We start from the raw sequence: 72,089 nt of genomic DNA on the forward strand, positions 1-72,089 counted from the left end.
AGTGGGACTGATTTAACCCATCATTTTTCCAATAGGGCTTCAAATGTGATCTATATACACTTTGGGGGATATTGTTAGAGCTGGCCTTCATAAGACATTTACTTAGCTCTTCGTTAAAATGCTCTATGACATCAGGTTGAACGTGGTCAGATGCTATATATACAGAGGAGAGAAGTGTGTCAACTTCTTTTGTATACATATTTATGTGTATTTCGTCTGCCTTGGGCCACTTTGGAACATGTGTTGTTTCCACATTGGGTGGGGTTTGATGTGTACATTGTATGCAGACAAGGCAAGGCAAGTGGTCCGAAGTATCGTACTGACATTGATCAAGTATGCTGCACTGGATGATGCAGTTACGCATGTTGGATGGTATGAGGGCATAGTCAATAAGTGATGTATTAACATTGTCTTTACTTCTGTACGTATACCCGGGACCTGTGTTGCATAGGTTATGCGTTACACTAACTAGGTGCCTATGATCTATTACCTTTTGTAGTAGCTTATCGCGAGGAGACATGTTTATTCTGTGGATATCAGAATTTAAATCACCTAATATGACAGTGTCACCTTTGGCACTTAAAGTATCATACATGTCAATGACTTCATCTAATGCGTTGACATACACTGAATGTAAGACGTTAGTTGAGGGAAGACGGCAACATATGACGGAGACATCATTATAACCCTTAGCATAAATAGTAGCAGCTACAAAGAAATGAGAGTTAGTATGTAGCGACTTGGCACTCCACATGGATGTATCATTACATAGAATAGCCGTGCCACCAGAGCCTCTAGCAGAAAGTAATTGTGAATTGCATGAATAGGTACTAACTGAAAAACCAGACAAGTAATTAAATCTATACTCACAATCCGGCGAAAGCCAGTGTTCCTGAATAGCCAGTATGTCCACTGAGTTTGGAATTACACTATTTATACCACGTGTACCATATAACAGACCACGCACATTCCATGTAAGAAGACTAAGGGTCATAATTGAAGACACAAGAGACATGATTGAGTGGGACACTGGTTTCAGCACTAATGCATGTTTTCTACTGACGTCTTTGGTTGTTATCACTGTACTGACCGTGCTTTTCATAGCTCCTGAAGCGCGGAACATAGTCACGACATTGTATATCTTCAGGCCAGAACTTTTTGTCATTAATGACATAATCATAATCGTCACACGACATATTGACTTGAACTGTGTATGTCTCTGTATTGTCGTAGTGGACACGTTTCTTCAGCAGGCGTGCATGAGTAACACGTACGTGGCGTTCATGTGCGTAGTCAAAGATTAACTGTTTGACATCATCAAAAGATTTGTCTACCCTGATATTAGAGAGGACAACTCTTTTGGTCCGGACTCTTGAAACCCCTTCAAGTGTGTTGTAGGATTTAGCCAGTGACTTGATCTTGTAGGTGCTTGAAGGTTTATCAGAGTGACTTCCTGTGTGAGGATGGACAGATTGAGAGTTGTCACCATCTCCCATGCCGGAAAACACTAGACCATGGACGTTATCATTGTAGATGTTCCACAGAAGATCAGTGTTCGTCAAATCTACCATACGTGGTTTCTCCTTTGGTTTTGAAGTCGTTGTTTCTGATGTTGTATTTTGTGAGATTCTCTCCTTGTATGATGTGCTCTGTTTCTCAGTCTTTTCGTTGTCATGACTGTTTGCGTTCGTTGAAGGTTGTGTGGGTGTGGGTTGGCACTGGAAAGTGTCAGGGGTGATCGTTGTTGATGCAGTTTGAGTCTGTTCAGTGGGTACATCAGTTGATTTTGGGGGCGATTTTACTGCGCTGGCATACGAGAGCTTCATCTTGGAAGTGACGTTGCCTATCTTATTATCAATAGTCTTTAGTTTGGTGTCTATTTGATAATTAAGACGAAGTAGTTCATGCTCAAGCTCCTGAACTCTTTCCTTGAGAGTTTTAATTTCTTGAGAGTCGAGTTTGAGTTGTGCTCTTAATTCCGATCGTCTTAGTTCCGATTCTTCCAGCCTTTTAGCAACCACACTTATAATACATTATATACATGTACCGCAACAATATGACTAATGTATTGTCTCCTGTACAGTACCCATACTTGTAATATATTATATACATGTACCGCACCAATGTGACTAATGTATTGTCTCCTGTACAGTACCCATACTTATAAAACATTATATACATGTACCGCACCAATATGACTAATGTATTGTCTCCTGTACAGTACCCATACTTGTAATATATTATATACATGTACCGCAACAATATGACTAATGTATTGTCTCCTGTACAGTACCCATACTTATAATACGTTATATACATGTACCGCACCAATATGACTAATGTATTGTCTCCTGTACAGTACCCATACTTATAATATATTATATACATGTACCGCACCAATATGACTAATGTATTGTCTCCTGTACAGTACCCATACTTATAATACATTATATACATGTACCGCACCAATATGACTAATGTATTGTCTCCTGTACAGTACCCATACTTATAATACGTTATATACATGTACCGCACCAATATGACTAATGTATTGTCTCCTGTACAGTACCCATACTTATAATACGTTATATACATGTACCGCACCAATATGACTAATGTATTGTCTCCTGTACAGTACCCATACTTATAATACATTATATACATGTACCCCACCAATATGACTAATGTATTGTCTCCTGTACAGTACCCATACTTATAATACGTTATATACATGTACCGCACCAATATGACTAATGTATTGTCTCCTGTACAGTACCCATACTTATAATACATTATATACATGTACCGCACCAATATGACTAATGTATTGTCTCCTGTACAGTACCCATACTTATAATACGTTATATACATGTACCGCACCAATATGACTAATGTATTTTCTCCTGTACAGTACCCATACTTATAATACGTTATATACATGTACCGCACCAATATGACTAATGTATCGTCTCCTGTACAGTACCCATACTTATAATACATTATATACATGTACCGCACCAATATGACTAATGTATTGTCTCCTGTACAGTACCCATACTTATACTACGTTATATACATGTACCGCACCAATATGACTAATGTATTGTCTCCTGTACAGTACCCATACTTATAATACATTATATACATGTACCGCAACAATATGACTAATGTATTGTTTCCTGGTGCAGTGCCCATACAAGAAATGGTTATTCAATGGTGATATATTTGATGTCATAGTTGTGTTTTAGACTTTGAGTTTGCACTGTTTTCTGCGGGATTTGTATTTGCAGGGTAAATCCAATTTTCAAGTATATACTTTCTTTTACCCTGCGGTGTATTAATCATCAAACATTACCTGAAATCAGTTTCCAAGAATCATACCAGCAAATGTTACTTATACAATGCCGACCTCCTGGAATCAGTGCGGTTCCTAGAATCTTCCAAGTGTGTGTTATAGTACATGTTTATTGGAAAACGCCATAGAAATCGAAAGAGAGTATGTCACAAGTATAAGTGTATGTTTTGGGCTTGACATTTTTTGCTTCATGTTCTCGAACTTTGACGTCGAATTTTGCGTCACTTACACACACATATACACGTACTTACACACATATATACATGCACTTACACCCATATATACATGCACTTACACACACATATACGTGCACTTACACCCATGTATACATGCACTTACACACACATATACGTGCACTTACACACATATACACATGCACTTACACATATGTATACATGTACTTACACACAAATACTAGTATACATGCACTTACACACAAATACTAGTATACATGCACTTTACACACATATATACATGCACTTACACACATATATACATGCACTTACACACATATACATGCACTTACACACACATATACATGCACTTACACACATATATACATGCACTTACACACATATATACATGCACTTACACACATATATATATACACTTACACACACATATATACGTGCACTTACACAAATATAGACATGCACTTACACAGATGTATACATGCACTTACACACAAATACTAGTATACCTGCACTTATACACATATATACATCCACTTACACACATATATACATGCACTTACACACATATATATATATATATGCATTTTACTACAAAAGAATTGGTATAAAAACCTGTGCGTTAACGGGATTCTATATGCATTGTTTAGCATCGTGCTGACAACAACCACTCAGAAAAACAAAATTACGCAATTATTCAACATTACAAAATGCCACGCCTGTCCGGAAATGAGCGTCTGCGAGCCATTGGTATGCTTGAAGCAGGATCGAGTCAACGTGCTGTTGGAAGACAATTTAACGTCCACAGAAACACCATTTGGTGTTTATGGCAACGTTGGCAACAGACGAATGCAGTCAAAGACCATCCTCGGAGCGACAAGACAACTGAATTCGAACAACACACCTACGAAATCGATTCCAGCCAGCAACAGTGACTGCAAGAAGCATCCCTTGCCTTCGACGAATATCTTCACAAACCGTACGTTGTCACCTCAGATGTGCAGGGATTGTCGCCAGAAGACGCGCCAGACATCCCATTTGTACAGGAAACCACCGTCAAGCACGTCTACAGTGCAGACAGCGTCTACGCTGGACGGCCATGCAGTGGGGACAAGTTCTATTCACTGACGAGTCTCGTTTTCACCACAGCCACAGCGATGGACGGATTCGAGTAGACCGACGTCGAGGTGAACGTTACGTCAATGATTGTGTCATAGAAGAAGATCGGTTCGGGGGCGGCAGCGTTTTGGTATGGGGTGGGATTACAGCAAGACAGAGGACCCGTTTGATAGTGGTAGAGGGAAATCTCAATTGACAGCGCTACCGCGACGAGATCATCGGCCCTGTTCTACCGTTTTTGCGTCGTCATGGCCCAGGCCTTACCTTTAAACATGACAACGCCCGGCCACATATTGCTCGACTTGTTAAGGATTCTCTTCAACAAAACAACGTGAATGTCATCCCGTGGCCGGCTCGCTCCCCTGATCTCTCACCAATCGAGCACATGTGGGATGAGATGGATCGGCGCCTTCGACGTCTAGTACGTGTTCCACAGACACTCCAGGAACTTCGAAACGTGCTCCAGCAGATATAGACATATATCCCACAGGACTTTGTGCGAAGCCTGGTCCATTCCATGAGACGAAGATGTGTTGCTTGCATCGCAACCAGAGGTGGACACACACGCTATTGATTTGTAAATTGACATTTTGGCATGTTCATGTTTCTTTATGAAATAACGCTTTTTCTGAAGTCAGTGTAGCAACTTAAACCATTTAAACACTGATAGGAGTCTTTTATCTTTTGCAAACCGAAATTGTTTCACATTTGGTAAAAAACATAACTTTGCATTAAATCTTATTCAGTGTCACAGGAGCCTTTATTGTTCAGTATATTTAGCAGTTTATACAAACATGGAAATCAATTGATAACGCATAGCCCAGCACGAACATTGAATACGATATCAAACAACTTTCATTTCAGCTTCGAACAAATTGTTAGCATTTGCTTTCACTTTTTTCCTCTTGAAATCGCAGACGCCAAATGACAATGTGCATTTGTGTTTTTTACATGAAGATACATGTATGATAAACCCCAATAGGAGGCTGTGCGTAGTTGATTGATTCTAACCCAGTCGTTAGCTAACATCATGGGTCTACAGATATAATAGAGTTAGAGATCGTCATGGACTGTATTCTGAATTGTCTGCTCGCAAGGGTAAGCCAAATGCTGATAAGTTGAACATACAGATCTATAGATATGAGATTGCACAAGAGTCAATTCGTTAATAGGCCTTCAGCTAATACAATGCCACCTTGACATAGCATCTTATCTGACTTTGCGGAAAACTTTATTCTCTCAATGCCTGGAATGACCAGGAATGGGCTTCACACATTCTACCCATGTGGGATATTCGAAAAACCCGGGCTTTTGGCGGAACGATCGATCGCATTAACCAGTAGGCCATCGACTCTGGGTGAAGGTCATGAAGATATTTTTCACCTCCCCGAGGCAAGGGAGTTAATTGAATTAGTCCAGTTTGAACCCTTGACGAGCAAGGCTGGAATTACAGTGTTACACGTTGGGTGGACTAACGAGTCTATGCATAGTCCAATCAATATCGTGTAACGAAATCGACATCCAGTTCGTACACTTCGGTCGATTCCGGGATTTGTAAAGAATGTATATCATCAACCCGGCGTCAGCAGATATTTTCCAAATCCTTTCTTGCTTTTAATCAAGGTTCTCACGTGATTTGATACACTTACCGAAGCTTTATTACAATAATATATCTAAGTATCGATCAGATCTTCTTGACTGTGTGCCGTCATTTTGTTTGCAGCTAATGCATGTGATATGAGAGGCGGACTATGACTGGTCAACAGGAACGACATAAAAGGGACATAACTCGTAATAGTCACTGATCAAGACCAGGAATTCCAGCCCAGTTCGGCGAGGGTGGAAACTGGACTTTTACAGTCAGTTAACTCCCTTGCCTCGGGAAGATGATAAGCATTGGGATTCGGAGCCACTTCACTGTCAGAGCTTCATAATGTCACAAGGACTTGTGAACTGGACGCGACAGATTATCAATGTGAGCCGAATGACTACCTATAAGACCGAAGCGCCCTCTGTCGGCAGTTTGTCACGTGCCTCACAGAAGCGGATATAAAATCTCATTAACATCGTAAGGAAAGATGAAAGCGAACAGATATGCGGGAGGCTGTTGATGTTTTCTGTTGCTAAGTTAATAGCCGAAGACCCGAGCTCTGTAAATTAACCTAAACAGCGGCAGCTGTGCAATCTCTCCTGTTGCCATCACAGACCTAAACTGTCGCTAACACTGACCCAATCCCAACTACATGCTTCACCCTTCACCCAGCGTCACCGACCCAAACCTTGCCGCCAGCGTCACCGACCCAACCCTTGCCGCCAGTATAACCGGTCCAAGCCCTACTGCCAGGATCACCAGCCCAAGCCTTGCCGCCAGCATCACCGGCCCAACCCCTACTGCCAGCATAAAGAGCCCAACCCCTACTGCCAGCATCACAAGCCCAACCCCTACTGCCAGCATCACCAGCCCAAGCCTTGCCGCCAGCATCACCGGCCCAACCCCTACTGCCAGCATCACCAGCCCAAGCCTTGCCGCCAGCATCACCGGCCCAACCCCTACTGCCAGCATAAAGAGCCCAACCCCTACTGCCAGCATCACCGGCCCAACCCCTACTGCCAGCATCACCGGCCCAACCCCTACTGCCAGCATCGCCGGCCCAACCCCTACTGCCAGCATCACCGGCCCAACCCCTACTGCCAGCATCACCAGCCCAACCCCTACTGCCAGCATCAAGAGCCCAACCCCTACTGCCAGCATCACCGGCCCAACCCCTACTGCCAGCATCACCAGCCCAACCCCTACTGCCAGCATCACCGGCCCAACCCCTACTGCCAGCATCACCAACCCAACCCCTACTGCCAGCATCACCAGCCCAACCCCTACTGCCAGCATCACCAGCCCAACCCCTACTGCCAGCATCACCGGCCCAACCCCTACTGCCAGCATCACCAACCCAACCCCTACTGCCAGCATCACCAGCCCAACCCCTACTGCCAGCATCACCAGCCCAACCCCTACTGCCAGCATCACCGGCCCAACCCCTATTGCCAGCATTGAATTTCGCAGTAGTTTCGCTCCACATTGTTCGTCACCATTGTGACGTCATTTTCACAGTCACAGTCTATACAGAAAAGCGCCAAATTCCAAGGTCTCTGTTGTCCCTAAAACATGAAAATACATTCTCCTTAAAGATTTCTATCATGTTTTCTACACGAAATGTATTGCCACACATCCTTTAAATATTGTAGTAAATGCAGCTTTGCATTTTATAACCTGTAACTGTAGATATACTTATTTAAATATGCCTACCAACAATGACTAAAAAAATACTTTTCTATGAATATCAGCTTCCGCTTTAATGCGACCAGCTGTTTTAATCATAGAGGGCTTATTGTGATTTGAGAATGATCAGAAACGAGTAACTTCCAAATTATCTATTATTTACACTTTAGTCACCTTTGTTATGCTTTTTACGCCCAACTGAATGTTTCAGAGTTTATATTTATTGTGGAATCCGTTTTGTAGATGTTATAGGTGATGCGTTCATTGGTTCATAATGACGAATGGAGGTCAAACAATTGTTGTTTTCGTCTTCTGTGCTGAATATGACCATTTTTTTTACGTGTCGTTTGTTTTAAAAATATAAATAGCGTGATTTAGCATATGTATTATATCTTAGCACCTACAGTAAACAATCTGATGAATGTTAATGCGGCACATTTGCTTTTGATATTATCAAACATATATTTATGAATTGTAAAAAGACTCAACAAAGAAAATATTCTAGATGTGACAACCTTTTAAAACATCTGGAACGATAATGACGACACCTTTCTGTCCTTTTTTACTTGGCGGTTTGCCAACAGAAAGTACTATGGCAATTGAATACAACGTATGAACAAATATAATGCTCCTTGTATGTAAAACTGTTAAAATGTGAAAAAAACTACTAAGAAACAATATATGATAACGATGTGAAACTGCCTGTACATTCAATATATCACCTGTTATATATATATATATATATATATATATATTATATATATGTATATATATATATATATATATATATATATATATATATTTGTAGAATAGCGTAATATCTCATATCAATGTATCTTCATCACTTGGAGGCTATAAAGATGATTTATCATCTGTCAGTTTGCAATCTGTATGTATGAATGCTTAATTGTTCATGTTATTCATGCACGTATTGCGAATACTTAAAACATGTCCCTTCATTCCAAATCTCTTAGATGTTTTCGGCAGAGGAGGCCCAGTCGCCTAAGGCGCCGCGATTCGCTGTGCAGAGTTGCGTCCCTTGTGCACGCCAGAAACCTATGATTATGGGTTCGTATCCTGGTTTGCCCCGATTATGTTTCTAGGTTTGTCAGCACCATACCCGTGCTGGTGGGTTTCACCGATGTGGTAAACGTCTGAGACCTGCATCACTTCGAGCTCCACCCACATTAAGCTGAGACGCCGGGATATAACTGGAATACTGTTACAAGCGGCGTTAAACCCAACCTCACTTAGATGTTTTCTGTCGTCACTAACAAATGGCATCTTGGACACACTACTCGGGGCTGCGAAACAGTCACTATCTGGTTTAGCTTTGTGTGCTCCTTGTGTAGCCTGATGGTTCGCGTGTCACGCCCATATACCATACAAGGAAACAATTGTGAAGCTCATTTCTGTGATATTCAGAGATATTGCTGGTATATTGCTAAAAGCGGCGTAAAATCATACTCACTTACTGTCTGTGGGGCGGTCCCATAAGCAGTAAGCCGTAAAATTTAGGGTATTTTTTCATTGAACAGTAATTTTTCTTCTTTTTCAATAAAATCGTCGCGAAAACTACTAAATCGGCCATGGCGGGACATGGGATTTTAATTCTGCTTTCGTTTCATCCTGACAATTCATATTTTTAATACCGTGTAAAATCTCAAATCGCTAAACATTCTAGACTGGTCCCCTGCGTCAGTTTCGCAGCCTGCTTTCTGTGGCGAAGCATTTGGACTTTGAAGACAGACTAGTACTGTTTTTTACCATTTTAATCATTTTACGATAAGCAGTAAATTATTTATTTACGTTAAGCAGTTATTTTTTGGTATTTTACGATAAGCATTTACGATAAAAAAGATGAATTTTACGTTTACGATAGTGTTTGAAGGGTGTTTTACGTTAAGCATTGAAACCCATCGGGACCCTCATACAGTACACTGTGACAAAGCAAGTATAAAATACCCTTTTTTCAAGATCTTATCAGCTGTGACATGAGGTCTTCTCAGATCTCCCGAGCAATACTTTAGAACCCTTTAGGATCGGCCAGCTTGTCTTTACGCCCCTTACTCAATACAGTGCTTATGTCTTATCGAGGGACCGGTGTTGTTGCATTTATCCGTCTCCTGGTCTGTTCTGCATTAGCAGGTACAACAGGTTCAATCACGTTGCAGACAACGAGAACATGTCAGATGTACTGTCGATTACCTCCGAAGTTATTTAGTGAGTGCGTGAGTATGGTTTTACGCCGCTTGTAGCAATATTCCAGCAATATCACGGCGGGGGACACTAGAAATGGGCTTCACACATTGTACCCATGTCGGGAATCGAACCCGGGTCTTCGGCGTGGCGAGCAAAAGCTTGAACCACTAGGCTGCCCGACCGCCCCAGTTATTAAGTGAGTGAGTTGGATTTAACGCAGCTTTGAACAGTAATTCACTTATATCACGGCGTGTCATCGCAATGTGCCGGAAAGACAGTTTTACGCAGAGCACGGGTATGATGCCATCAGTTCGTAATCAGAGAGAATCGGGGCATGTCTGGATACAGATAGAACATAAAGTGTAGAAGATGTACACATTCACAGTTCGTTATCATATTGCTCCCACATGCTTCGTAGCTGAAGTGTTTTACTTGTAGTAATACACTAATTTAGACACGTATGTTCACACTCACAAGGGTCTTTGTTAAAATATGGAAGTTACGATAGTCGTAGAGCAACAGAACCCCGAGCCATGTTCCACAAAACTATGACGGTCTTACCTGCCTTCTCTAACATAAGCTTGCGACAGTCGAAGGGCAACGGTCGCTTTGTGGGTTTTAATGATCCTCTCTTGTGGCATTGTTAACGTTTGATTGAGTAACATCATCGCTCAACCGACCTGTGAAGATCCGGGGCAGAATAGGTCTTCAACAACCCATGCTTGCCGTAAAAGGCGACTATGCGACTATACTAACGGGATCGGTTCGTCAGGCTCACTGACTAGGTTCATGCATGTCATCGATCCCGATTGCGTGGATCGATGTTCATGATATAAATCACTGGATTAACTCGATTATTTACAGACCGTCGTCATACAGCTGAAAATATTGCTAAGTACCCATATTGGCAACATCGAATCCGGGACATCTGAGGGACCTGTGTGACTGTTAAACCTCACAGTTGGCCCTAGTCCCCGGCAACCTATGCAGGTCGTCAGAGGCGACTTAATAGTGAGTGAGTATGGTTTTACGCCGCTTTTAGCAATATTCCAGCAATATCACGGCGGGGGACACCAGAAATAGGCTTCACACATTGTACCCATGTCGGGATTCGAACCCGGGTCGTCGGCGTGACGAGCGAACGCTTTAACCACTAGGCTACCCGACCGCCCCCGATTTAATAGGCCTGATAAACAGGCTTGGTCACTTGGTTGACAGTGTGTCAGCGTACACCGACGGTTTGAACTTTGCTAATAATATCAATCACCGGTGTGTGCGGTCCAGTTTCAATTATTTACAGGCCGCAGTCATATTCAAGGAATATTGCTGAGTGTGGTGTTAAACAACAAACAATCAACACACTTCAACATGTACGCCATCATACAACTGAAAGAAATATGCAACGTTGCGTTAAACCCAACTCACTCACTTCCTCAAATGTATTACAAAACGATTATTTTACAGATCTGAGATATCTTTTTATTAGTAGATCATTTCAGATACAACGGTAAAATCAAAAACTGCAGTCTATCAATCCCTACATTTCACCATGTGATCACGCGAACCCAAGTCATTGCCACAGAACGGCTACTTATAAACTCACTGTACAAAACACGTGGTAGTTTGTCTTAGTGGGGAGACAAGTAGCAACGGCTTCGTTGGAATTCTTAATCATGTACAATTTAGAATAGGAAGGTATGGAAATAGGTAGAAAATGGAGACAGTTTGACGTCAATTTACCAGGGGTGATGTCACAAGGAAAATACCTTTATTGCCAAAACTACACCCTCGAGGAAAATTGCATCGTTCAAAGTCATGTACATAGACATGTTATTATTCTGAGAGTAAATATGTAAATAAGAAACTCAAGGTAGCAAAATGTCACTTAAATAAATTCAGCGTCGAAGTGAGGTTTTTACATTTCTGATACGTTCCAATCCTTAGACAGTTGACGTTGGTCAGGAGGACGGTCTAGAGCACTTGTCTAACGGTGGCCACGCCCACAACGGAGAGAACTATCCCGAAAGTCGATGACGTCATGGCGCTGGCAGTGTTCTGAAACGTGAAAAATATAGATCATATTATTCTTTTCAAATTCTAATAATCTGTATTTTGTGACATCATGAGAATATATAAGAAGATTCCACACTACCTATGCCCAAAGTCTGTGACATTACTGACGCCGTCACTGGATCAGTAGCATTCTAAGGCTCATAGAGACGTCCATGATCCATCTAACCACTCATCCATTGACCCGCAAGTCCATCCATCAACCCATCCATCAATCCACGCATCCATCTTCTTTCCATCCATCCATCCGCCCATCCATCATCTATCCATCCCATCCCTTCATCAACCCATTCCTTCACCTGCTCATCCATCAAGCAACTCCGCCCATCCATACCCCGCCATCCATCCATCCATCCATCCATCCATCCATCCATTCATCATCCATCCATCCATCAACTCATCCGCCCATCTCTTCAACCGTCCATTCATCCACCCGCCCATTCATCCATCGTCCATCAACCCATCCATCTGTCCATCCATCCATCCGACCACCTAACCACCCTTTGACTCTGAATAAGCTCCTAGTTATCAGAAAACAATATTTTCTATTTATACATGAATACAGTCTCGAAGGACAACGTGGAGCATCACTAAATATATTAACATGTACTTACGTTGTGTGGTTGTGTAGACACCTGAAAATAAACGTCACACATATTACACAATGTCGTGGAACAGTTTTCGTGTTGTCATGTATTCTACCCGAACACAATCTAAGCACTAATATATCTTTAATGTTGGTTCGATTCAATGTTGGGGATTATTGCATACTATTTCATGTTGAAGGCATACAAAATAAACTCTTTGTGCGCTCGTAATTTGATGATATTGGAGGGAGCATTAATCACATTAGTCTAATGTGCCGTGACGCTATGTTATAACTGACTTGTGTTGTCCAACGCGGCTGTAAAAACTCACATACAAAACTCACTCAACAACTAATGTGCCATCAATTAACTATTCTGTACAGTTTACCAAAGGCGAATTTCTGCATTCATTTCATACCCAGTCAATATCTATATTTAAAACTACTTTTCATTTCACATATAACATCTAAACAAACCAGTTGGAAGTTAAACTCGGATATACACTCACATTTCCATTTTCTGTTGGCTGTGTTGGCTGAAGGAAAGAAAAAACATATCAAGGGATAGCTTTTAAAGTGACGATACATCAGCAAAAATAAACAATCTGTGCATACATCCAATACGCGTGAAGTCGATGGAATGAATGTCGTTTATCGCCGCAGCCTGCAATGTTCCAGCTACATCACAAAAGCCAGTACATTAACGATCCTGGATCAGATAAACCAGTGACTGAAAGCATGAGCAACGATCCACACCGTCAGGATGTGCAGACACGTGATCAGTCAAGTCACAGAGCATCACCACCCGGACATCTTCAATCGACTTTTAAAACTAGCGTCGAATGCTTATGATCTCGTCGTTCCTGCAATCCCCACATCCATTCATACATGACGAACGTACAGATTCTTGTACCTATATTGGGGAAATGCGTAGGACATGGTTCATGCCTTTCTTATATGTAACATACACGTCCATGTGTTAGGTATGTAATGATAGGGACCTTACGTTCAAATAAGAAGTATGTACTCATTTTAGAAAATAGGCAATAGAATGCAACTTACGATCTTTTTTGGCCAGGATCTCTCAGTAAGCAAATTGTAATAATAACAAAAAATAACAGCGTGTATATATAGAACGAGTTTTCAAAATGAAACACTGCACATTGGTTTTGAGTCGGGAACTTCAGCTAACGTTGAGGGATTTTCGACAGTTAACTTTGTAAATGTTCAGCCGTTATGAAATGGATAGATTCTTCCACATTATGGTCAGAATAATCGTAACCCAACTATGCCCAAAATGACGACATAGCGATAATTTGATGATATTGGGGGAAGTATTATTCATGCTAGTCTAATGTGCCGTGACGCTATGATATAACTGACTTATGTTGTCCTCACATACAAAACTCACTCAACAACTAATGTGCCATCAATTAACTATTCTGTACAGTTTTCCCAAGGCGAATTTCTGCATTCAGTTCATACCCAGTCAATATCTATATTTAAAAACTACTTTTCATTTCACATATAACATCTAAACAAACCAGTTAGAAGTTAAACTCGGATATACACTCACATTTCCATTTACTTTTGGCTGTGTTGGCTGAAGGAAAGAAAAAACATATCAAGGGATAGCTTTTAAAGTGACGATACATCAGCAAAAATAAACAATCTGTGCATACATCCAATACGCGTGAAGTCGATGGAATGAATGTCGTTTATCGCCGCAGCCTGCAATGTTCAAGCTACATCACGACAGCCTCTACATAAACGATCCTGGATCAGACAAACCAGTGACTGAAAGCATGAGCAACGATCCACGCAATCAGGATGTGCAGACATGAGATCAGCCCAGTTACAGAGCATCACCACCCGGACATCTTCAATCGACTTTTAAAACTAGCGTCGAATGCTTATGATCTCGTCGTTCCTGCAATCCCCACATCCATTCATCCATGACGAACGTACAGATTCTTGTACCTATATTGGGGAAATGCGTAGGACATGGTTCATGCCTTTCTTATATGTAACATACACGTCCATGTGTTAGGTATGTAATGATAGGGACCTTACGTTCAAATAAGAATAATGTACTCATTTTAGAAAATAGGCAATAGAATGCAACTTACGATCTTTTTTGGCCAGGATCTCTCAGTAAGCAAATTGTAATAATAACAAAAAATAACAGCATGTATATATAGAATGAGTTTTCAAAATGAAACACTGCACATTGGTTTTGAGTCGGGAACTTCAGCTAACGTTGAGGGATTTTCGACAGTTAACTTTGTAAATGTTCAGCCGTTTTGAAATGGATAGATTCTTCCACATTATGGTCATAGTAATTGTAAAACAACTATGCCCAACATGACGACATAGCGATAATTTGATATTGGAGGGAGCATTAATCACACTAGTCTAATGTGCCATGACGCTATGATATAACTGAATCATGTTGTCCTCACTTACAAAACTCACTCAACAACTAATGTGCCATCAATTAACTAAAATGTACAGTTTTCCCAAGGCGAATTTCTGCATTCATTTCGTACCCAGTCAATATCTTTATTTAACACTACTTTTCATTTCACATACAACATCTGAACAAACCAGTTAGAAGTTAAACTCGGATATACACTCACACTTCCATTTATTGTTGGCTGTGTTGGCTGAAGGAAAGAAAAAACATATCAAGGGATAGCTTTTAAAAATGACGATACATCAGCAAAAATAAACAATCTGTGCATACATCCAATACGCGTGAAGTCGATGGAATGAATGTCGTTTATCGCCGCAGCCTGCAATGTTCCAGCTACATCACAAAAGCCAGTACATAAACGATCCTGGATCAGATAAACCAGTGACTGAAAGCATGAGCAACGATCCACGCCATCAGGATGTGCAGACACGTGATCAGCCAAGTCACAGAGCATTACCACCCGGACATCTTCAATCGACGTTTAAAACTAGCGTCGAATACTTATGATCTCGTCGTTCCTGCAATCCCCACATCCATTCATCCATGACGAACGTACAGATTCTTGAGGAAATGCGTAGGACATGGTTCATGCCTTGCTTATATGTAACATACACGTCCATGTGTTAATGAATTTAATGATAGGGACCTTACGTTCAAATAAGAAGTATGTAATCATTTTAGAAAATAGGCATCAGAATGCAACTTACGATCTTTTTTGGCCATGATCTCTAAGTAAGCAAATCGTTATTATAACAAAAAATAACAGCGTGTATATATAGAACGAGTTTTCAAAATGAAACACTGCACATTGGTTTTGAGTCGGGAACTTCAGCTAACGTTGAGGGATTTTCGACAGTTAACTTTGTAAATGTTCAGCCGTTATGAAATGGATAGATTCTTCCACATTATGGTCAGAATAATTGTAACACAACTATGCCCAAAATGACGACATAGCGATAATTTGATGATATTGGAAGGAGTGTAATCACACTAGTCTAATGTGCCATGACGCTATGTTATAACTGACTTATGTTGTCCAACGCGGCGGTAAAAACTCACATACAAAACTCACTCAACAACTAATGTGCCATCAATTAACTATTATGTACAGTTTACCAAAGGCGAATTTCTGCATTCATTTCATACCCAGTCAATATCTATATTTAAAACTACTTTTCATTTCACATACAACATCTAAACAAACCAGTTGGAAGTTGAACTCGGATATACACTCACATTTCCATTTACTTTTGGCTGTGTTGGCTGAAGGAAAGACAAAACATATCAAGGGATAGCTTTTAAAACTGACGATACATTAGCAAAAATAAACAATCTGTGCATACATCCAATACGCGTGAAGTCGATGGAATGAATGTCGTTTATCGCCGCAGCCTGCAATGTTCAAGCTACATCACGACAGCCTCTACATAAACGATCCTGGATCAGACAAACCAGTGACTGAAAGCATGAGCAACGATCCACGCAATCAGGATGTGCAGACATGAGATCAGCCCAGTTACAGAGCATCACCACCCGGACATCTTCAATCGACGTTTAAAACTAGCGTCGAATACTTATGATCTCGTCTTTCCCTCAACGCTCACATCCATTCATCCATGACGAACGTACAGATTCTTGTACCTATATTGAGGAAATGGGTAGGACATTGTTCATGCCTTGCTTATATGTAACATACACGTCCACGTGTTAATGTATGTAATGATGCAAATAACAAGTATGTAATCATTTTAGAAAATAGGCAACTGAATGCAATTTACGATCTTTTTTGGCCAGGATCTTTCAGTAAGCAAATCGTTATAATAACAAAAAATAACAGCGTGTATATATAGAACGAGTTTTCAAAATGAGACACTGCACATTGGTTTTGAGTCGGGAACTTCAGCTAACGTTGAGGGATTTTCGACAGTTAACTTTGTAAATGTTCAGCCGTTATGAAATGGATAGATTCTTCCACATTATGGTCAGAATAATTGTAACACAACTATGCCCAAAATGACGACATAACGATAATTTGATGATATTGGAGGGAGTGTAATCACACTAGTCTAATGTGCCATGACGCTATGTTATAACTGACTTATGTTGTCCAACGCGGCGGTAAAAACTCACATACAAAACTCACTCAACAACTAATGTGCCATCAATTAACTATTATGTACAGTTTACCAAAGGCGAATTTCTGCATTCATTTCATACCCAGTCAATATCTATATTTAAAACTACTTTTCATTTCACATACAACATCTAAACAAACCAGTTGGAAGTTGAACTCGGATATACACTCACATTTCCATTTACTGTTGGCTGTGTTGGCTGAAGGAAAGAAAAAAACATATCAAGGGATAGCTTTTAAAAATGACGATACATCAGCAAAAATAAACAATCTGTGCATACATCCAATACGCGTGAAGTCGATGGAATGAATGTCGTTTATCGCCGCAGCCTGCAATGTTCCAGCTACATCACAAAAGCCAGTACATTAACGATCCTGGATCAGATAAACCAGTGACTGAAAGCATGAGCAACGATCCACACCGTCAGGATGTGCAGACACGTGATCAGTCAAGTCACAGAGCATCACCACCCGGACATCTTCAATCGACTTTTAAAACTAGCGTCGAATGCTTATGATCTCGTCGTTCCTGCAATCCCCACATCTATTCATCCATGACGAACGTACAGATTCTTGTACCTATATTGGGGAAATGCGTAGGACATGGTTTATGCCTTGCTTATATGTAACATACACGTCCACGTGTTAATGAATTTAATGATAGGGACCTTACGTTCAAATAAGAAGTATGTAATCATTTTAGAAAATAGGCATCAGAATGCAACTTACGATCTTTTTTGGCCAGGATCTCTTAGTAAGCAAATCGTTATAATAACAAAAAATAACAGCGTGTATATATAGAACGAGTTTTCAAAATGAAACACTGCACATTGGTTTTGAGTCGGGAACTTCAGCTAACGTTGAGGGATTTTCGACAGTTAACTTTGTAAATGTTCAGCCGTTATGAAATGGATAGATTCTTCCACATTATGGTCAGAATAATTGTAACACAACTATGCCCAAAATGACGACATAGCGATAATTTGATGATATTGGAGGGAGCATTAATCACACTAGTCTTATGTGCCATGACGACTATGTTATAACTGACTTATGTTGTCCAACGCAGCTGTAAAAACTTACATACAAAACTCACTCAACAACTAATGTGCCATTAATTAACTGTTATGTACATTTTACCAAAGGCGAATTTCTGCATTCATTTCATACCCAGTCAATATCTATATTTAAAACTACTTTTCATTTCACATACAACATCTAAGGAAAGAAAAAACATATCAAGGGATAGCTTTTAAAACTTTTTAGTCTAATTGCTATGACGCTATGTTATAACAGACTAACTTTGTCTAAAGCGTCCGCCCGGAAAGCGGAAGTACCGCGGGCTCGATCCCCGACCGCGTCATACCAAAAGACGTTAAAAGATTGTATTTGCTATTAAGGGGTTAAAACAAGGACTGGTCAGTGTACTGTGACTTAGTGGGGTATTCCTGTTAAACTGCGACATATCAGTATCTCAGTTAGCTGGCGCTATAAATTGGGCATCAGTCCGGACTAGTACAAACAGCCCCCCCACACACACACACACACACGCACACACACACACACGCATGCACGCACGCACGCACGCACGCACGCACACACTTACACGCAGTAATCCTGGACGCGACGTTAAACCTTATTTCACCTCACCTTCAGTGGGTATTTTAAGTTCTCTCATATAAAGCCATTGTCGAAAAGAAAATCATCAGTGAACCGATCCTGCCAAGACATATTGGAACCCTATTAAAACGTACACTGTACGATACAGACCCACTGAAACTGCCGGAATCAGCACATTTCCGGATAAACATATGATGAGTGAAAGGTATGGGGTTTTTTAATAGCTCCAGCAATATACTTACTGTTGTCGGTTTTGTTGGCAGTGGTGTTGTACCTAGAATAGAAGAAATTCATGTTGTGAAATGTGTAATCCTCAAACAAGTAAACAGATGGTCGATAGTGTGAACCACGACATCGGGGGAGAAGTAAACCAGTGGTTGATAACATGAACACATCTCGTTGTCAAGGTGACATCACAGAGCCTGGGCAACCTGCGCTATTCCAACGATTTTTGAGAACGGTGCACCAAAGCACCAAAGTGGTAAAAAACCTGCATCTCTTCGGGCTCCACCGAAACTGATGTCATTGAAATAATGTTCAAAGTGGCGTAAAATACAACTGATACCGTTCTATTCTTCAAAATAGAGCTCCTATTTCTTCATAATTGTTTCAGGTAAATTTGGTCGTATGTTATTTTGGGCATACAAGAAAACAAACAATAGTTATATAAAAAAGACAGATATGAGAATGGTGTACACCACACCGCCCTCACCTGAATCTGCGTTTTACATATGAAGTCAAGGGTATTATGCACCATCTAGCTACATCACACCGCCCTTACCTGGACTATCACTTTGAGTCGTCACCACCATGACACCGACTATCACCACCAACAGCGGAATCATGGCTCGCATTGTCAGTTCTTAATTGAAAGTAGTCCTGTTAAAACAAAACACGGAACTTAGATTCAACTCGGGTAAAGTGTCTGATTTATGGTAAATACATTTTCTTGATCATGTACCGCACACTTTGTACCGCTTCAATGTTATATGTGATGTTAAAACAAAAGAATACATTAACAATACCTTAATAAATCCTTGCTTACAAATTAAATGTCTCTCCCTAACGCTGACAGTACAGTAAATACGGTTATAACTAACTCAAAGGGACCATTAATTTTATCGTTATAACCGTAGTTCGTTATAAGCATATACAGCATATGTCCAGCAAATGGTCAGGACAAAAAAATAAGTTCGTCATATCCTTCAGTTCGTTATAAGCGTGTTCGTTATAAACGTGGTTTACTTCGTTTTAACCAACACCCTGCTGTATAATAGCACAACAGCTTTGTCAGCTGATAAGGGATGTTCAATAACCAACAAACCTGTGAAACTAATTGTCCTCTGTGTTCGTCTATCTGTCTTTCTCCTTTTCAACGCTTTGAGACGGAGGTCCGTATTTATAATGGTGCTTGGACTGTTTCATTTATTAAATGGGGGACTTTGGTCAATAAGTATAAAGTTTGTATGAGTCAGTGTGCTGGCCATCTACGTAACACTACATCCGGTCGGTCTTTTCCCCAAAGCTAAAAGGAATTCGGTTTAACCAACACTCTTCACAATAGTACCAAGACAATGTCAGCTGATAAGCGATGTACAGAAACAACATACCTTTGTAACAAATTGTCCTTAGTGCTCGCCCTCCTGTTTTCCCCTTTTCGATACTTGGACTGCGCCCGTCCTTTTTAAATGGTGCTATGGACTGTTTCATTTTTTTAAATTGGGGGACTTTAGTCAATAAGTATAAAGTTAGAATGAGTCATCTACGTAGCATCACATCCTGTCGGTCTTTTCAGCATGTATTTTGTTCTAATTAGTATTATTTCACTGCTTCGAAGTCGTCAAAAGTCCTTTCAAAACTGAATATTTGTATTCAACACCCCTTTCTCGTGAATGCGGTTCGTCAGACTGTCATTGTCCACCGTAACGCTTGATATCGGGTATGTTTACCGCTCCCATGGAAACATGATAACAAAACAATGAGTATCTATCCCCTGTAAAATTTGACTGATGATCTTTTCAAAAAACAATATTTCAAATATAATTCAGCCTATATCCAAATACCAAAATTAAGCCGTATTAACAACAGTAAAAGCACGTGAAGACATTGTTACTTTTAATAAGCGGGAGTAAGTTGTGTTTTAAGCGGCTTGTAACAGTATTCCACTTATATCACGGCGTGTCAGCTTAATGTGGGAGGAAAGCCCGAAGTGATGCAGACTGAAGGCGATCAGCGTGTTGGTGAAACCCACGAGCACGGTGTTATATTTCACGAAGGTCAGTTGGTGTCATTCTCCATGAATGAGTTTGACAAACAAATATCGTTTGAAGGAGTTAGGTGTGTTTTTTTATGCTTCCACTTCGCAGGAAACTCCTGAAAATTTAGTCAATGTAATGTCCGATCAGAAAACTAATATTATTCTACCCTGGAATCCACATGTAGGGAACAGTTACCGATTAACAAGAGGTTCTTGATTAAAACAACATTAATCTTGAAATCAGCTAGATTCATGCTCCCTTGTGTTGTGTGCTCTGTATAAATTCTGAAGTGTGAATGAACAAAATGGACCATTTCTGCACAGCATCGACCACCTCAAGACGTCAGTTTATATATATATTAGCTGGTCTCCCTAAGGCTGAATCTGTATGTATGAAAATTAAGGAGACCCAAAAACATGTATATTTTTTATTTTTTAATATTTTTTTTTCATCTTTTAGCTATCGATTGCCAGGATGATTTAGAGTTAAAATACATATTAATATATATATATATATATATATATATATATATATATATATATATAATCTACACATATGCATAATCTACACATATGCATCATAACTCTTCTCTACGTTTGTTTCTGGTCTAATACAGCAGTGAGCTATATGCAAGCTATATGACGGCGGCCTGTAAATGATAACCTGGACCAAACAATGAGTGTATTGATGTTGTGAGCAGCGACATGCCGTCGTAGTACGATGAAATGCTATCAGCCAAGTCACCGAGCCACTAATTCGCCTCTCACAACCAGAACACATGTTGCCGGGGCTCTGTTGATTCCTTATGTACCCCAAGACAAGTGAAGTCTAGGTCAATCGATACTTTCCTCCAACATTCCTTCGTTTCTCGGTTTCAGGTCATTCACACAGATTAAAGACTTTTCGGTAAATTCCCAATCAAATACATCAAGCGGATGAAATAGTCAACTTGAAAAAAATACATTTTCTTACATAAAATAACACCTAGAAACTGCTAGGGTATTAGATTTGCGACTGTCACAGGTCCTCGTCCTCTATCAACATAGTGGACAGGACATGGTTACTGATCGTAAATATGTATACTGCTTCTGCATACAAAGTCCTTCCAAATACGCCTAATCAACTCCGATACCGAAATACCGTCCAAACTGTTATCTTAAGCACATATTGTTTTACGGGTGTCTGTGAGCTGGCATATTGTTCATACACATTTGATTAATGTATTGTCTCCTGTACCATAAACATATTACTAATGTATTGTCTCCTGTAGCGTAAACATATGACTTATGCATTGTCTCCTGAACCGTAAACATATGATTAATGTATTGTAACCTGTACCGTAAACTTATGATAAATGTATTGTCACCTGTACTGTGAACATATTATTAGTGTATTGTCTCCTGTACTATAAACATATGGCTTATGTATTGTATCCTGTACCGTAAACATATGACAAATGAATTGTCTCCTGTACAGTTAACATAGTTATGACAAATGAATTGTCTTCTGTACAGTACACATATGACTAATGTATTGTCTCCTCTACCGTAAAGATATCGATAATGTATTGTCTCCTGTACAGTTCACATACGACCAACGCATTGTCTCCTGTACAGTTTATATATAACTAATGAATTGTCCCCTGTACAGTAATCATATGACTAATGAATTGTCTCCTGTACCGTAAACATATGACCAATGTATTGTCTCCTAGACAGTAACATATGACCAATGTATTGTCTCCTTTACAGTAAACATATGACTAATGTATTGTCTCCTGTAAAGTAAACATATGACTAATGTATTGTCTCCTTTACAGTAAACATATGACTAATGTATTGTCTCCTCTACCGTAAAGATATCACTAATGTATTGTCTCCTGTACAGTTCACATACGACTAACACATTGTCTCCTGTACAGTTAACATATGACAAATGAATTGTCTCCTGTACCGTAAACATATGACCAATGTATTGTTTCCTGTGCAGTAAACATATGACTAATGTATTGTCTCCTGTTGAGTAAACATATGACTAATGTATTGTCTCCTGTACCGAAACATATGACTAATACATTGTCCCCTGTATCGTAAACATATGATTAATGTATTGTCTCCTGTACAGTAGACATATGACTAATGTATTGTCTCCTTTTCAGCAAACATATGACTAGTGTATTGTCTCCTGTACAGTAAACATATGACTAATGTATTGTAACCTGTACCGTAACCATATGATAAATGTATTGTCACCTGTACAGTATAAATATGACCAATGTATTGTCACCTGTACCATAAAGATATGACTGATGCATTGTCTCCTGTACCATAAACATATAACTGGTGTATTGTCTCCTGTGCAGTATACACATGACTAATGAATTGTCACCTGTACCGTAAACATATGACTGATCTAATGTCTCCTGTACAGTAAGCATATTACTTATGTATTGTAACCTGTACTGTAAACATATGATAAATATATTTTCACCTGTACTGTAAACATCTGATAAATGTATTGTCACCTGCGCCCTAAACATATGACCAATGTACTGTCTCCTGCACCGTAAACATATGACTAATGAATTGTCTCCTGTACAGTAAACATATTACTTCTGTATTGTCTCCTGTACTGTAAACATATGACTAATGAATTGTCCCCTGTACAGTATACATATGATAAATGTATTCTCTCCTGTACAGTAAACATATGACTTATGTATTGTCTCCTGTACAGTAAACATAATTATGACTAATGTATTGTCTCATGTACCGTAAACATATGACTTATGTATTCTCTCCTGTACAGTAAACATATGACTAATGTATTGTCTCATGTACCGTAAACATATGACGAATGAATTGTCTACTGTACCGTAAACACATGACTAATGAATTGTCTCCTGAACCGTAAACATATGACTAATGTTATGCCTCCTGTACACTTTACATATCACTAATGTATTGTCGCCTGCACAGTTTACATACGACTAACGCATTGTCTCCTGTACAGTAAACATATGACTAATGACTTTTCTTCTGTACCGTAAACATATGAACAATGTATTGCTTCCTGTGCAGTAAACATATTTAATATATTGTCTCCTGTACAGTTTACATATAACTAATGAATTGTCCCCTGTGCAGTAATCATATGACTAATGAATTGTCTCCTTTACAGTAAACATATGACTAATGTATTGTCTCCTTTACAGTAAACATATGACTAATGTATTGTCTCCTGTACAGTTAACATATGACTAATATATTATCTCCTTGACAGTAAACATATGACTAATGAATTGTCTCCTTTACAGTAAACATATGAATAATGTATTGTCTCCTGTACCGTAAACATATGACTTATGTATTCTAACCTGTACCGTAAACATATGATAAATGTATTCTAACATGTACCGTAAACATATGATAAATGTATTGTCCCCTGTACAGTAAACATATGACTAATGCATTATCTCCTGTACAGTAAACAGATGACTTACGTATTGTCTCCTGTACTTTAAACATATGACTAATGAATTGTAACCTGTACAGTAAATTATATGATAAATGCATTGTCACCTGTACTGTAAACGTATGATTAATGTATTGTCTCCTGTACTGTAAACATATGACTAATGAATTGTCTCCTGTACAGTAAACATAATTATGACAAATGAATTGTCTTCTGTACAGTACACATATTTTAATGTATTGTCACCCGTACAGTATAAATATGACCAATGTATTGCCTCCTGTACAGTTTACATATGACTAACGCATTTTCTCCTGTACCGTAAACATATCACTTATGAATTGTCTCCTGTATTGTAAACATATGAATAATGTATTGTAACCTGTACCATACACTAATGATTAATGTAATGTATCCTGTACTGTAAACACATGACTAATGTATTGTCTCCTGTACCGTGAACTTATGACTAATGAATTGTCTCTTGTAACGAAACATATAATTGATGTATTGTCACCTGTACAGTTTAAATATGACCAATGTATTGTCACCTGCGCCGTAAACATATGACTAATGTATTGTCACCTGTACAGTTTAAATATGACCAATGTATTGCCTCCTGTACCGTAAATATATGACTTATGTATAGCCTCCTCTACAGTAAACATATGCCTAATGTATCGTCTCCTGTACCATAAACATATGACTAATGCATTGTCTCCTGTACATTAAACATATGACCAATAATTTGTCTTCTGTACCGAAACATGTAATTGATGTATTGTCACCTGTACCAAAAACATATGACTGATATATTGTCTTCTGTACAGTACACATATGACCAATGTATTGTTTCCTGTACCGTAAACATATAACTAGGGTATTGTCATGTGTACTGTAAACATATGATTAATTAATTGTCTCCTGTAACGTAGACGTATAACTACTGTATTGTCCCCTGTACCGTAAACATATGACTAATGTATTGTCCCCTGTACAGTAAACATATGACTAATGTATTGTCTCCTGTACCATAAAGATATGACTGATGCATTGTCTCCTCTACCGTAAACATATGACTAATGTATGGTCTCCTGTACAGTAGACATATGACTAATGTATTGTCTCCTGTACAGTAAACATATGACTAATGTATTGTCTCCTGTACAGTAAACATATGACTAATGTATTGTCTCCTGTCCCCACCCATATGACTAATATATTGTCTCCTGTACAGTAGACGTATGACTAATGTATTGTCACCTGTACAGTTGACATATGACTGATGCATTGTCTCCTCTACCGTAAACATATGACTAATGTATTGTCCCCTGTACAGTAGACATATGACGCATGTATTGTCCCCTGTACAGTTGACATATGACTAATGTATTGTCCCCTGTACAGTAATCATATGACTAATGTATTGTCCCCTGTACAGTTGACATATGACTAATGTATTTGTCTCCTGTACCATAAACATATGACTGATGCATTGTCTCCTCTACCGTAAACATATCACTAATGTATTGTCCCCTGTACAGTAAACATATGACTAATGTATTGTCTCCTGTACAGTAGACATATGATTGATGCATTGTCTCCTCTACCGTAAACATATGACTAATGTATTGTCTCCTGTACAGTTGACATATGACTAATGTATTGTCCCCTGTACAGTAAACATATGACTAATGTATTGTCTCCTGTACAGTAGACATATGACTGATGCATTGTCTCCTCTACCGTAAACATATGACTAATGTATTGTCCCCTGTACAGTTGACATATGACTAATGTATTTGTCTCCTGTACCATAAACATATGACTGATGCATTGTCTCCTCTACCGTAAACATATGACTAATGTATTGTCTCCTGTACAGTAAACATATGACTAATGTATTGTCTCCTGTACAGTAGACATATGACTGATGCATTGTCTCATCTACCGTAAACATATGACTAATGTATTGTCTCCTGTACAGTTGACATATGACTAATGTATTGTCCCCTGTACAGTAAACATATGACTAATGTATTGTCTCCTGTACAGTAGACATATGACTGATGCATTGTCTCCTCTACCGTAAACATATGACTAATGTATTGTCCCCTGTACAGTAGACATATGACTTATGTATTGTTTCCTGTACAGTGTACATATGACTAATGTATTGTCTCCTGTACCGTAAATATATGACTAATGTATTGTCTCCTGTCCTCACCACATATGACTAATATATTGTCTCCTGTACAGTATACATATGACTAACATATTGTCTCCTGTACAGTATACATATGACTAATGTTTTGTCTCCTGTACAGTGTACATATGACTAATGTATTGTCTCCTGTCCTCACCACATATGACTAATATATTGTCTCCTGTACAGTATACATATGACTAACATATTGTCTCCTGTACAGTATACATATGACTAATGTTTTGTCTCCTGTACAGTGTACATATGACTAATATATTGGCTCCTGTACAGTGTACATATGACTAATGTATTGTCTCCTGTCCTCACCACATATGACTAATATATTGTCTCCTGTACAGTGTACATATGACTAATATATTGGCTCCTGTACAGTATACATATGACTAATGTATTGTTTCCTGTCCCCACCACATATGACTAATATATTGTCTCCTGTACAGTATACATATGACTAATGTATTGTCGCCTGTGCAATACCCATATGTCTAATGTCTACTGTAACAAATAGACAGACAGAATGTGGTCTGTACTTAAGGCCGTAGGCACATTATACAAGATGGAAAACAATAATTAAATGTACATACTGTTATGTTACACTTTACGTTACAGGGATGACTTCTAATATTTTGTACTTGACAAAGAAATTTAATCAAACATTTAATGATATGGATATTGTCGGATGACATACGCCTGATAAAGGTTTCAGTTGTTGGTGGATTGGTGAGATGATTGGCGAAACATTCTCTTCTCGGTTGTAAATACTCCTCAACGTAATCAAGGCCTCCGGCGAGGCGTTCTTTATATGGAGTCTTTGCATGACGGTCGCAGTAAACTACAAATCTGAATTTATTACACTGAAACTTCTTAATTTACGTTGATAGGGGAAAAGGTCACGCGTTAAATAGGTTTCTGAATTTAGTAACGATTTAAACTGAGAATAATAATTGCACTTACCAGAAGCTATGCCAATAAAGAAGCAGTCATAAAATCTGTTTAAAGATTACAGTAAATGATGAGCTGCAACCGATATCTTGAGACAGCCATGTACATCCAAAACCATTGCTACATCAAATATTTCTGGTGTGAGATGCCCAGCAACCCAGGTATTTTTATCATTATCATCAGGAGCTTTAATGTCTTCATACTCTTAGTGGGAAAGTATATGCTGTGGTAGCTGTATCAGTCTGCACCAGTATTAACTGCTCTGGATGTACGATGATATAGCATGGATACTCTGCTACACTCTTCCAGGACCATATTGTTATTAGTAAACTTGTTTACTCTCAGAAATTATTTACAGAATCTCGTGTGCACACTCTCAATAATGTTACAACAAGTGGCTCTCCATATCTCAGGTCCATAGCACAGACAAGGTGTGATCATTGATCATTGTGACAATAATATATCCAAAATGTTTCTTGTTAATTACGAATATTGCTTTTCTTTATCATGTATTATTATGACTATAATATATCCAAAACGTTTCTGTTGTTAATAAAGAATACTGATTTCTTGCTTCTGGTGCTAAATATGTTTTAGCCTAAGTCCATGACAATTTAGGTGAAAAAACAATACCAAGATTTCTGACCATGTTGACAACTTCTATTAAGGATCCATTTAGGATCCATTCTTTGTTTCTGCGGAGAGGACTTTCATTTCTAAATACATGTACCATATTTCAGTTTTCCTGAGATTTACTTTCATTCCAGTTTCTGCTCACAAAACGTTCCAAAACATTAATGTTCTTTTGAAGCTGTAAGTCAGTGTCACACAGATAAGACATCATCAGCATTTAATAAGGAAACACGTCAGACATAGGAGGCGATATGGAAACACCTCTCCCACCTTACGTACCCTCATTTATATATACCCACATTGTGCAGTTATGATAATGTTAATGTATAATAGCCCTGTAAAGTAATTCTACGCCCATAAAAGTGCTGTGCGGTACAGTCATACTCTGTGTGGCGTCGTCATCGAGGAAAGGACATCTTCCCGAGGCAAGGGAGTTAACTGAATATAGAAGTCCAGTTTCAGCCCTTGCCGAACTAGGCTGGAATTCCTGGGCTCGGCCATAGCGCCACCAGTGGCTATTAAGAGTTATGTCCCTTCTATGCCTCTCTTTCAGATTCCGCCTCTCGTATCACTTGCATTTGCTTCAAACAAAATGGCGGCGCCCGGTCAAGACGATCTGATCGATAATCAAGATCCATATCGTGATAAAACGGGTCTTACATCGCGAAGGTGCATCAAATGACTTGACTTGATTAAAAACATGAACAGATTTGGAAAATATCTATTGACAACGAGTTGACGGTGTACATGCTGTGCAAATCCTGCAATCGACCGAAATCTGCATTACTGTTTACGAACAGGATTTCGATTTCGATGCGCGATTTTGATTGGACTATGCATAGACTCGTTAGTCCAACCAAAATTTAACTCCATAATACCAGCCTAGCTCGGCAAGGGTGGAAACTGGACTTTAAAAGTCAGTTAACTCTCTTGCCTCGGGAAGATGAGGAAAGTAATACTGTGGCTCATGTAGTGATAGATATACTTTATTTTCCTCCATTGTCATGAAGAGCGGTACACAAGTTGAACAACACAAAATTCAAAATAATCAGTCAGTCATAAAGCTGAGATGAACAAAAATATTACAGAAATATACATTTCTGTATGTACTTGATGCTGATAGGATGGCTAGTTGAGGCCAGGACTTATATGCCCTCTAATTGTTTACGAATTCGGATAGTTTGAAAACGACTTGAATCCAAGTCTGAAAGTCCGTGTGATTGCGTTCAATTATAACAAAATTAGACATATGCGGCGATATAAAGACACCTCTCCCACCTTACCATACCAATATGTATATACCCACAATGTATAGTTATGATAATATTTAACATATTATGTCACAGCGTGCCGCTGTATTCGAGGAAAGTAATGCCATGTCTAATTAAGAATTGACTTTCACTTTGTGTCAGTTCATTGGAGTATGAACCTTCGTAGAGTGAGGGCCAAACTGTATGAATGTCGGAGCTTGAGAAGTGAAAGTCAATTCTTATAATTTTTTGTATCACTATTTTGTAGCTCAAAGGATCTAGATCTATACGCAATATTTCGTACGTGTGACTTCATGTTTACACTGACAGACATACAACAACCGGCTGTATCGCCGAATAAAATAGTTCCTCAAAACGAGAGGTGACATGGGCGTATGTATGCTCCAAATGCAGGAACAGCGTTTGTAGTTTCTTTACAACAAATGTATTCAAATAATAGATGAGATGAGAAAGGTCTGTTAAGATCTACCTCAGTAAGTCAGTCACAATGACGGAACGTCGTAATACATTTACATCAAGTACAAGACGTCAAAATGGCCGACACGATAAACGTGACGGGAGAGATTTCGGAAGTTGTTAATGAACATGTGGTGGTTACATGTTCTAGACATCATTGATCAACTGGTCGATCATTGAAAGGTGATTAAAGATGTGTTAATTAGACACTAAGGTAAATTCATAGATTGCTGTTGACTGTCACTGTCACCCTAGACACGGATCGAGTCGATATATTTCGATATGGTTTGGATGTGCATTTCTTCGTTTTGTTCACTATAGGTTCGAATATTCGTAAACGATCATGCAGTCAAACTCTACTACGTTTCTCAATGTGCACTGAAATGCTGAGTTCAAGATTAAATGATCTAAATGTTCACAGAGAACGCTTCTGTATGTATTCGTGCTAGGGAATTCCCAGGGGTTTCACCAGGGATGTGGAAGTAGTGCGTCAGTGTTTCCGTCATTTCAAGAACATGGTCTCGTGAAAAACTAACTTGCGTCGTTCATACACTTATGAACCACAATTTCACGATCATGTGACCGACCTCTCGTCCAATGGAAAAGCCGTTTATCGTGTAACCTTCAAATTAAAAAAATATTGTCATGTATTCCGCGCTTTTGTATAATTATGGTAACTATTGATATTTACTGCACAGTAATACTATAAATGATTTCTGTACAGCTTTAAAAATATGCAAGGTAGACTCGGAAACATGTGACCAATTGGTGAGTAGGGTTTTTTTAATTTTAGGTCTCATTGTAGCCACGAAACAAATTGGATCAGCAAAACACATTGAAATGTAGAGGGTTGATATTGATTTTGTTCAAAATAAGACTCAAAATTTCATTTTGAACTCTATATTAATTAACAGTAAAGACGCATTAAAATATACTTAAGTATATTTGACATCATGAGCATCGATCCACGCAATTGGGATCGAGGACATGCATCAAACAAGTCAGCGAGCCTGACCACCCGATCCCGTTAGTTGCCTCTAAAGACAAGCATAGTTGCCTTTTACGGCAAGCATGTGTTGCTGAAGACCTATTCTAACACGGATCTTCACGGGTTGACGCGTGGTATAACTACAATATTGTCCAAAGTGCCGTAAGTGACGGACTATTTGATATTATCGAGATTAGATATTTTTTTCAGCTACAGTTACAAAACCAGATATTTTTTTAATATAAAACTATGAACATGAATTTATTTTAAAGGAAAAACACATTGTAACAATGTCATTTTTTCCTGGTAGGCAATTTCTTTTTTCTTCAACAGACTGAAGCATAAATATTTTTTCAAGAATTATCGGGTATCGATAATATCCCAGGACTACACAAAACCACAGACCGGGTTTGTGAAAGCATTCACGTGTGTCTCATGCTTAATCGCGCCGCGCACACTCTCTGTAGTCAGTGAGTGTCGACTGAAATGTATTGTCGTTGCAATGCAGAGTTGTGTCTCTTGGGTATCCGCTCTAATAAATAACCGTCATTTGTAAGCACCACACTCGTGGTTTCGTATTTCACAATAGTCTACAACCTGCACCCTCTCGGGCCCTCATCCTGTATTAGTGAGTGAGTTTGCTTTCATGTCGCTTCGAACAGCATTACATCACGGCGTGTAAGCTTAATGTGGGATGCAACCGGAAGTGATGTAGGTTCTACCACTTTGGTGAAACACATGAACACGTGTATGGTGCTTAAAAACAAGAAACATATTCATGGCTATCCAGGGACTCGCCATTACCCACGATCATAACTTACTGTCACACCTAAGGGAGGCAACACAACAAATTGCGGCGCCTGAAATGGCTGAGCCACTCACATGTGTGCACTCTTCTATATTCAGGCAGCACAGTGATACAAAGCGGCCTTAATCCAAACTCACTCACTGACTCACCCAGACCACTCACTCACTCACTCTCAAGTATTACCAAACAATAACATGTTTCATGTATCACAGATCGGAAACAGTGTTTTATTGCAACATCATTATTGTGTATTACAGAACAGGGTTTTATAGCAAAGTCATTTCAGATACAACGGTAAAATCACAAACTTCAGTCTCTCTATGACTGCATTACAACATGTAGTGATTGCCAGATTGCAGTGGATGTCAATCACTGGATTGTCTGGACCAGACTCCATTATTTACAGACCGCCGTCATATAGCTGGAATGTTGCTGAGTGCGGCGTTAAACAGCAAACAAACAAGCATTACAACATGTGATCACGCGAATCCAAGTCATTGCCACAGAACGGCTACTTATAAACTCACTTACAAAACACGTGGTAGTTTGTCTTAGTGGGGAGAATAGTAGCAATGGCTTCGTTGGAATTCTTAATCATGTACAATTTAGGATAGGAAGGTATGGAATTAGGTAGAAAATGGAGACAGTTTGACGTCAATTTGCCAGGGGTTATGTCACAAGGAAAATACCTATATTGCCAAAACTATATCCTCAAAGAAAATGAATATTTAAAACATATGAACAAAGACACGTTCCCTTTTGTGTGATAAGTATTCTCCTTGGACAGTTGACGTTGTTCAGAAGGACGGTCTAGAGCACTTGTCTAACGGTGGCCACGCCCACAACGGAGAGAACTGTCCCGAAGATCGATGACGTCACAGCACTGGCAGTGTTCTGAAACGAGTCATTTGTTTTCCTTGTAATTTCTGAAACAAATTATTCTTTTCAAATGTTAATCGTCTATATTTTCTGACATCATGGCTCACAGAGAGTGTACTGCTCTATCAGCCATCCATCATCCATCCATCCACCCGTCCATCAATCCGTCAGTCCATCCATCAACCCATCCACCCACCCATCAACCCGCCAGGAAAATATTGCACATACGTTGTTTGGTTTTGTAGACACTTTATTATAAACATCACATGCTGTATATACTATGTCGCAAAATACTTTTCATGTCGTCAAAAACATCTATTCGGAAGACGATTTGATTAATAATTTATTTTTTATTTTGGTTTAGTTCACTTTTTCATGTGTATGTGGCATAAAAAATAAACTCTTTGTGCATTCGTCACCAGAATCCCAATTGTCGTAATTCCAATACTTAATCATGGACAACGTGAAACGGTTTTAATTCACAAACTTGACACGATTGGAATTTTGTTTGTTTGTTTGTCGTTTAACGCCGCACTCAGCAATATTCTAGCTATATGACGGCGGTCTGAAAATAATCGTGTCTGGACCAAACAATCCAGTGATTGGTGTCATGAGCATCGATCCACAAAATTGTGAAACGATGACATGCATCAACCAAGTCTGACCCGATCCCGTTAGTTGCCTCTTATGACAAGCATAGTCGCCTTTTACGACAAGCATGGGTTGCTGAAGACCTATTCTACCCCGGATCTTCAGGGGTACGATTGGAATTACCTTCTTTCATGTTTCATTTTATGTTTAACGGTCTGTCGGGTAGCCCAGTGGTTAAAGCGTTCGCTCGTCACGCCGAAGGCCCGGGTTCGATTCTCCACATGTGTACACTGTGTGAAGACAATTTCTGGTGTCCCCGCCACGATATCGGTGGATTTTGCTAAAAGCGGCGTAATATCATACTTATGCACTCACTCATACTTAAACTCATATATCTGGTATAAACTCACATTGGATGCGCTGCCATTACCTCCCTGAAGGAAAGACAAAAAATCAGTTAGCTTCCAAAATTGACACAATATCTGCAAAACCAGTCACTGCACACAACCACTACATGTGAGATGATGGAGTGAATGTTGTTTATCGCCGCAGTCAGAAATGTTCCAGCTACCTCATGGCGGCCTCCTCATAAAAAGATTCTGGATCAGACAAACCAGTGACTGAATTGAGCAACGGTCTATACCATCAGAATGCGAAGACACGAGGTCAGCCAAGTCACAGAGCTCTCTTTAGTCGATTTTTTCAATAAGCGTGGTACAATTGGAACCTAGTCTTTTCCAAATCCAACATCCATTCATCCATGACGAACGTACATATGCTTGTGCCTACATAGAGGAAATGATCATGAGTAGGACATGGTTCATGCATTTCGTTCATCTCACATGCACTTCCATGTGCTATAGTATGTAATGATACGTTCAAATAAGAATCGTTGAATCATTTTGATAAAGAGGCAGTAGAACGCAACTTAAAACACAAAACCAGCATGTATAAATGGGTGAGTATGGTTTTACGCCGTTTTTATCAATAATGAGAAACTGCACATGGGTGTAGAGGCAAAAAGAGGAGAAATATCTATAATTTCATAATCTTAGATGCGGAATTTATCACTCTGATCTCATTTGCCCTGACACAGTGATATAATTTAAACACCGTCCAAAGTTAAACCAACTTGGCGTTAAACAAAACCCACTCACCCACTGATGTACCACGAATTAACTATTATAAAAAGTTTACCCTCCACGAAATATGCTTTCACTTCATACCAAGTATATATTTATCTTTAAAAATACTTTTCCTTTCACGTCACATATAAACAAACCAATTAGAAGTAAGCATCAGGGCTACACTCACAGTCGGTGTTGGTGTTGAAGAAGATCCCTGAAGGAAAGAAAAGATTCAGTTAAGGATAGCTTTCAAAAGTGACAATACATCAGTAAACAGTCACCGTGCATACATCCATTACACGTGAATTTGATGGAGTTTATCACCGCAGTCAGCTACATAACGGCAATAAACATAAACAAGTCATAAACAAGACAAACCGGTGACCGAAAGCATGAGCATTGACCCACACCATCAGGATGTGCAGACACGTGATCAGCCCCGTCACAGAGAACTTTTAAAACTAACGTCGGATACATGGGATCTGGTCTTTTCTGCAACGCCCACATCCATTCATCCATGACGAACGTACAGATGTTTGTACCTTTATTGAGCAAATTGGTAGGACATGGTTCATGCGTTTCATTTATGTAACGTTTGTGCACTTCCATGTGATGATAGGGAGCTTAGGTTCATAACAATTATTTCATCATTTCAGAAAATAGGCAAAAGAATGCAACTTACGGCCGGATTTGTGCCTTTGACTGCCTGTAAACAAATCGTAATAATCACACTGACAACGTGTATAAATAAAATATATCATCTAATGTTTGTTTGTTTGTTGTTTAACGCCGCACTCAGCGATATTCCGGCTATATGACGGCGGTCTGTGTAAATAATCGGACAATCCAGTGATTGATATTATGAGCATCGATCCACGCAATTGGGATACGATGACATGCATCAACCAAGTGGGCGAGTCTGACCACCCGATCCCGTTAGTCGCCTCTAACGACAAGCGTAGTCGCCTTTTAGGGCAAGCATGGGTTGCTGAAGACCTATTTTACCCCGGATCTTCACGGGTCTATTACCTGATGACACTCTGCACATGGTATTAGCTAACGTTGATTATCGTTCATGGTAAACGCCACACATGTATGTCAATTGTGTGATCTGGTGATCCTTGATGATGTAGTAATCACAGCGATCCAAAGGCCCACCAGATCTCAACAACCCACTTATGTGCCATGTAGTAACTATAATGTATTCTACTATGAATTTGGAAATTACTCGATTCTGATTAGTCAATTCGAGGTGGTTAAATCGCCCCCCCTTCCCCCTCCTTCCTAATTGAAACAGACGATTTGACGGCCGCATCACCGCGTAAGCTCATATTAATAGAAATTTTACTCATTGTCGGTAGGCATATATAAAGTATTATATCTACAATTATATGTTATAAAATGCAAAGTTGCGGTTACTACAATATTCAAAGGATGTGTGGCAATACATTTCGTACACAAAGCACGATAGAAATCTACAAAGAGAATGTATTTTAAGTTTTGGGGACAAAAGAGGTTGGAATTTGGCGCTTTTCTAAATATGACTGTGACGTCATATCTCTTGTGTCACAATGAGCGATATGACGTCATGATCATGACGTGCTGTGTAGAACGAAAGTTTTGCAAAATTTGCTTACTAAATAACATAGTTTTATTTAGGTGTGCCCACCTCATATTTGATTCCAAGTTGCCGTACTTATATGCCGTGCGTATACGCCGTTATATAATTTAAACACCGTCCAAAGTTAAACCAACTTGGCGTCAAACCAAAACCCACTCACCCACTGATACACCATGAATTAACTATTATAAAAAGTTTACCCTCAACGAAATATGCTTTCACTTCATACCAAGTATACATTTATCCTTAAAACCTTTTTTTGTATTTCACGTCACATATAAACAAACCAAATAGAAGTAAGCATCAGGGCTACACTCACAGTCGTTGTTGATTTTGGAGGAGATCCCGGAAGGAAAGAAAAGATTTATTTGAAGATAGCTTTCAAAACCGTCAATTCATCTGCAAACCAGTCACCGTGCATACATCCATTACACGTGAATTTGATGGAGTTTATCACCGCAGTCAGCTACATAACGGCAATAAACATAAACAAGTCATAAACAAGACAAACCGGTGACCGAAAGCATGAGCATTGACCCACACCATCAGGATGTGCAGACACGTGATCAGCCCCGTCACAGAGCATCACCACCAGGACATCTTCATTCAACTTTTAAAACTAGCGTCGGATACTTTGGATCTGGTCTTTTCTGCAACGCTCACATCCATTCATCCATGACGAACGTACAGATGTTTGTACCTTTATTGAGCAAATTGGTAGGACATGGTTCATGCGTTTCATTTATGTAACGTATGTGCACTTCCATGTGATGATAGGGAGCTTAGGTTCATAACAATTATTTCATCATTTCAGAAAATAGGCAAAAGAATGCAACTTACGGCCGGATTTGTGCCTTTGACTGCCTGTAAACAAATCGTAATAATCACACTGACAACATGTATAAATAAAATATATCATCTAATGTTTGTTTGTTTGTTGTTTAACGCCGCACTCAGCGATATTCCGGCTATATGACGGCGGTCTGTGTAAATAATCGAGTCTGGACCAGACAATCCAGTGATTGATATCATGAGCATCGATCCACGCTATTGGGATACGATGACATGCATCTACCAAGTCGGTGAGCCTGACCACCCGATCCCGTTCGTCGCCTCTTACGACAAGCGTAGTCGCCTTTTAGGGCAAGCATGGGTTGCTGAAGACCTATTATACCCCAGATCTTCACGGGTCTATTACCTGATGACACTCTGCACATGGTATTAGCTAACGTTGATTATCGTTAATGGTAAACGCAACACATGTATGTCAATAGTGTGATCTGGTGATCCTAGATGATGTGGTAATCACAGCGATCTAATGTAATACTGTGTCCAAAGGCCCACCAAATCTCATACCCCCACTTATGTGCCATGTAGTAACTATTATGTATTCTACCATGAATTTGGAAATTACTCGATTCTCATTAGTCAATCCGAGGTGGTTAAATACAGGGACAAAAGGTGGGGACAAAAGAGGTTTGAATTTGGCGCTTTTCTAAATACGACTGTGACGTCATATCTCTTGCGTCACAGTGAGCGATATGACGTCGTGATCATGACGTGCTGTGTGGAACGAAAGTTTTGCAAGGTTTGCTTACTACATAACATAATTTTCTTTAGGGATGCCCACCTCATATTTGTTTCCAAGTTGCCGTGCTTATATGCTTTCAATGCTTTATATATGTTGGAGTGACGTATTACGATGTTAACAAACTGCTTGAGCATATACAGCCCCATATTTTGTTTAAAGGCGGTTGTCGGTGATTCCGTAATTCAGATTTAAATTAAGTATTTTTATATTTTTTTTATTTTATTTTTTAGTATTTGAAACCTCGCGCCGCACGTTTGGTTTCAAATTCAATTGAGCCCGGTTAAATCTACAGGTAACAAAGCTCTACACTGAACACATACACAGTATGTTCATCTCCTAATAGTGTACACGAAGCTATTTATTGCATTCATTTCATAACCAATCCTCGTAGCCAAAAGTCCTTATGAAAAATATCTACGTCTCCAATCTGAGGTTTTATAATTAAGATGAACAATTGCATTTAATTATTCCCCATTAGCAATGTGATGCGAATTAGCACAGGCTGTTTGCCTGATCTTGGTTATAGAAGTGTTTAAAGTGTATAACGATGTGTTGCATATACTTTTTGGCGTGGGTACATAGAGTTTTGTTCTGGGCTAAAGCCATTATAGAAAGGAAAATCACCACTAAACTGGACTCGAATCAGCAGATTTTCGGATATTTTCAGATATGGGGACGGGGTAAGTCCTCTTGTATTAGATCCAGTTATATACTTACTGGTGGTCCTGTTGTTGATGGTGATGATGATGATGATGATTTTGCTGGAATTGAAGACGTTCGTTGTATGAAATCTGGTTACATGGAAACTGCACTCCCCAGACAAGTAAACAAGTAATCGATAGTGCGAACCTCGAAATCGGGCAAAGATTCTACTCAGTCACTCTCGGTGACGTCGTGGAGATGTATCGCAAGATTAACGCCTTCTGCAATCTCTTGCGATGTCGCAAGTCGAACATAACTTCATAACATCGTATAACGATGTGTTTTAACGATGTATTTGAAGCCCCCTATGGGTTCAAAAAGTGAAACCTATTTCTGGTGTCCCCCGCCGTGATATCGCTTGGGTATTGCTAAAAGCGACGTAAAACTTTGTTCACTCACACTTCAGTCAAACATACGAGTCTCACGGAACAAGCCTAGTTAAGATTATCAACGGATGCCTTCGTGAAGACTTAAAACGAGGGGCGGTTGGGTAGCCAAGTGGTTAGGGTGTTAGTTCGTCACGCCGAAGAGTGAGTGAGTGTGGTTTTACGCCGCCGCTTTTAGCAAAATTCCAGCAATATCACGGCGGGGGACACAGGAAAATGAGCTCCACACATTGTACCCATGTGGGGAATCAAACCCAGATCTTCGGGGTCACGACCGAACTCTTTAACCACAAGGCTACCCGACCGCCCTTAACGCCGAAGACCCTGGTTCCATTCCCCAACATACAATGTTGTTAAATTGTGATGAAGCCCATTTCTAGTATCCCCCGCCGTGATACTTATATAAAGCGAAAAGCATACTCACTCACTCTCTCACTCACTTATACCAAAACCTGGGTTTTACATATAAAGTCAAGGGTATTGTACACCATCTCGGTATATCACACCGCCCTCATCTTTACCATCACTTTGAGTCGTCACCACCATGACACCGACTAACACCACCAACAGCGAAATCATGGCTTGCATTGTCAGTTCTTAGTTGAAAGTAGGAATCCTGTAAAAACAAAACACGGAATTTAGATTCAACTCGGTTTTCAGTGTCTGACATGCGTCATTAGTGGCAAATACTTTTTGTGGTCAAATTACCCACAATCTGTAAAATAAAACTCCAAGGTTATGTTTGATGATGTAAAGCAAAAACAAATCCGTTAACAATACTTTAAATGGAGACAATTCTCAGACAGTTACTCTCAGTCGTCTGTCCGGCGCCATTTTCAGGCGCCATTTTAAATGAAGTTTAGTCTATATATTAAAAACAGCAACGACCCTTACTTTTAAGGCAAATTGCATATAAAAAAGCGACAAAACCATTTCCATATTCATGAGCAATCTCTGCCAAAAACGGAATCGAGTGTACGATTCTGATTATATGTGAACACATGTTAATTTATCATCCAAAACTGGCTCTCACAGGAGATATCGCTTGGGTGAGATCAGGCGATATCGCTGCAATGAAATTGCATCACAATGCAGACCATTGTGACGTCATTGGTTACCATGAGGTCACAATCAAATGACATCACTAATGGCTCTGCTACGGAAACTGTTTGCAGTACTTTTTACACTTAAGACACTGCGTATTAATGTCTACAAACAGAAAAAGTTGATGATGATAAATAAAATCTCACCCTCGTGTTTTTTTATATCAATCATATCAACACTCGTTGATAAAAGTGGAAAAAATCCTCGGCAAGCCTCGGAGATTTCCCACTTTTATTAACTCGTGTTGATGTATTTGATATCAAAAGACACACGGGTGAAATTTTCTCTATAAATCACTATCAAAAAGTGACGACACCATTCTTCTCCATATTTGTCATCCATGTTTCATTTTAAAACTCTACACCTGTGTATTTGTCGTCATTCACTTGATGCTTGTTCATGACTTTATTACAGGTATAATTAGTGGTGGAACCACTTACAAAGACAGTGCAAAATAACTCAAGAACGTTCACCCCGGCCTCAGAGGGTGTCAAGGATATATAGCAATCAGCGGTTCACCTTTGGCATTTCTGGTGTCTGGGGCAATTACTCAATCTAAGATTTAGGTTATGATTCCGAGTCTGACGTGGCAAGTGTATCACAGGGTACATAATATACACGTGGCAGCGCAGCATGAGAGGAATGGTTAGTTGAGTTGCTGAAATAAACGTCGACCAAAGGATTAGCCGATAATACATTGATTGATTAATCACTGTTATCTCACACGGTGGACTTGTCATAAGTAGGTCTTTATATACGTAGGTTTACTAAAGCAGACGAAATGCAGCGAGATCCTGGCGTGAAGTGCCGATGTTAAAACAACATACTTTGCCGATAATATGCTGTTGTTTTTGTTGTTGTTTTGTTGTTGTTTTTATTATTATTATTATTATTATTATTATTATTATTATTATTATTATTATTATTATTATTTATTATTATTATTATTATTATTATTATTATTATTATTATTATTAACTACAGTTTAAAATACAAATTAAGCAAAGAGGGTTTGGGTGATCCTGGCACGGTTAGGCTGGTTAGGCTCATCATCAGCTCAGGGCCCTTGCCCCCTCTACACGCAGCCCAGACAGCGAATGGGACTTCTCCCAGGAAGCGCTGCCTAGAAAACCCACCCAGAACTTTTCGGAGAATGTGAAGACTCCCCAACACTACAGCCTTCTGCATTACCCAGATTGTCAGAAGGTCTGTATTTCTGGTAGCAAATCCGGGTACTCTCCCAATGTCAGTCAACAGATTGGGAGGTACCAAACCTAAGGCACCGAAAACAATGGGGAGTCGGGCAACTTGGTACTTGGGACATAAGCGTGACATTTCAAAAGCGAGGTCTGCATATTTGCCATGTTTTTCCTGAATATTGTCAATAACATTAGTGTCAAAAGGGACAGAAAAGTCAATGATATAAGATATTTTCATTGGATTTATCAAAAAGGACAAGATCGGGTTTGTTGGCCTGGATACGTCTGAGGCTGTAACCGGGCCTATTCAAAAGAATTTGGTATTTATCATGACGACCTCTACATATTCCTGGTCGTACCATGGATGGACCTCTGTGACAAAGGTGAGGTTAAATGGGGTTTAACGTCGCGTCCAAGATTATTGCACTTATATAGCGACGTGCATGTACGTGTGTGTGTTTGTGTGGCTGCTTGTACTAGTCCGGACTGATGCCGATTTATAGTGCTAGCACACTGGGATACCATACACAGTATACTGACTCCGAGCCGACCAGTCCTTGTTTTAGCCCCTTAATGCCGAGCGCCAGACAGGGTAACAACAAGCACCATCTTTAAATGTCTTTTGGTATGACGCGGCCGTTGATCGAACCCAGGACCTTCCGCTCTCCGGGCGGACGCTCTACCACTAGACCACGGAGGCGGTCCCTCTGTGTCAAAACCACAAGCATGGCGAAGACGGTAATAAAATGATCGATCTGCACCATCATGTCGTTTAAGATACTGTGTTTGTGCCAAAGCTGGGCATCCAATGATAATGTGTTGGACAGTCTCATTAAATTCATTACATAATCTACATTTCATATGGGGCGGTCGGGTAGCCTAGTGGTTAAAGTGTTCGCTCGTCACACCGAAGACCCGGGTTCGATTCCCGACATGGGTACAATGCGAGAAGCCAGTGCCTGGTGTCCCCCGCCGTGATATTGCTGGAATATTGCTAAAAGCGGCTTAAAACAATACATTTCATATCTTCATTTTGATGCAAAATCACACATTGACGGTTTCGAGTGGGAAGTGACTGGTCCTGAGCAGCAAACAAAGCCTTCTGTTTCACTTTTCAGGCCAGCCGACCTCATCCAAGCGAAGGACTCTGCAGGGTTGCTGGCCTTATCAACATACTGCCCATAATCCCGATATAGTGGTCGTTCAGATAGCCTCTCCTTGACAAACTGAGTTTGGGACGATTTGATATGGCACTTCGCTTGGTTGACACTCATTTCTGTACCGTCCAGCAGTACAGAACCATCAACATAATCATTACTGACATTGAGATTATGGCCCACATCCTTGGCTCGTTTTAGAAGACTGTTAGTATTTAATTTTATTATTATTAGTAGTAGTAGTAGTAGTAGTAGTAGTAGTAGTAGTAGTAGTAGTTGTAGTAGTATCCAACAAACTTACGTGATCAGTTGAGAGACGAAGAATTGTTATAATATCCCAAAGCGCTATAAATATTTTAAAATGTGATTGTTACAAAGACACGTGACATCGAACAGGTACATACAACTTTTGTCGATGTTTACATTGTGTTTTCATTCATTTGCTGTAGCAAGAACGCGAGCGATCTCAACGGTAACTGATCAAATTGTTCCAAACGCAACACATACCCGGCAACAGATATCAGTTGTATCACAGTGATACGCTTATGGATATTATTATTTTAAATATATACTGAACCGCAAAAGAAACGTCACCATGGATAGATATATGAGAAACCTTATTTGTCCAAACACTGTAATACTTTGAGACATATTAAAAAGATGAAACTTGGCAAAACTGATCATCAAGGTTGAAATTAAAGTGTCAAATGTTCTTAAAGTGAAACCCAACACTAATCTCTGAGAAAATGGCATCACAAGTCAGTATCTCGTGTGTCCGCCATGTGCATTGGTGACTGCCGTGCACCTTCGATACATGGAATGGATGAGGCGGTTGATGAAGGCCATAGGCAATTGGGCCCACACTCTGAGGAAAGCCTGACGCAGTTCAGCTGCAGTTGTCGAGCTTGGTCGGACGGCATTTAGCCGTCTTTGTATCTCGTCCCACAGTTGTTCAATGGGATTTAAATCGGGACTGAGGGCAGGCCACTGCATGGTTCTGATGCCATTCTGCTTGAGGAAGTCTCTTGTTGCTCTAGCAGTGTGGGCACGGGCGTTATCATGCTGATACTCGTGGTTGCGGCGACATGCCAAATGAGGTATGGCGTGTGGTCTGAAGACTTGATCAATGTACCGAGCTGCTGTGACACAATTGCCTCTCCCTGGACCGATGTCCTGGAAGACCACAGGGCCGACCCTCTGTGCAAGACCAATTCCACCCCACACCATGATGCACGGACCACTCCACGTGTCTCTCTCAACAACAAAAGCATCCGAATAACGTTGCCCACGGCGTCGCCAGACTCTCTCTCCCCCCCCCCCCCCCCCCCCCCCCCCCCTCTCTCTCTCTCTCTCTCTCTACCATCTGCAGAATTAATGTTATCCGATCTGAGTGGATTATTATAGGGCAAGAAATAGGGGAACGCATGTGCATTTTAATTTGCACGGAATTCTACATCGGGTTACCATGGCCGTTGCCGTGATGCGTTTGGGCGATCGGTTATAATGTCATCTGCTTTGTCTTTTTTATCATCAAATTTCATTTTTCCGGACAAGGTAATTATAATGTTAAATTTTAGAAACTTTGACAAAAATTACCCAGATATTTAAACGACAACTTTTCATGCAATGTCACTTGGGGTGACGTTTCTTTTGCGGTTCAGTATATATAGTAAACGCTGCAACTTAAGTAACTCGATATAGGATTATAATATTTCTGATGAACTAAAAGTTTCCGACATAATTCACCCGATCGTTGTATCAAAATTCTTTGAAGTTATATTTATTGGGTATTTTTTAACCGAATCACCGGTATATTGGTAGAAACTGTGCGTAAAACTGATTGCTACGTCCTGCTTAGTGTACTTGAAAATACACACGGAAATCAAAACAAAAACACAGCTCTTTATCATATACCTTTGTTATGATGTAAGGCTTCTTATTCTTCGATCCTCCGATAGGTGTCTCTTCGCCCAGCGCAGCGAGAAAAGCGCGGAACACAAGTCAGACCAGTCGAAATTATACTCCACTATAAGCAAAGTTTGAAACCGCGAAAAAAGCCTATCCATATTTCAATACTTTCAAAATTGGAGTGTTGTTGCCCTCAAATTCTTCTTTACAAAATAAATGTTTCTCCCTTACACTGACAGTGAATCGTTTTAACCAACACCCTGCTGTATAATAGCACAACAGCTGTGTCAGCTGATAAGGGATGTTCAATCACAACATACCTGTGTAACTAAATGTCCTCTGTTCGTCCTCCTGTCTTCCCCTTTTCAACACTTTGAGAGGGAGGTCCGCCCTTTTTATATGGTTTTATGGACTGTCTCATTTATATGGGAGGGACTTTTGTCAATAAGTATAAAGTTTGTATGAGTGAGTGTGCAGCCATCTTCGTACTATCACACACCGCCGATCTTTCTATCATGTGTTTATGATTATTAGTATTATTTCACAATTTCGAAGTCGTCAAAAATCCTTTCAAATTTGAATATCTGTATTCAACACCCCTTTCTCGCCAGACTGAAATCGTCCAAAAAAATACTTGATATTGAGTATGTTTACCGCTTCCTTGGCAACACGATAACAAATCAATGAGAAGGTCTCAACAGTTACAACGTGATAAAACTTGACTGATAATCTTTTCACGAATAAATACTTCAATATAAATAAAGCCATTTTCCCAATGCCAATTTTTACCCTTCTTCACAATGTGTAACTCAAGGAGTATAAGGAAGTGACGGAACTGGTATGTTACGAAAGAGTGAGTAGTGTTTTATGCCGCTTGCACAACATGTCAGTTATATCATGGCTTGTCAGACGAGCATGACTGAAATAAGTAGGCCCTTCTTAGAGGCAGGTGTTAGGCCGATAGGCTTTCAGTGCCTGGCATTGGTGAGGGTTATGAATAATGGTTCCAGAAGAATCTGTCCGTTTTTGTGTTTATATTACATGGAGTATCTCGTGTTTAAATACTCCTGTGTACACGCTATGGAGTGAGTGAGTGAGTATGGTTTTAGGCCGTTTTAGCAACATTCCAGCAATATCAAGGCGGGGGACACCAGAAATGGGCTCCACACATTGTACCCATGTCGAATCGGGGCCTTCGGCGTGAGGAGCGAACGCTTCAACCCCTAGGCTACCGTTAAACATGAATTGGTTGAATTGGGGAATGGAACCGCCCCACCGTCTCTTTTGCCCTTGGAAAATTCCGATGACTACCGTAGTCTGCAGGCTATGTGGAAATGAGGCAGCTCGTTGGTAAAATTGTTATTTCCCAAGTTCAGTTAAATTGGGTGCCATTCTCCATAAATGAAATTGACCAGCAAATATCGTTTGAAGGAGTTGGTTGTGTGTTTTGATGCTATCACATAGCAGGAGTAAAACCCATGGAGATTTGTTCCATGTAACGTCAGATCAGAAATACTGTTATTTTCTAAACTGAAATCACCATGTTCCGAACCGTGACCGATTAACAGCGAGGGCTTTAATAAAAAAGAAATTCCATTATTTTAGAACATAATTTTACAATATTTGGTATTTGTAGATTCATGTTCTATGAAATTGGTGGTGTGTGCTTTGTAGGTATTCTGACACATAAACAAAATGGGCAAGTACATTCAGCAGAACATGGACCATCGCAAGACATAAGTCAAGTCTGTGTGACTATTTTTGTTTAACGCCACACTCAGCATTTGCCCGCTATATGACGATGTCTGTAAATAACCCAGCATGGACCAGACAATCCAGTGATTGATATTATGAGCAGTCGTGGTGCGATGAAATGCCACCAACCAGGTCACCGAGCTTGCACCTACTGCACGTTATTTAAGTCGCCTCTTACAACCAACATATATGCATTGTAACCCGGTATATCCATGGCGTCACTGCCACAAGACGTGAAATCTAGCTCAGTCGATCCTTTCATCCAACATTCCTTGGTTTCCTGGCTTGAAGTCATTCACACAGATTAAAGATTTAAGGAAATACCCAAGCAAATAAATCAAGAAAATAAAATCGTCAACTTGAAAAATAAGCCTTTCCCCTTACTGCTAACTTTGGACGTGTAACATGAAATAACATTTTGATGAAAACCCCTTAGAAGATTGGATTGGTCACTGCCACTGGTTCACCTCCCCTATCAACATAATGGGCATTCAGGACATGGTAACCAATCCTAGATACCTACTGCTTCTATGCACAAGTCCTTCTCAGTATGTGTCATGCATGCTGGTTGCAGGGACTCAGTGTCACCCAGTGCAACAAGAACAATACCGTCCTCACTGTAATCTCATGCACTTATCTGTAATGTTCATGTGAGCTCATATGAGCTGGCGAGTTGTTAATGTCAATTACTTATCCTCTCCTATCCCATGTTTGTTCTCCCTATACAGCTCCAATATGACAAGTGTATCGTCTCCTGTACTGCAACCATATGACTACTGTATTGTGAATTGTTAGTGTCACAAAGCTCTCGTTATGAACCTTATTTCCATAATTTAGTTTATCTCGATTTCTTGTTTTTGTGGCCTAATTAACAAGTCGAGATCGCGAGATTTTGCATCATGCCCAAAGGTCACATTCTCGCGTTGTCGACTTTTTACAAAAAGTGCCAAGTACCAAAAACACGGGAATGCGAGGTCGCGAGAACGCGAGATTTTGGCCAAATCTCGCGTTCTCGCATTCTCGTGTTTTGGGCATATTTCGCTCGTTTCAAAAAGTCGAGATCGCGAGAATGCGAGATCACGAGAATGCGAGATCGCGAGAATGTTCCTTATAGTATTCTATAAGTTTCTCTCTTTACTGCTCCCGGATGATTAATGTATTGTCTTCTGTGTTGTACACATGTGTAATGTATTGTCTCCCTGTATATTACACACACAGAGTCAAACACCGCTGTGTCGAACTGTGATATGTCGAACTTATGGTTGGCTCGAACTAAAAGCTTGGTCCCTGTGCATTCGCTATATATTTATTATTGTCGTTTGTGTCGAACATCGGATAACTTGAAGTGTTTCCGAAGGTGTGTGACTGTTTAACTAATTTAATGTCTGCTGTAACGCACTAATATGACTAATGTATTGTCTCATGTACAGTACCCATACTTATAATATATTATATACATGTACCCCACCAATATGACTAATGTATTGTCTCATGTACAGTACCCATACTTATAATATATTATATACATGTACCCCACCAATATGACTAATGTATTGTCTCATGTACAGTACCCATACTTATAATACATTATATACATGTACCCCACCAATATGACTAATGTATTGTGTCCTCTACCGCAGGTAACCTTAATGATAAATGTTAATGTGTTCTATACCCGTGCAGTACTTAATGATAAATGTTAATGTGTTCTATACCTGTGCAGTACTTAATGATAAATGTTAATGTGTTCTATACCTGTGCAGTACTTAATGATAAATGTTAATGTGCTCTATACCTGTGCAGTACTTAATGATAAATGTTAATGTGTTCTATACCTGTGCAGTACTTAATGATAAATGTTAATGTGTTCTATACCTGTGCAGTACTTAATGATAAATGTTAATGTGTTCTATACCTGTGCAGTACTTAATGATAAATGTTAATGTGTTCTATACCTGTGCAGTACTTAATGATAAAAGTTAATGTGTTTTATACCCGTGCAATACTTAATGATAAATGTTAATGTGTTCTATACCTGTGCAGTACTTAATGATATATGTTAATGTGTTCTATACCTGTGCAATACTTAATGATAAATGTTAATGTGTTCTATACCTGTGCAGTACTTAATGATAAATGTTAATGTGTTCTATACCTGTGCAGTACTTAATGATAAATGTTAATGTGTTCTATACCTGTGCAGTACTTAATGATAAATGTTAATTTGTTCTATACCTGTGCAGTACTTAATGATAAAAGTTAATGTGTTTTATACCCGTGCAATACTTAATGATAAATGTTAATGTGTTCTATACCTGTGCAGTACTTAATGATAAATGTTAATGTGTTCTATACCTGTGCAGTACTTAATGATAAATGTTAATGTGTTTTATACCCGTGCAATACTTAATGATAAATGTTAATGTGTTCTATACCTGTGCAGTACTTAATGATAAATGTTAATGTGTTCTATACCTGTGCAGTACTTAATGATAAATGTTAATGTGTTCTATACCTGTGCAGTACTTAATGATAAATGTTAATGTGTTCTATACCTGTGCAATACTTAATGATAAATGTTAATGTGTTCTATACCTGTGCAGTACTTAATGAAAAATGTCAATGTGTTCTATACCTGTGCAGTACTTAATGATAAATGTTAATGTGTTCTATACCTGTGCAGTACTTAATGATAAATGTTAATGTGTTCTATACCTGTGCAGTACTTAATGATAAATGTTAATGTGTTCTATACCTGTGCAGTACTTAATGATAAATGTTAATGTGTTCTATACCTGTGCAGTACTTAATGATAAATGTTAATGTGTTCTATACCTGTGCAGTAAGTCTACGCTTACTGATGTGTGTTACGGTAAAGTAGTACTCTGCTTGGTATTCGATGAAAGTGAGTGAGTGAGTGAATATAGTGTGCCAGCTTAATGTGGGAGGAAAGCCCGAAGTGATGCAGGTCTCAGACGTTTACCACTTCGGTGAAAGCCACTAGCACGGGTATGGTGCTGACAAACCTAGAAACATAATCGCGGCGAACCGGGATTCGAACCCACAATCATAGGTTTTTGGCGTGCCCAAGGGACGCGACTCTGCACAGCGAATCGCGGCCCCTTAAAGTAACACATGAAAGTAACACAATTGCTAACAAATGTCACAGATGCTGTAATGTACCACTAGGGTTAACGTGTAGTTTTCCCGCACAGTACTGTTCGGGTAAGTTTAAATAAAAACCCTTTCCATATTCATAAGAAATCGATTGTCGATTGTATGAATCCAACTCTATAATAAGCATGTGTCTATGAAACACTATCACAATTAAACACGAACTCTTTTACTTTTATTTCGAGTTAGAGAGAAGCTGCGTGGATTCCCTCCATTGTTGTCGATTTCAATTCAGGAAAAAACAGTTAATTAATGGTGTTTTGTGTGCTTGTACATTCTTTTGTTCACAACAATATGTTTTACTGGCATACATGTATATGACAGGCATAGAAAGTACAGCCACTTCGTATGCTAGCATGCGCACCCCTAAAGAAGACTGAGCGAACCTGGCAAGGTTATGACGTCACACCGCACACTGTGACTCGACCCGTGAAGTTCCGGGATAGAATAGGTCTTCAGCAACCCATGCATGCCGTAAAAGGCGACCATGCTTGTCGTAAGAGGCGACTAACGGGATCGGGTGGTCAGGCTCGCTGACTCAGCACTCAGCAATATTCCAGCTTTATGACGGCGGTCTGTAAATAATCGAGTCTGGACCAGACAATCCAGTGATTGATATCATGAGCATCGATCCACGCAATTGGGATCGATCACATGCATCAACCAAGTCAGCGAGCCCGACCACCCGATCCCGTTAGTCGCCTTTTACGACATGCATAGTCACCTTTTACGACAAGCATCGTCACCCGACCCGGATGGAATAATGGCTACATGAAGGACTCAAAAGATTGCTACTAAGTGAATTAGAATGCTGAGATTTCACAACAGAATGTTGCAAGGGTTGTGCATCAGTATCTGACTCAGAGCAATGTTAATGCGTTACCCTGGCCAGCATCAGATGTGTCACCAATCAGACATGTCTGGGATGAAACGCAACGACGTTTGCGACGTCTTCCAATTCCTCCTACAACGTTGCAGGAACTTACGTTGATCCTGCTTCAGATATAGAATGTCACTCCCCATGCCTCTGTTCAACTATTAGTGTCACTAAGTGGACACACTCGCAACTGACTGTGAACTTGCCCCTGGATCTCTTCGCCTGACACGACATATGTGTATATGACTGGAGCGCTCTTCATGGACTGTTGCGCGTCACCTTCAGACATTCACTGCAGGAAAACGTCGTTTGATTAATTGCTGAGCGTCTAGAAAGTGTCCGGAAAAAACGATGCTTTTGCTCCGCCTTGTACAACTGTTAACGGCCAATCAGATGGCGCTGGTCCCCCCACGCACGTGATGCCCAAGGCTTCCTTCCGGAAGCATTAGTTTTCGTGTTACTGGCATGCCTTTCTCTAGTATCTGTCGCGCGCAGTGCAGCGAGATTTGCTGATAAGCCAGTTTTAGGATATGTAACATGTTTATGGAATTCAGACACGCGCCAAGAAGTCAAACCATGTTACCAAGTTTATTGTGATAACATATCCCTCCGCTATGCACAGTTACCTCTATTGGATAATGGGTTGTGTTTCATTTGGTTATAACAGTAACTCATTTTTAATGTGAAGTTTACACGATATACGGCTTTTCCATTGGACGAGAGGTCGGTCACATAACGTTCTTCACGTGACTGTATTCTTGAAATGACGTAACCATTGACTACTTCCACATTCCCAGGGAAAACCCTGGGAATTCCCATACAGAAGCATTGTTTCTCATCATTTAGACCCTTTAATTTTGAACTTAGCGTCTTAGCTTACTCTGTGATAAGTCAGAGAGTTTGGTTGCATGCCCGTTCAAGGATACCCTCGCTACAGACCATCCCAGAAAAAAAAAAACGAAAAAGAAAATCCAAACTATCGTACAGCAATCTATGAATTTACCTTAGTATCTTTTTGACACATCTTTACAATCACCTTTCAATGATCAGCCAATTGATCAGTGATGAAAAAGCCTTGAAAAAGCCACAGGTTAATTAACAACTTCGGAAATATCTCCCGTCACGTTTATCGTGTGGGCCATTTCGACGTCTTGTACTTGATGTAAATGTATTACGACGCTCTGTCATTGTGATTGACTTACTGAGGTAGTTCTTTAACAGACCTTCTCATCTAATGAGGATATTGTTTGAAATACATTTCTTGTAAACAAACTAAAACAGATTAACTATTTTATTCCGGGATGGCCTATTAAAGCTAGTAGTAAGTCAAGGCACCATGCGTGAATATGATCTGATATTATATGTGTTTACATTACGGTTTGGAGCGTTAATAAAATACACTGACGCAAGTATATTCTAATCAAATCAACTGAATAATTGACTATGCTTTCTTTTGCATATTCCATAACATCACTACACAAAATTTAGACAGTTGCAGTAACACACTACGGTGATCGCATTAAACACCACTTTGAACAGTATTTTAAGTTATATCACGGTGTATCAAACTGATGTGCGATAAAAATCCGAAGTGGTTCAGGTCATCCAACGGGTGTTCGCGAAAAGGTGAGCGCATCATGCCACACAAGTGGCACCCGTCACAAACACATGCAAGGACAAGTCAAATGTTCACCTGAACAAAGCGCGGAAACACAAAATGATGCCCGTCATCACCATTACCGAGCATGTATATTATATTGTCCGTCAAAAACATGGACGAGTATAGACAATATGTTCCTACTGGTTATACATTTCATACATTTGACAAAATATATTGACTAAGAGCATTAGTGTTAATCACAGCGAAAAGACTCGGCATGCAGTTGAACTCATCACCCATCCCATTATTGATAATCCTTCCTAAAGATCTCTGAAATCAGAAGCTGCTATAGCGCATTTTTACACTTTATCTTTTAATTGGCATGTTAGACTTCTATTTCATAACTCAGTTTTAGTTGCACGGATCACTATGGAAGGGACATTGTCGCGTTGTGGTATTGTTGCATTGATGCCCTTACAAAATCAAACAAAACGTGTCAAAATTAACCAAAGCGCGACAATTCGACAAAACCAACATTTTGGCCATTTGTCGCATTGTTGCTCTTTGAATAATCTTAAAAAAAAATTCTTTATTTCACAAAAGGGCGACGATGCCGTAACGCGACATTTTCAAGGTCAAAATATGTCTCGTTGTCGCATTGTCGCCCCATCACAAATGTGTATAAAAGGCGTAAAGTTCAGTAAATGTTACAGTTAGGAAGCGGTAACCAAGTTATATCTGTCGTAGAAGTTCAACCTGATACATGTACGTCTTGAAATGAAAACACAAGTCCGTCCGCGAGTCCATAACGTTTTATTGTGAGCACTTCTCTAAAAGTGCTTAGTGTTCAACTCCCAGTTCCAAACACGTAGTACCTCATCAACAATCCACATACCTCTAGTGCAGTGGTCTTCCGGAAGATCCTACTCATGACCGTATCAGACAACTGACGAGTGCGCGCCTCACCTGTGACCTCGTTACAACCCCCATGAGGTTTGCCGAAGGGAGAGGGGTAAAAAAAGGGGGCTCCAGCCCAGCCCGGAGCTCGGGACACACTGTATACTGCATGTTGTATTCATTATGCAGTCATTTAAAATAGAACCGTATACATATGTAGTACCCACTCACTTACTCTGTTTCGAATATTCATCAGTAGAAAATATATTATTAACCAGCTGTGTAGGAGAGATATCAGATTTTTATAAGCAGTCAAATAGGGATGATAAAGGACCCCTCACTGATTAGCTTCGTGTTTACTTAAGAGCAGAGTTGGCCATGTTAGATGATATAACCAAAATCCAGGAGCTCCGGCGGGGGAGTAACTGGTGTTGTTATTGTGTGGTATGAGCTGTGACGTAGAGCCAAGAGAATGATGTAAAAAATGAGACCAACTCAAGTCTACAATGATTGGGAAAGTCTAGATTTCCATAGCTCTAGCCTGAAATAAAGAATTGTTGTGTGCACCTTTTTAATTATATTATTTTTATTTTGTAGTCATGGATAGACCAACCAGGAAAGAAATTGATGGAATATTAATATCACATGTCACAACTGATCCAGTTAAATTCATCACACAATAATATATTGGTATTTAATATTACGAAGGGCATGATGATCATGTACATGTTCACTGTAGTAATGTACATACAAGTCAATTTGATTATAATTTTTATTATAGTGTAGCGCGGCATCAACGATTACTATATGATAGCCTCACTTGTCATCGATGTATTGACATCGAACAATGGACGACAATTCGAAATTCTTATTCAAGCTATAAATAGCTTCAAAAGGGACAGTACCGGTGTCAGTAAAAGTTTCGTAGTTAAAAATATGTATCTACAAAATATACTCCGAAGGACCCAAGAACAATATTTTTTTATTAATGCTTACTTTCGTGGATAGAATTGAGGCAATCTAGGCTTGCCAAATCGTTCTAGACTTGAGCTGGATTCCTTTTAAATTTATTCTCTATGGTCTGGGAGACGTACAAGGGCGTCATCATCGCATGGAGAACTGGGGCAGCCTGGGTCAGTGTAATCGGTTGTGGAGTTTCGGGTTTGGGCTGTTTGCTGAATAGAACAAGGGCTCACGAACAAGGGCGCACTGTAGAGATTAAAGCATTACCACCTCTGTTTATATCAGATATGTGATTTGAAATCTCTTTTGAACAATTGCGAGTTATTGTATACTCTGTATTCTTTCGTCATGGTAGAATATATAATTCTATGTTGCTTTTTTAATGATCCACAAATAATGAGAACTACAATGTAAACATCTATCTGGAGATATACAGTAATACTACTGAAGGGCATATCTGAAAAATGGGACTTATTGAGTAATATTTCTTTCTTAAACATTGTCCGTTACAGGCATTCTAATCATTATATTATACTTTGTATAGTTTAAAAGTCAAATAATGGCAAATTGTGTATCTTTCTACATTTTGAATTCATTATAATTTCTGCAATAAAGCTTTAACATCAGATAGTGATATAAATAATTTATTATCTATACTGTGATAAATGAATTATGAACTTCGTATTATGAATTAAATGAACTGAAATATGATAGTACAAATAAATTATTTTAATCTGTTCGTGTGAGTAGGTAACGAGAGATCTAGGCAACTCACTAACGTAACCATTTGTGAAATATCAAATATTCAAAGTTTAGGGGTTTGAACATGTGCATTGAATGACAGACAAGAAAGCAATTCAATGATCAAAATATTAATCAAATTATGTTATAAATATAACCAAATATATAAAAAATAAAATTTTAATTTCTCATTGTTGGAAGGTGTTTAATAATAGTTTTTGTTTGATTGTTTGTTATTAAACGCCGCACTCAGCAATATACCAGCTATATGACGGTGGTTTGTAAATAATCCAGTCTGGACCAGACAATCCAGTTATTATCATCAAGAGCACCGATCTATGCAATTGGGATACGATGACATGCATGAACCAAGTCAGCGAGCCTGATCACCCGATAAGCATGGGTTGTTGAAGGCCTATTCTAACCCGGATTTTCACGGGTAATTTTTTTTAATAATAAGGTACAATGAAATTCTGTATTTGTCCATAATAAGTGTGTATAAGTAGATGGATAATATGTCCATACTCGTCAATTAAATGGGTTAGACTGCATATGGTTCAATGATGAGCTCTTTTACAAGTCGATATTTCAAGACATGTATTTGATATTCATAATATCTCCACAAAAGCTACACAATGGCGACAAAACGGTACCAGCATCACAGATACCAATAATACATTTTTGAACATGATATACATATAATTACTTTAAAGTAAAAACATGTATCAAAATAGAAAATTAGAAGGATTACAAATATAAACTTCCGACAGTTTTCGTTGTTTTTTTTCGTTTGGAGAGAGAAGTAGTCACTGGTATCTGATGGGTGCAAATAGGTGTCGAGTCGCTGTCTCAGATGGCTCTAATTTCGTAGCTCTGAAGATCACGGTGGCGATACAGACCGTGAAGTAGTTTGTCTCACAGTCCCTGAACCATATTATTTTCCCTTCCGCCCAGGCCTCACTGCAATGCTATAGCCCCATATGAAAAAAGCCTAGATGTTCAACAGGTTCAGGCTGAAATTTCCATCCTACTAGGGCTCCTTATAAATTTAAATATAGTTTCTCGTTTTAACCAAAATGATATATTTTCAGAGAGTAAGCGTTTGTCTAACCGTGAAGTACAACTATCCAAAAGATCCCATGCATGTCTATATATATTCAGACAGACTCTCCATGTTCCTATCGATATGTGTAAAAAGACAAATGAATTAAATATTACAGCGCCGGTGAATAGGTTATATGCGCATGTCAGCGTCGATCCTACCATATCCTTTTTCGTAAAATACATATATACTGATGAATTAACGTAGTAATACTACGCAAATATATGTCCGGATGCATACATCAGTTTCATCTCGTGATCTTTATTCGTGCTTTTAGCTCTTTTTCTATACGAGATTATGGGGTGTTACATCACACCAGGAAGCCAGGTTCAAATTCAAGTCATAATTTCATGGTCCGTCTTGTATGTTGGAAACCAATATCGCAATATGGCTGAATATTGCTAAACGTGGTATTTACCCGATTACTCACATAATTATTCCATTTTCTTCATGCACATTCTACAATCATCTACGATCACTATCTATAAGGAGGCATATCTTTATTCATCCAAATGTCCATACATATATGTCCACATATATATGCATTTAGCAAGCCCTACACTCTTCCTTAAAAGATAAATGCTAAGCATTTTCTCTGTATGTATTTATATATGTAAATATCGTTAAAGTTTTAATGTCAACGCTGATGCAGTTAACCTACCACAGACCTGATACTAGAATAACATCTCTGAAGTGAACATATTTTACAGAAAAAGAACAGCTGTTAAACAATAGTTTTAAAATATAATAATAAGGTGCCAAAAGATTTTCTTCTTTTTGCCAAATATTAGGCTGTATTGGACATATATGTTTCGGGGTCTGTATGACAGACAAACCTGATGCTTTTAAGTATACAGATAAGTAAGTATAACTGTTGTATATATGTTTGTGATTATCCCAACATTGAAAATTATTGAAAGATGAGTGGTAACTATTTATGTCATTATTTCAATTAGAATGATAGAACATCGGGACAGCATGGCACTTTAATATACGTTTCTTGTTTACCCAATAGTTTTTTTAAGTAAGAGCAGCATATATCGAGAGCATAGGTTTGGTACGTGGCTTATCACACATTACGTTCAGAAAGGGTGCATATTCTGTTTATCGGCAATAAATGAAATACGACAATTCATACGGGTAAATACGATTTACTCCAGAACTAGTATAGATTAATTGAACAGAATCTTTGACACTGAAGTATAACTTTGAAAATACAACGCTTCATAATAGGGACGAATTCGGAAGGCTAACCCCGTTATCAGCAGATCCTGGCATTGGGAAAGGATGCAACTCTGCTAGGCTAATTACAGCGCCTTACAGCACTAAATCACCCGCATCCACAGTTACGAAGACTGTTCTGTCGAATACTGAAAGGACCTTAGAGTCTAGAGGATGATGTAGGATTGCAATGCAAAATAAGGTAACTAAAGTGCTGATAGGCCCTTAAAAAAAACAGACATTCCAGCAATAGGACAGCAGCCTGTAAGTAATCGAGTCTGGACCAGACACTCCAGTGATTGATATCATGAACAAAGTCCCCCGCCGTCAGGGTAAGATGACACGCAATCCACCAAGTCACCGAGCCTGACCACCCCGTACGTTAAGTCGACTCGTATGACCAGTACGTGTTGCTGGGGACAAATTCTTACCCGGCATCCCCACGGGTAGACTCCACAAACAGTTTACTGTTACTAATGAGCCTGCGTTTACACTCCCAATAGTATGTTTCATTCAAGTCATATTTAGCAGCGAATTTATGCATAGAGTGCATGATAACCTTTACAGTCTTATCTATCCAGGGTGTTGTTCGTTCCTTTTAGTTGATCGTCATGATATAGACATTGCCAGCACTATTCCTATGGTGTCCACTAAAGTGGTAAACGTCTGAGGCTGCATGGCTTTGTGCTTTCCTTCCAAATTATGCTGGCGGGTTGTTTGTTTGTTTGTTTGTTTGTTTGCTGTATAACGCCGCACTCAGCAATATTACAGCTATATGACGGTGGTATGTGTATAATCGAGTCTGGACCAGACAATCCAGTGATTGGCATCATGTGCATCGATCAACGCAATTGACCACCCGATCCCGTTAGTCGCCTTTTACGGCAAGCATGGGTTTCTGAAGACCTAGTCTACCCCGGATCTTCACGGCTTGACGCGTGGTATAAGTATAATAGTGTCCAATATGGACGTAAGTGAATGCGTAAGTGACGGACTATTTCATATTATCGAGATTAGATATTTTTTTCAGCTACAGTTACAAAACCAGATATTTTTTTAAATATAAAACTATGAGCATGAATTTATTTTAAAGAGAAAAAACCATATTGAATCAATGTCATTTTTGTGGTAGGCAATTTCTTTTTTCTTCAACAGACTGAAGCATAATTATTTTTTCAAGAATTATCGGGTATAATTTATTCTTTTCGATAATATCCCAGGACTACACAAAACCACAGACCGGGTATGTGAAAGCATTCACGTGTGTCTCATGCTTAATCGCGCCGCGCACACTCTCTGTAGGCAGTGAGTGTCGACTGAAATGTATTGTCGTTGCCGTGCAGAGTTGTGTCATTTGAGCATGACCTCTTCAGGATCCGCTCTAATTAATATCCATCATTTGTACGCACCACACTCGTGGTTGTGTATTTCACAATCGTCTACAACCTGCACCCTCTCGAGCCCTCGTCCTGTATTAGTGAGTGAGTTTGCTTTCATGTCGCACAGCATTTCAGTTATATCACGGCGTGTAAGCTTGATGTGGGATGCAACCGGAAGTGATGGAGGTCCTACCATTTTGGTGAAACACATGAACACGTGTATGGCGCTTTAAAAACAAGAAACATATTCATGGCTAGCCAGGGATTCGCCATTTTGGCGCCTGAAATGTCTGAGCCACTTGTGCACCCTTCTATATTCGGCCAGCATAGTGATACAAAGCGGCGTTAATCCAAACTCACTCACTGACTCCCCCAGACCATCCACCCACTCACTCACTCACTCACTCACTCTCAAGTAAATACCAAACAACAACATGCATCATGTATCACAGATCAGAAACAGTGTTTTATTGCAAAATCATATCAGATAAATCGGTTAAATCATAAACTGCAATCTATCAATGATTACATTACAACATGTAGTGATTGACAGTCTGCAGTAAATGTCAATCACTGGATTGTCTGGATCGTGGATTATTTACTGACCGCCATACAGCATAAAGCTGGAATATTACTGAGTGCGGCGTTAAGAAACAAACAAATAAACATTACAACATGTGATCACGCGAACCCAAGTCATTGCCACAGAACGGCTACTTATAAACTCACTGTACAAAACACGTGGTAGTTTGTCTTAGTGGGGAGACAAGTAGCAATGGCTTCGTTGGAATTCTTAATCATGTACAATTTAGAATAGGAAGTTATGGAAATAGGCAGAAAATGGAGACAGTTTGACGTCAATTTGCCAGGGTTTATGTCACTAAGGAAATACCTTTATTGCCAAAACTATATCCTTAAAGAAAAGGAATATTTTAAGAACACGTTATTGTTCTGAGAGTTAATATATAAATTCAAGTGGTGAAATGTCACATATATGATTTTTTACTTGTCGGGCGTTCCAGTTTATGTGATAAGAATTATCCTTGGACAGTTGACGTTGGTCAGAAGGACGGTCTAGAGCACTTGTCTAACGGTGGCCACGCCCACAACGGAGAGAAATACCCCGAAGGTCGATGACGTCACAGCGCTGGCAGTGCCCTGAAATGAGGCATTTACTGTATTCCTAGTAATTACTGAAACAAATTATTCTTCTCAAATTTTTTATCGTCTATATTTTCTGTCTGACATCATGTGAATCTGCCATAAGACTCCACACTACCTGTGTCAAGTGTGATTGTGTTTCCCCGTCAGGGGATCAGAGAATTCTCAGGCTCACAGAGAGTGTACAGCTCTATCATCCATCAATCCACCCGTCCATCCACCCGTCCATCAATCCATCAGTCCATCAATCTATCCATCAACCCTTCCATCCATCAACATATGTAATGATACATTCAAGCAACAATGATTGAATCATTTGAGAGAACATGCAGTAGAGTTCAACTTACGGTCGGTGTTACGCCAGCTGTGTCGTTTTGTGTAAACAAAACCAACAACATGTATACAGAAACTTATGTTTTTCTAAATGAGGCAATGCACATGGGTTTAGAGGCACTTCACCTAACGTTGCAGGATCTTCGACAGTGAACTTTGTAAACTCTCAACGGTAAATTCTGCCACATTATGGTCAAGATATACAATACAAATATGCCAATAGGGAAGAATTATCGATAGTTTTATTATCTTAGAAGCGGTATAACCACAACTCACTCACTTATGAGCAATGAATTAACTATTATGTATAGTTTACCCTAAGGCATTCATTTCATACCACGTCAATAGTGTTATCTAAAAGTACTATATTCATTTCGCTTAACAACTAACAAACCAATTGGAAGTCAACATTTGGTGTACACTCCCATGCTCGCCACTAAGTCCAGGTCCGTGTTAAGATGTTACCTGAAGGTAGGAGAAGATTCAGTTAGGAGGTAGCGTTCAAAACAGACACAATACCTGTCAATATAAAATCATTGAGCATACATCTATTACAGTTGCATTCATTTCATACCAACATATGTATTTAAGAATATTTTTCATTTCTTGTTACATCTAAACAAACCAATTGGAAGTCAACATTTGGTGTACACTCCCATGCTCGCCACTAAGTCCAGGTCCGTGTGAAGATGTTACCTGAAGGTAGGAGAAGATTCAGTTAGGAGGTAGCGTTAAAAACAGACACAATACCTGTCAATATAAAATCATTGAGCATACATCCACTACGTGTGAAGCCGACAGAGTGGATGTTTCTCCAACACAACAGTCAGCAATGTTCCAGCTACCTTACGGCAGCCTCCACATAAACGAGTCTGGATCAGTCAAACCAGTGACTGAAATCATGAGCAACGATCCACACCATCAGGATGCGAAGACACGAGGTCAGCCCAGTCACAGAGCAGACTGCTCTCTTTAATTGGCCTTTATAACAAGCGTGGGATACTTGGGATCTAGTCTTTCAAGGAATCCCCACCTATATTCATCCATGACGAACGGGAAATTCGCGTATTCTTCAAGACCATTACAAAATTAGAGCCTGATATTCATTACAGAAATGTTTGATAAACTATCTAGTGAGGGGTATATAAAGTGCTTTCACAAAAGATAATCATCAGTAAACCGATCCGGCCAAGATATAGTGGAACCCTATTGAAACGTACAATTTCAGCATTTTGCCGGATAAACAGCTCTAGTTATATACATGTATACTTACATGCTTGTCGACGGATTTTGTGGAGGACAGTGGTGAAACTGTATAAATAAAGGACATTAATGTTATGAAATCGGGTAATTTGGATTGCCAGGAACCCAAAATCCTCAAACAAGTAAATGGGTGGTCGATAGTGTGAACAACAAAGTCAAGGTGACGATGCAATACTGCCTAACATTTGGCAAGTACTTCGGTTACAATTACTTTGCGATCATTTTAACGACATCTTCATTTGTGCGACGTCCGATTACTACATTTTAACGCCAGTCACGTATGTATCTACGGGTATAAGTGTATGTATCTACGGGTATATAAGTAAACACAGAACCTTAAAGATCCGGCGAGAATAGGTCTTCAGAAACCCATACTTGCCGTAAAAGGCGACTAACGGGATCGGGTGGGCACGCTCGCTGACTTGGTTGATACATGTCATCGATCCCAGTTGCTTTGATCGATGCTCATGATATTAATCACTGGATTGTCTGGCCTAGACTCGATTATACACATACCACCGTCATATAGCTGGAATATTGCTGAGTGCGGCGTTAAACAACAAACAAACAAACAAACAAACAAACACACAAACGTAAACACAGTTGAAATGACAAAGACGGGAGACTCATGTTTGAAGCGTTCTAAAAGCGACGTAAAACCCCATTGATGCAGTCAAACCTACTGGGCAACACGTACAGAACAGGTTTGAATTATCAAGGAATGTCTCGGTGACGATATGTCTCCCTCGTATACGTAAACGATTTAAATCGAATGCAGTATTGATGAATAACACTGCCAAAAACATATGTTATAATATCGTAGATATTTATGACCTGTCTGTATATGAATCTGGTTTTAACATATTGTCCATGAATGAAAGGGTATTATGTTGCTTTAGGCAAGCAATTTGTATATCATGTTGAATTCTGAAAATGCTATATTGACAGAGTGATTTTTGTATAAATCCACAATCAGCAATATTCCAGCTACATACATCACAGCGGCCAGTACATAATCGAACCTGGGACAAGTAAACCAGTGGTTGATAATATGAACACATCTCTCTGTCTAGGTATTATGACATCACAGAGACCGTCTTCACGGGTTCAATGTGCAGTGCTGATATTTAAACCAACATCACAAACGTTGCATGCAAGCCGCCCTGAATTTGTGGTGTGAAGCTTACATTGTCCTACATGGGTTACTGCAGTGTTCCATAAATGACATTTTTTCCACGAATTTGGGGGTACGGGTGTCCCAATCGTTAAAGACGCAGAAATAAGCTTTCTAGAATTGTGTCTCTCAGGCTTACCATGATCAATTGATCCAGGTTCGAATCCAACAATGGGCCATTATTGAGATTACTGGTTTTTCAGCGCCCCAAAGTGGTACATGAAGACCTACATCATTCCACTTGTCCTCCTGTCTTTCCCTTTTCAACACTTTCAGAGGGAGGTCCGCCCTTTTTATATGGTTTTATGGACTGTCTCATTTATATGGGGGGACTTTTGTCAATAAGTATAAAGTTTGTATGAGTGAGTGTGCAGCCATCTACGTACTATCACACCCCGCCGATCTTTCTATCATGTGTTTAAGATTATTAGTATTATTTCACAATTTCGAAGTCGTCAAAAATCCTTTCAAATTTGAATATCTGTATTCAACACCCCTTTCTCGCCAGACTGAAATCGTCCAAAAAAATACTTGCTATTGAGTATGTTTACCGCTTTCTTGGCAACACGATAACAAATCAATGAGAAGGTATCAACAGTTACAACGTGATAAAACTTGACTGATAATCTTTTCACGAAAAAATACTTCAATATAAATTAAGCCATTTTCCAAATGCCAATTTTTACCCTTCTTCACAATGTGTAACTCAAGGAGTATAAGGAAGTGACGGAACTGGTATGTTTCGAAAGAGTGAGCAGTGTTTTATGCCGCTTGCACAACATGTCAGTTATATCATGGCTTGTCAGACGATTATCATGTTGGTGAAAACCACGAGCACGGCTGCAATTCGTAGGCAGGGAGCATCTTGGATTCGAACCGACCCTTCTTTGAGGCAGGTGTTAGACCGAAGGGCTGCCAGTGCCTGGCATTGGTGAGGGTTATGAATAATGGTTCCAGAAGAATGTGTCCGTTTTTGTGTTGATATTACGTGGACTATCTCGTGTTTAAATACTCCTGTGTACAAGCTATGGAGTGAGTTACTATGGTTTTACACCGTTTTAGCAACATTCCTGCAATATCAAGCCGTTGGACACCAGAAATGAGCTTCACACATTGTAACCATGTGTCCAAACGTATCCGGGCCTTCGGCGTGACGAGCGAACGCTTTAACCACTGGGCTACCACAGGGACCGTTAAAAATGGATTGGTTGAATTGGGGAATGGAACCGCCCCACCGCCTCTTTTGCCCTTGGAACAATTCCGATGACTACCGTAGTCTGCAGGCTATGTGGAAACGAGGCGGCTCGTTGGTTAAATTGTTATTCCCAAGTTCAATCAGTTAAATCGGGTGCCATTCTCCATAAATGACACTGACCAGCAGATATCGTTTGAAGGAGTTAGCTGTGTGTTTTGATGCTATCACATAGCAGGAGTAAAACCCATGGAGATTTGTTCCATGTAACGTCAGATCAGAAATACTATTATTTTCTACCCTTGAATCACCATGTAGCGAACCGTGACCGATTAACAGTGAGGGCTTTAATAAAAAAGAAATTCCATTATTTTAGAACATAATTTTTCAAATATTTCGTATTTGTAGATTCATGTTCCATTAAATTGGTGGTGTGTGCTTTGTAGGTATTTTCAGACGTCAACAAAATGGGCAAGTACATTCAGCAGAACATGGACCATCGCAAGACATAAGTCAAGTCTTTCTGACTATTTCTTGTTTAACGCCCTGCTCAGCATTTGCCCGCTATATGACGATGTCTGTAAATAACCCAGCATGGACCAGACAATCCAGTGATTGATATTATGAGCAGTCGTGGTACGATGAAATGCCACCAACCAGGTCAGCGAGCTTGCACCTACTGCACGTTATTTAAGTCGCCTCTTACAACCAACATGCATTTTAACCCGGTATATCCATGGCGTCACTGCCACAAGACGTGAAATCTAGCTCAGTCTATCCTTTGATCTAACATTCCTTTGTTTCCTGGCTTGAAGCCATCCTCACAGATTAAAGATTTAAGGAAATTCCAAAGCAAAAAAATCAAGAAAATAAAATCGTCAACTTGAAAAAAAAGCCTTTCCCCTTAGTGCTAACTTTGGACGTGTAACATGAAATAACATTTTGATGAAAACCCTTAGAAGATTGGATTGGCTACTGCCACAGGTTCACGTCCCCTATCAACTTATTGGGCAGTCAGGACATGGTAACCAATCCTAGATACCTACTGCTTCTGTGCACAAAGTCCTCAATATGTGTCACGCATGCTGGTTGCAGGGGCTCGGTGTCATCCAGTGCAACAAGAACTGCAATACCCTCCTCACTGTCATCTCATCCACTTATCTTTGTGAGCTGGCGAGTTGTTAATGTCTATTATTTAGCCTCTCCTATCACATGTTTGTTCTCCCTATACAGCTCCAATATGACAAACTTAAGTGTATCGTCTCCTGTACTGCAATTTTTGACTAATGTATTGTGAATGGGGCGTGTTGCTCAATTATCTTCCCCATAGGGGGCGCGCGTGCTCCGACGGTCCTACAGTCGGCACTTCCGGTTTATGGTCACTCAGCCGAGTCTGAAGGTACCGAGTCTGAAGGCGGTGACCCCATTGTTCCAATTAAACATGCCTCGGTATTGTTGTGTACCTGGCTGCAATTCAAGAACTTGAGGACACATTTTCCCCCGAGACCCAGATGACAGGATGAAATGGAGGATCGCGATTAAACGCATCGACGAAGTGTCAAAGAAAGTGTGGGAGCCGGGAAAGTATGACATCGTTTGTCGGAAGCATTTTCGGACGGAGGACTATGTAGAGCACTCAACATTGCTAGGTGTGTATGATTATTCTGTCGTTTCTGTGTAATTTTAAGAAATAGTTTTTGCTGCTAGCCAAGATGATTTTCATAATGTATGAAATAGGTAAAAACGAATGACATTTGCTTTTTTAAAATGGAAAGACTTAGCCCGTATCCCCCCTACAAAGTTATAGGGGCCTATATGCAGCTGATATGTATGCGTTTCCGCTCAATCATTTGCAGGGATGTGAAATCTCCGCGGAAAATCCGCGGAAAAATCATCTTCCCCGTAAAAAAATATATTCAAAATTTAAAAACAATACTCCCAAAAAATTATCGTGTTTCCGGACAACCGTCGCGGATTGTCCTGTTTTCGATCAGAGCTTTCAGCATCATATATGCCTTTATTATGCCACGGGGATAGGGCGTATATGTTGTATTAATATTGTATTAATGTCTTGTGTATTGTTTATTGCAACCTTGTTTGTTTCTTTTCAACAAAAGGTAAGTACAAGGTAAGTTTTTCAATGTGCTTCAACATGGGGAACGGGTCAGACATTGCACGCTTGCGACAGTTGTCCTTGTGGTTGTGGGATGGGGGGTAAAGTTTATGGCAGTTTTACTCCCAGACCCGGCGGGTAGCCGGGTGCGCGGAAGCCATGCCCGATTTTTTAAAAGTATTGATTTAACTTAAAAATTCTACTGCATCTGCCATCTTTATTTGACATTTCTTGGTGTGAATGTTGTCCAAACTGCACGAAATTGCTTAAAATGCAATAAAATGTATAAAACACAATAACATGACCCCAGACCCCCCTAGACTTTTCCTCTTTTGGGGGGAACACTGACTCACATCCCTGCGTTTTAATTATATTTTTTTAAGGGGGCAGGAGTCTTACCCTTTCATTGTTATGTCATGAAACGATATATCACATGACTAACCATGGGGCTCTACTCAGCACTCACCTGACCCGTGTACCTTAGTTACCTATCCCAGCCCTTGTTTTCTCATAAAATGGCAAAAAGGAAAGAACATGAACAAAATTATATATAAAAAATAATTAATTTTTATTTTGGTTGTTAGGCTAGCTAATCATGTTAGATCTATCGGAAATCCTTTTTTAGATTCTTTAAATTTTAACAAGCATGGCTGTATCATTGATTTATCATTGCTTTCATAAATTAAGATTGAGTTTTGAGATTTGTCTTTAGGATAAATAAATAACATGCATGTGCATATTTTTGTTGTTGTATTGCCCCATTAAAACTCCTGCCAGTATTACTCTTAAGTGTTGCTTATCAAATTTCAATCCTGTACTAAACATTCAATCCTTTTTCAGGTGAGAAAAAAAATCTCAAAAAGGGAGCTGTGCCATCTGTATTTGGTTTTAGACCGGAGAGCAGTCCATCTGCGAAGAGAAGGAGGACACGTGGACCTAGAAAAAGCTTGGACGAGGTTGACATGAATTTGAATGACATAGGGAACGAGGTAACTGTGGAGTCCATAGAAACGTCAAAGCCTGAAACGCCATCTGATCCGGATAGTTCTCGGTTACCGCCTGCAGACCACACTGTTCAATGTAAATTGTCTTCGGACAGGTATTCTATTGAAAAATTCATGTTCAAACCAAGAGCTGTTCAGTACTACACAAGTTTTGACAGTTGTGATCATTTCATTCTATTTTTCAATATCCTGGGACCAGCTGTTGAAAAATTAGACTACAAATGTAGTGTCTTATCTCCCAAAAACCAGCTGTTCATGACTTTAATGAAGTTGAGACAAGGAAAAGATGACATGGAGCTTGCTATTATGTTTGAAGTCAGTCGGTCTGTTGTAGGTCAGATTGTCAACACCTGGATGAACTTTCTATATTTCCAGCTACAAGAGGTAAACACATGGCCCTCAAAGGAAGTTATACGTCATACCATGCCAGAAAATTTTAACAAGCAATTTCCATCCACAAGGGTCATACTTGATGCAACAGAAATTCCTATCCAGAAGCCATCAAATGTAAATGCCCAGAGTGCCATCTTTTCAACTTACAAAAATAAGAACACACTTAAAACCATGATTGGTTGTACGCCGCATGGTGTGGTATCTTACATTAGCAGAAGCTATGGGGGATCAGCTAGTGACCGCCAAATCATTGAGAGAAGCAAGTTGTGTTCTGACACTTCCTCATTTTTCCAAAGGAAAGACAGTATAATGGCCGACAGAGGCATCATGGTCCAGGACTTATTTGCAACCAAGGATGTGTATGTGAACACACCTACCATGCTCAAGGGGAAATCTCAGCTCGAGCCAGAGGAAGTTGTTCATGACAGGAGAATTGCATCAAAGCGAATTCACATTGAACGTGAAATTGGTCTGGGTAAAACCTTCAAAATGCTGAAAAGAGACTTACCACACAGTAAAATTCTGATGGGTGAAAGGATTGCCTTCATATGTTTCAGTATAAATAACTTCAGAAATTCAATCGTGGGATTGCTTGCATAGATAAAAATGTCCATCTTTTGTCAGAAGGGAGACTAGTTTGTTGCTGTGGTAAAGTATTTACAAGGGTATACATCATTTACATGAAAGAGAATTAACACTTTCTTTTGTCATCAATAATTTAATATCACACTCACAGTACATGTATTTGAAATTTTGGTATTTTAATATGTACACAATAAACATGTCCTCTGTTGCTTAACGCAGCACTCAGCAATATTCCAGCTACATGACGACGGTCTGTTAACAAGAGGCCCATAGGGCCTGTATCGCTCACCTGTATATTTACGCAATCATGACAAAATATATATTTGCATTGTACATGTATGTAATACTGCAAATATTTCATAATTTGGAATCTGTCAGCATTTAAAAGGGGTGGATGGCAAATCTAACAGCATGAACATGTATTTCTCTTGATACAAATGTAGCATAAAGATCTTAACCGTTTCCATGTTATGATCCAGAAAAAAATATATTACAGGTATAATTCTCTTCATAACAAACAAATGTATACAATGTATCTGTTGATTACAGGGTGGGGATAATATCAGTTTGCATGTTATGGTCAAGGTTCTAACTCCTTTGGGAGTTCCGGACAGATGAACAGAAGGGCCAGTCCTGGTAGCATATGTGCATTCCTTTCATTATACTCAGCAATTGTACATAAAATTGCAACGGTTTGACAGCTAGCAGACGACGCGCACTCGTTGAACTTAGCACGGCCGGAAGTAGGGAAGGACTGATAGAGCGGTCACGCCACCAGGCGTCAAATCGGCCGACTCGCCCCATTGTTAGTGTCACAAAGCTCTCGTTATGAACCTTTTTTCCATAATGTAGTTTATCTCTTTTCTGCTCCCAGGTGATTAATGTCTTCTGTGTTGTACACACATGTCTAATGTATTGTCTCCCTGTATATTATTACACACACAGAGTCAAACACCGCTGTGGCGAACTTCGATATGTCGAACTTATGGTTGTCTCGAACTAAAAGCTTGGTCCCTGTGCATTCGCTATATATTTATTATTGTCGTTTGTGTCGAACATCGGATAACTTGAAGTGTTTCCGAAGGTGTGTGACTTTTTAACTAATATAATGTCTGCTGTAACGCACTAATATGACTAATGAATTGTTTCCCTGTACAGTACCCATACTTATTATACATTATATACATGTACCCCACCAATATTACTAATGTATTGTTCCCTGTACAGTACCCATACTTATTATACATTATATACATGTACCCCACCAATATGACTAATGTATTGTTTCCCTGTACAGTACCCATTCTTATTATTCATTATATACATGTACCGCACCAATATGACTAATGCATTATCTCCTGTACAGCACCCATACTTATAATATATTATATACATGTACCGCACCAATATGACTAATGTATTGTCTTCGGTACAGTACCCATACTTATAATACATTATATACATGTACCGCACCAATATGACTAATGTAATGTCTCCTGTACAGTACCCATACTTATAATACATTATATACATGTCCCGCACCAATATGACTAATGTATTCTCTCCTGTACAGTACCCATACTTATAATACATTATATACATGTACCGCACCAATATGACTAATGTATTGCCTCCTGTACAGTGCCCATACTTATAATACATTATAAACATGTACCGCACCAGTATGACTAATGTAATGTCTCCTGTACAGTACCCATACTTATAATATATCATTTACATGTACCGCACCAATATGACTAATGTATTGTCTCCTGTACAGTACCCATACTTATAATACATTATATACATGTACCGCACCAATATGACTAATGTATTGTCTCCTGTACAGTAACCATACTTATAATACATTATATACATGTACCGCACCAATATGACTAATGTATTGTCTTCCTGTACAGTACCCATACTTATAATACATTATATACATGTACCGCACCAATATGACTAATGTATTGTTTCCCTGTACAGTGTCCATACTTATTATACATTATATACATGTACCGCACCAATATGACTAATGTATTGTCTCCTGTACAGTGTCCATGCTTATAATACATTATATACATGTACCCCACCAATATGACTAATGTATTGTCTCCTCTACAGTACCGATACTTATAATACATTATATACTTGTACCGCACCAATATGACTAATGCATTGTTTCCCTGTACAGTGTCCATACTTATTATACATTATATACATGTACCGCACCAATATGACTAATGTATTGTTTCCCTGTACAGTGTCCATACTTATTATACATTATATACATGTACCGTACCAATATGACTAATGTATTGTTTCCCTGTACAGTGTCCATACTTATTATACATTATATACATGTACCGCACCAATATGACTAATGTATTGTGTTCCTGTACAGTACCCATACTTATGATACATTATATACCTGTACCGCACCAATATGACTAATGTATTGTTTCCTGTACAGTACCCATACTTATAATACATTATATACATGTACCCCACCAATATGACTAATGTATTGTCTCCTGTACAGTACCCATACTTATTATACATTATATACATGTACCGTACCAATATGACTAATGTATTGTTTCCCTGTACACTGTCCATACTTATTATACATTATATACATGTACCGCACCAATATGACTAATGTATTGTGTTCCTGTACAGTACCCATACTTATAATACATTATATACATGTACCCAACCAATATGACTAACGTATTGTCTCCTCTACAGTACCGATACTTATAAAACATTATATACTTGTACTGCACCAATATGACTAATGCATTGTTTCCCTGTACAGTGTCCATACTTATAATACATTATATACATGTACCGTACCAATATGACTAATGTATTGTTTCCCTGTACAGTGTCCATACTTATTATACATTATATACATGTACCGCACCAATATGACTAATGTATTGTGTTCCTGTACAGTACCCATACTTATGATACATTATATACATGTACCGCACCAATATGACTAATGTATTGTTTCCTGTACAGTACCCATACTTATGATACATTATATACATGTACCGCACCAATATGACTAATGTATTGTTTCCTGTACAGTACCCATACTTATGATACATTATATACATGTACCGCACCAATATGACTAATGTATTGTTTCCCTGTACAGTGTCCATACTTATCAATGCTTATTATACATTATATACATGTACCACACCAATATGACTAATGTATTGTCTCATGTACAGTACCCATACTTATAATATATCATTTACATGTACCGCACCAATATGACTAATGTATCGTCTCCTGTACAGTACTCATACTTATAATACATTATATACATGTACCGCACCAATATGACTAATGTATTGTCTCCTGTACAGTAACCATACTTATAATACATTATATACATGTACCGCACCAATATGACTAATGTATTGTTTCCCTGTACAGTGTCCATACTTATTATACATTATATACATGTACCGCACCAATATGACTAATGTATTGTCTCCTGTACAGTGTCCATGCTTATAATACATTATATACATGTACCCCACCAATATGACTAATGTATTGTCTCCTCTACAGTACCGATACTTATAATACATTATATACTTGTACCGCACCAATATGACTAATGCATTGTTTCCCTGTACAGTGTCCATACTTATTATACATTATATACATGTACCGCACCAATATGACTAATGTATTGTTTCCCTGTACAGTGTCCATACTTATTATACATTATATACATGTACCGTACCAATATGACTAATGTATTGTTTCCCTGTACAGTGTCCATACTTATTATACATTATATACATGTACCGCACCAATATGACTAATGTATTGTGTTCCTGTACAGTACCCATACTTATGATACATTATATACATGTACCGCACCAATATGACTAATGTATTGTGTTCCTGTACAGTACCCATACTTATAATACATTATATACATGTACCCCACCAATATGACTAACGTATTGTCTACTCTACAGTACCGATACTTATAATACATTATATACTTGTACTGCACCAATATGAGTAATGCATTGTTTCCCTGTACAGTGTCCATACTTATAATACATTATATACATGTACCGTACCAATATGACTAATGTATTGTTTCCCTGTACAGTGTCCATACTTATTATACATTATATACATGTACCGCACCAATATGACTAATGTATTGTGTTCCTGTACAGTACCCATACTTATGATACATTATATACATGTACCGCACCAATATGACTAATGTATTGTTTCCTGTACAGTACCCATACTTATGATACATTATATACATGTACCGCACCAATATGACTAATGTATTGTTTCCTGTACAGTACCCATACTTATGATACATTATATACATGTACCGCACCAATATGACTAATGTATTGTTTCCTGTACAGTACCCATACTTATGATACATTATATACATGTACCGCACCAATATGACTAATGTATTGTTTCCCTGTACAGTGTCCATACTTATCAATGCTTATTATACATTATATACATGTACCACACCAATATGACTAATGTAATGTCTCCTGTACAGTGCCCATACTTATAATACATTATATACATGTACCGCACCAATATGACTAATGTATTGTCTCCTGTACAGTGCCCATACTTATTATACATTATATACATGTACCGCACCAGTATGACTAATGTAATGTCTCCTGTACAGTACCCATACTTATTATACATTATATACATGTACCGCACCAATATGACTAATGTATTGTCTCCTGTACAGTGTCCATGCTTATAATACATT

At 39.2% G+C, this 72,089-nt stretch overlaps 3 protein-coding genes across 5 annotated transcripts; 2 read left to right on the plus strand and 1 right to left on the minus strand.

Moving 5' to 3' along the window:
• The first annotated feature begins 6,908 nt into the window (after positions 1-6,908).
• Positions 6,909-7,760, plus strand: LOC125378726 (putative uncharacterized protein ENSP00000383309). Its single transcript, XM_048394675.1, has one exon. The coding sequence runs from the start codon at positions 6,909-6,911 to the stop codon at positions 7,758-7,760; it is 852 nt and encodes a 283-aa protein (XP_048250632.1).
• A 3,847-nt stretch (positions 7,761-11,607) lies between these two features.
• On the minus strand, positions 11,608-20,440 carry LOC125378804 (penicillin-binding protein activator LpoB-like). 3 transcript variants are annotated; one of them, XM_048394776.1, is made up of 8 exons: positions 20,355-20,440; positions 19,812-19,909; positions 19,273-19,304; positions 17,584-17,610; positions 16,513-16,539; positions 14,377-14,403; positions 12,829-12,849; positions 11,608-12,199 (listed from the first exon to the last, which is right to left on the minus strand). In XM_048394776.1, exons 2-8 carry the CDS (start codon positions 19,882-19,884, stop codon positions 12,116-12,118), a joined length of 291 nt encoding a protein of 96 aa, XP_048250733.1. In that variant the 5' UTR covers positions 19,885-19,909; positions 20,355-20,440; the 3' UTR covers positions 11,608-12,115. The 3 variants fall into 3 exon arrangements, with proteins under 3 accessions (XP_048250733.1, XP_048250734.1, XP_048250735.1); XM_048394777.1 differs by lacking the exon at positions 14,377-14,403; XM_048394778.1 differs by lacking the exons at positions 14,377-14,403; positions 16,513-16,539.
• Positions 20,441-64,684: 44,244 nt separating this feature from the next.
• On the plus strand, positions 64,685-67,584 carry LOC124152842. The gene is made up of 2 exons (XM_046525890.2): positions 64,685-64,833; positions 66,138-67,584. The coding sequence occupies exons 1-2, from the start codon at positions 64,704-64,706 to the stop codon at positions 67,292-67,294; spliced, it is 1,287 nt and encodes a 428-aa protein (XP_046381846.2). The 5' UTR covers positions 64,685-64,703; the 3' UTR covers positions 67,295-67,584.
• Positions 67,585-72,089: the final 4,505 nt, after the last annotated feature.

The sequence above is a fragment of the Haliotis rufescens genome, unplaced genomic scaffold (genome assembly GCF_023055435.1).
Source record: "Haliotis rufescens isolate VD_foot unplaced genomic scaffold, xgHalRufe1.0.p SCAF_13, whole genome shotgun sequence".
NCBI classification, from domain to species: domain Eukaryota; kingdom Metazoa; phylum Mollusca; class Gastropoda; order Lepetellida; family Haliotidae; genus Haliotis; species Haliotis rufescens.

What these genes read in the sequence shown, in the direction of transcription:
- LOC125378726 (XM_048394675.1), top strand. Translation starts at nt 6,909, where the DNA reads ATGCTTCACCCTTCACCCAGCGTCACCGACCCAAACCTTGCCGCCAGC.
- LOC125378804 (XM_048394776.1), bottom strand. Translation starts at nt 19,884, where the DNA reads ATGCGAGCCATGATTCCGCTGTTGGTGGTGATAGTCGGTGTCATGGTG. An exon ending in GACTCAAAGTGATAGTCCAG is followed by an intron (nt 19,305 to 19,811) that starts GTAAGGGCGGTG and finishes CTTCTATTCTAG; the next exon opens with GTACAACACCACTGCCAACA. An exon ending in TGTCTACACAACCACACAAC is followed by an intron (nt 12,200 to 12,828) that starts GTAAGTACATGT and finishes TTCACGTTTCAG; the next exon opens with AACACTGCCAGCGCCATGAC.
- LOC124152842 (XM_046525890.2), top strand. Translation starts at nt 64,704, where the DNA reads ATGAAATGGAGGATCGCGATTAAACGCATCGACGAAGTGTCAAAGAAA. An exon ending in AGAGCACTCAACATTGCTAG is followed by an intron (nt 64,834 to 66,137) that starts GTGTGTATGATT and finishes ATCCTTTTTCAG; the next exon opens with GTGAGAAAAAAAATCTCAAA.